The 71,476-nt window shown below is 45.2% G+C and overlaps 4 protein-coding genes and 1 non-coding gene across 5 annotated transcripts; 3 read left to right on the plus strand and 2 right to left on the minus strand.

Moving 5' to 3' along the window:
* Positions 16,594 to 18,023, plus strand: LOC8056172. Its single transcript, XM_002460086.2, has 2 exons — positions 16,594 to 17,307; positions 17,423 to 18,023. The coding sequence occupies exons 1-2, from the start codon at positions 16,892 to 16,894 to the stop codon at positions 17,598 to 17,600; spliced, it is 594 nt and encodes a 197-aa protein (XP_002460131.1). The 5' UTR covers positions 16,594 to 16,891; the 3' UTR covers positions 17,601 to 18,023.
* LOC110432733 lies at positions 31,305 to 32,544 on the plus strand. Its single transcript, XM_021453524.1, has 2 exons — positions 31,305 to 32,451; positions 32,528 to 32,544. Exons 1-2 carry the CDS (start codon positions 31,305 to 31,307, stop codon positions 32,542 to 32,544), a joined length of 1,164 nt encoding a protein of 387 aa, XP_021309199.1.
* Positions 45,714 to 47,545, plus strand: LOC8065364 (protein MAIN-LIKE 1). The gene is made up of 5 exons (XM_021453525.1): positions 45,714 to 45,784; positions 46,330 to 46,399; positions 46,507 to 47,181; positions 47,271 to 47,385; positions 47,541 to 47,545. Exons 1-5 carry the CDS (start codon positions 45,714 to 45,716, stop codon positions 47,543 to 47,545), a joined length of 936 nt encoding a protein of 311 aa, XP_021309200.1.
* TRNAY-GUA lies at positions 52,954 to 53,040 on the minus strand. The gene is given in 2 exon segments: positions 52,954 to 52,989; positions 53,004 to 53,040. It is a non-coding gene; the product is annotated as a tRNA-Tyr (tRNA).
* LOC110432500 lies at positions 65,116 to 67,207 on the minus strand. The gene is made up of 4 exons (XM_021453029.1): positions 65,923 to 67,207; positions 65,732 to 65,847; positions 65,556 to 65,654; positions 65,116 to 65,425 (listed from the first exon to the last, which is right to left on the minus strand). Exons 1-4 carry the CDS (start codon positions 66,367 to 66,369, stop codon positions 65,224 to 65,226), a joined length of 864 nt encoding a protein of 287 aa, XP_021308704.1. The 5' UTR covers positions 66,370 to 67,207; the 3' UTR covers positions 65,116 to 65,223.

A 71,476-nucleotide genomic window follows, 5' to 3' on the forward strand; every position in this document is an offset into this window, starting at 1 on the left:
CGCTTTTTGTAAGAAAGGCCGGAGGTTTTGACTTGCTTGTAAAGACTTTGTTGGAAATGTAATAGATTGGGTTGTTTTCGGATAAACATTTGTTTTACGCTTTTATCCTGCGCAGGTGTCTAGCGGAGGACCTACGCAGGATCATTGCGAGACTCCGCTTTCAATTTTCTACAATGGAATTTATGTTTCTGGCGAGTTGTGGGAATATTGGCGAATTGCTTTCCCTAACATGAGAGTGGTGGATATGTTTGAATTTGTTGGATTTGACATTGATGACGAGCGATCTGAATTCGTCCGGTCGCTTGCGTACCGAGGTTCATGGCCTCCGGCTTAGGTGGTGGTTTTTATTCTATGTTTTCTTTGTCTTAGGCTATCTGTATTTTTCCTTATGAATTGGTTTGATGTGTTTCTGCAGTTGCCGTATCCGATCCTTCGCATCTTTGGCACGGATGATGGTATATGTTGGTTGCCGGAGGATCCTGTTGCTATGGCTATGCGCTATCGTGGGGAGGTTCGAAGGCCAGATTCTACGTCTTAGTCTTATCCTTCGCTTGGGTCAAGCTAAAAATTGTTTCAACTTTTTGCGCAGGTTGCTAGATCTCCTCCAAGGCATGATGTCCTTCCTTCGAATTTCGTCGAAGGAAGTTACGTTACCCCGGTGACATTCAAGCGTGGTGATCTGTATGCAAGGGGCTGGCTAATTGATTGGTGGCGCCATATGTGTCCTACGCGTAACGTCGATGACTTAGTTGATTTTCTTGCTCGTGATTACTGTGATGAATTTAGGTTTGTACCAGATTCGTGCCTTAGGATTGTGCGAGACTCTTAGAACCTTCGACTTTTAGCGGTCGAAGGATGTTTTGTTGGTTCTTTATTTTCCTTTTTTGGTTGTAAACTGTTGTTTTGTAATAATTTTTTCATCATTAATAAAGATCAGAATTTTTATTACAACCTTCGCACTCTTAGAAGCATTTTTATTACAACCTTCGTGCTATTCTAAGCTACGATTGTTTTTGTTTGATGAATACATCGCAACGTCACGGTGATGTTGATCCTAAGGATCTTTGTGTTGCTGTTGCTTGTGCGTACTTGATGTTCGATGTTGCAAAGGCGTTGGTGGCCATTTTGCGTGCGCAGGAATGCTGCTCCTTGATCTTAGGGCCTCCGCTTGCTTCGGTGCGAAGGAGCCTCTACTGGATTGTGCTCATCTTTGCCTTTGCTCGACTCCCGTGGAGTGTTGTCGAAGGTAACCTTCGGGTATTTGAGTCGGAGGTTCTGAAGGGATGTTACGAGACTTCGCGCGATGCCCTTCAGAGACCTCTGATACTAGCTTGCGGTTCTTTTATTGTGGCTGTACATGACTCTGTGGTCGATGTTCATCACAATGCCACAGCTAAAGCATTACGAAGCTTCATGCAATACCAATTTCTTGTGCTGCTATGAGGCTAACCCCTACCTCCATGGTGGCCTAGGTTTTTTCTTTTGTGAGTGGTAGGCTTGCACTGGCTTTTTGGGTCTGTGTTTGTTGATCCTGACTGAGTGTGGTGGCTAGGTGAGCCTGGTTTTATAGGCTTTCATACATTTATTGCATGTACTTTGTTTGGTTGGAATTTAATATCAAGTTATTATTGGTTGTTTGGTTGTTGTAGTAGTTGGTCCTGTTTTACTTGACTGAGGATGATTGTAAGCTTTGCTTTATTTTCACACTTTGTGTGTTAGAGGCCTGCTTGGATTAGCAGGATATCTTCGACCTTATCTTGGCGAAGGTTATGTAATTGTTGTTGAGGTTTACCTTGTGAATGTGAAATCTTTGCTGCCTTGTATTGCCCCTGATGTCTGATTGTCTTCAAGTCTTTGTCAGGTTTGAAGGTTTTGTCCCTTCTGGCCATGTTGTGATGCCTGAGGAGGACATGGCTTTTTCACTTTTGGCCATGCTGTCCTTGCTGCCCGGCTCTTGGCTAGGTCTTTTGCTAAGGATTTGGTGTTTTTCCACCGTTGAGGACGTTCTGAGCTTTCTTAGCCTTTGATTGAAAGCTGCGGAGGGTCCTTGTAATCACGTGATGTTTTGTCGAATGTTACCGCCTCGTTGCTGGCTGTTTTTCGACTTTTGAGTTTTGCCTTTGGGGTGGATTCCTCTTTATATCTCAGAGGTTTTTACATAGGTTCTGCCTCGTTAAAAACCTCACCTCCTAGTAGGAGTACCCCTGTGAGGAAAAGAGTGCAGACCTTGGATTGTAAAAGAAAAGTAGAGAGAAAAAGAAAACAAGTATATCTAAAGACTTGGATGCCGCCGCTTATTTTGCGAGGGTCATCCTTACACTCAAATGTAAAATCTTCATAGATTGTCGACGTTCCACGTGTGGGTGGAGGTTCTACCTTCGAGGTCTTTCAGGTAGAAGGATCCCGACCTTCCCGCTTGTATTGCTGTATAAGGACCTTTCCACTTGGGTTGCAATTTACCAGCGTTTGGATGATCTCCTTTTTTCCTGAGTACCAGGTCCTCATCTTGTATGTCTTTCCGTACTACCTTGCGGTCTCTTCATTTTTTTGGTTTCTTGTCGGTACTTGGTAATGTTCTCCACTGCCTCCAGTCTTATTCATTCCAGGGTTTCCTTGCAGTACTCTTCATCTTCAGCCAATTGCTGCTTCATGGAACGCAGGCTTTGGTGTTTGATTTCTTCGGGCAACATTGCCTCTTCCCCATACAAGAGCTTGAATGGAGTGAATCCAGTTGCTCTTGAGACTGTTGTGTTATGAGACCACACAACTCTGGGTAGCTCATCAACCCATTTCCCCTTTTGTAGGTTGAGCAAGGTCTTGGAGATTACGGAGAATATTATTCTGTTTGCTCTCTCTACTGCCCCGTTTGACTCTGGGTGGTAGACAGACGTGAAAGCTATTTTGGTTCCTATGTGGTGGCAGAATTCCTTGAACCTGTCTGAATCAAACTGCTTCACGTTGTCAACTGTGAGTAGGCTTGGAACTCCGAATCTGCAGACTATGTTCTGCCAGAAAAATTTCCTGATTGTTTCAGAGGTTATGGTTGCCAGTGGCTTAGCTTCAATCCATCTTGTGAAGTATTCGATGGCTACGACTGCGAACTTGTTTCCCCCCTGGGCAGTTGGCATCGGCCCTACTAGGTCCATTCCCCATCTTTGCAACGGCCATGATGCTGGTATGAGCTGATTTGGTGCTGAAGGTTGTGACTGTATTGGTGAGAAGGTTTGGCAGGCTTTGCATGTCTTCACTATCTCTTCAGCATCTTTGATGTGAGTTGGCCAGTAGAAGCCTTGTCTCAACGCTTTGGTGAACAACGCTCGGGGGCCGATGTGTGACCCGCATATCCCAGAATGTATCTCTTGCAGTAGTTCTCTACCCTCGGTTTGCGATATGCATCTCAGCAAAGGTTGGACTACACCTTTCTTGTATAAGTTTCCGTCAATGATGGTGTAATTTCTTGCTCTTGCTTCCATTCTCTTGGTTAATGCTTCATCATCTGAGGTTGTTTTTCCTTTCAGGGAGTCAGTTATTGCCTGCCTCCAATCTTCGCCTTCTTTTAGCAGGACTGAGCGGAAAGCTTTTGGCAACGGTTCAGTTGCGGGTGCTCCAATGATTTGGTAGAAGGTTCCTTCTGGCAAGGGGTTGTTGGTGCCTGCTGCTTTGGCTAGCTCGTCTGCCTCGTAGTTTTCAGCTCTCGGAATGTACTGCAGAGTGAACCCCATGAACCTTCTCTTCAGCCCCCTTACGACGGCCAAATATCTTGCCAGCTCGGGGTTGTGTGCTAAGTATTCCTTCTCTACTTGTCCTGCCACCACCTGGGAGTCTGTTTTGATGAGAAGGGTTTTGGCTCCCGAAGCCTTAGCTTTGTTCAGCCCGAGGATGAGTCCTTCATACTCAGCTATGTTGTTTGTTGCTTTGAATTCGAGTCTCGCAGCATATTTTAGCTTGAGCCCGGATGGTGCGATCAGAACGCCTGCTGCTCCTGCTCCTGATTACCCCTAGGCGCCATCCGTATACAGTGTCCAAGGCTGGTCGACTACCTTCTCCTCTTCTTTGCTCGAAGGTGTCCAATCTGCCATGAAGTCAGCCAGGGCTTGAGATTTGATGGAGGTTCTGGGGAGATAGATGATGTCAAACTGTGATAGCTCGGCCGCCCATTTCCCTATGCGCCCGGAGGCCTCCTTGTTCCTAAGGATGTCACCCAACGGCTGTGAAGTGGGTACCTTGATCTCATGGCTTTGGAAGTAATGCTTGAGCTTTCTTGATGCACACAAAACTGCATATGTGATTTTTTCTATCTCCGCGTAGTTCAGTTTTGCTCCTGACAAAGCTTCAGATACATAGTAGATGGGCCTTTGCACCGTTCCCTTATTATCACTTGTCTCGTGCACTAAAACAGCACTGACGGCGTGCTCGGAGGCGGCCACATACAGCAGTAGGGGAGTGTCTGGCTCGGGCACAGTTACCACCAGATTGGTCGCAATGTAGCTCTTGAGCTGCCTAAAGGCCTCTGATTGTTCCGGACCCCATTCTGTTTTGCCTTCTCCTCTTAACACTTTGAAGAATGGCAGGCTACGCTCCACAGATCTTGAGATGAATCTGTTGAGGGCTGCTATTCCGCCAGTCAGCCTTTGCACTTCTTTCTTGTTCGAAGGTTCTGCCATTGACATGATTGCCTTTGTCTTGTCTGGGTTAGCTCTGATTCCTTCGGAGCTAATGATGTACCCCAGCATTTTTCCCTTGCTTACCCCGAATACACATTTTTCCGGGTTAAGTTTCAGCCCGGCAGATCTGAGGTTGACAAAGGTTTCTTGCAGGTCTTTGATATGATCCTCTTTGTTTCTGCTCATGACGACAACGTCGTCGATGTAGGCTATGATGTTCCTCTAGAGCTGACTTCCCAGAACCTTCCCCATCATTCTAGAGAAGGTTGCTCCAGCGTTCTTGAGACCTTCTGGCATTCTGGTGTAGCAATATGTGCCAAATGGATTTGTGAAGCTTGCCTTTCCTTCGTCTTCCTTCTTGAGCCAAATTTGGTGGTATCTGGAGAAGCAATCGAGCAGTGAAAATCTCTGGCAACCGGCGGCTTTGTCGACAGAGGTATCTATCCTTGGCAAGGGGAAGGAGTCTTTGACACAAGCTTTGTTGAGATCTGTGAAATCTATGCACATTCTCATTTTGCCATTCTTCTTGGGAACCAGGACCACATTTGCCAACCATTCCGGGTACATGATCTCTCTAATGACATTTGCGTCCAGGAGTCTTTGCACCTCTGCCTTCGTAGCTAAAGTTCTTTCTTCAGACATTTTCCTCTGTCTCTGTTTCTTCGGCCTCATTCTTGGGTCGATGTCCAGCGAATGCTCTATGATGTCTCTGCTAACTCCCTGCAGGTCAGTGGCACTCTAGGCAAAGATATCTTGATTCTTTTGTAGCACGTCCAGCAACTCAAGTTCCTCCTCTCTGCTGAGGGTGGCGGATATGGTGACTTTCCTATCTAGAACTGCCTCCTGCAGTGGGACACATTTCGTTTCCTCCTGATCAGCCAGGTCTGTCTTCCCCCTTGGCATGTCTGGTGGCTGGGAAGCTTCTTCTTGCGTGGAGTCTACGGAGTTTATGTTCCGAAAAGACTTGTAGATTGCTTTCTCTATGTTCCTTGCCTCTTTCTGACTTCCGTGAACAGTGATCACCCCGTGCAGAGCCGGGATTTTCATGCACAGGTACCCCATGTGAGCGGCTGCATTGAATTTGTTCAAGAACCCCCGCCCGAATATGGCGTTGTAAGGGTAATGCAGGTCTACCACGTCAAAGGTGACATACTCTGTCCTTGCGTTTTCCGTAGTGCCAAAGGATACAGGCAGGGCGACCTTACCCAGAGCGTGTATCTGCTTTCCTCCGAACCCGATCAAAGGTGATTTCAAAGGTTGGAGCTGGCTTTTGCTGAGCTTCATTTGGTCGAAGGTTCCAGCGAATATTATGTCTGCGGAACTTCCTGAATCTACTAAGATCCTGCTGACTCCCCAACCCGCGACATTCGCTGTTATGACCATGGCATCCGTATGTGGGTAGCATTCTAACCTTAGATCTTCCTCGGTGAAGGTTATTGGGGTTCTGGACCAATCGGTGCAGCGGACCGGCCCCTGAACCGCAACATTGTTGACGAGTCGAAGGTGATCCTTCTTCTGCTTCTTTGTCTGGAACTCCATTGAGGACCCTCCAGCTATTGGCAAGATCATCCCAATTGTGGGCAGCGGTGTGTGGGGGGCGATCTGATTGTCAGGGTGGGGTTCTGGTTTTGGGGGAGGTGGAGCTTGCATTAGCTGCAGTTGGTTTGGTGGAGGAGGTAGCGATTGCTGGTGCGGCTGTGGGGTTTCGATGTATGTAATCTGCGGGGGTCGGGGTGGAGCGTAGCTTGGCTGCAAGGTATGCTCTGCGGGCTGCTGTGGTGGGCGCCAAGCCGGTAGGAAGCTAGGATAATAGGCAGAAGCCAACGCGCTAGGCTGAATTGGAGCTGCATGCTGCTGGCTTGATCCTCCGACATATGAGTGGTAGATGGTTTGTGGGAATGTATGATTCACCTCCCGTGGCTGGACGACTGACGGCGGAGGTTGCGGAGCCGACCTGCTCTTGATCCTCTCCTGAGTTTCTTTGGCATCCAGGCAATCTCTAGTGGAGTGACCCTTCTCCCCATGGAAGAAACAATACTGCTTCCGCGGCCGCTGCTTCTGATTCTTCTGCCATCCTGTGTTTCGACCTCCTCCTCCGGCTTGATTGGGTCCGCATTCTGAGTTTCGAGGTTCTGTCGGCGGACGGTTATGTTTCGACTTGTCATTCCTTGGTTGCTCAATATTCATCATCTGCCCACCAGCCTCTCGCTGTGGGCGGCGCTCGTCTTGGCTAAGGTTCTTCTTCTGTGAGTTCCTATCATTGCCCTGCTTATTCTAAGAGTTCTGCTCCTCCAACCTCTTGCGGAAGTCATTGTCCGACTTGCAGTACTTCTCGAACTCGTGGTATAACTCGTGCATGGACACTTGAAAGCCCTAGTTTGGTTTTGGATAATTGATGAAACCCTAGTACTAACCTCTATGCTAAGTGTGTGTAGACTTAATGAGGTTGGTACATGCCAAGTGATGGAGCAAGAGATGATCATGGTGATGATGGTGATGACCACAAGATGATCAAGTGCTCAACTTGCAAAAGAAGAAAGAGAAAAACAAAACCCTATGGAGTTCAAGGCAAAGGTATTGCTTAGGGTTTTGGTTTTGGTGATCAAGACACCATAGAGGGTGTGATCACATTTAGGATAGATAGCCGTACTATAAAGAGGGGAATTCTTTGGCTAAGCGGTTATCAAGTGCCCCTAGGTGTCGTTGTTCATGTGCATGCATTTAGAACCTAGTGAGCTAACTTAACTCCTTCAAAGAAATTGTTTGTGAAAATGCTAACACACGTGCACTTGTTGGTACACACGTTGTGGTGTTGGCACACTTTGAGAAGGAGGTGGAGTTTGAAGGGTAGAGAGAGGATGGGATTCGGCGCTTTTCGAGAAAATAAAGAGCATATTTTCTATTGCGCCGGTGGGAAATTTGGAGAAGTCGCGGGAGTGTTTCTCGCTGAGAAAGCACTCACCGGACGCTGGCCACTGAGGCACCGGACGCTAAGTCTCAGCGTCCGGTGCAGACAGTGCCTGGCCCAGCTAGGGTAAGGCACCGGACGACAGGCACCGGACGCTAGCCTGTGCGTCCGGTGGTTAGCGTCCGGTGTGCGGACGTTTTGCGACCCTCTCTGCGCATGAGTCCGGTGAGCACCGGACGCTACCGGTGCTTAGCGTCCGGTGACCCTGCAAGTTTGCAACCCTCTCTGCGCACGGGTCCGGTGTGCACCGGACGCGTCCGGTGGAAACTTGCTCAGCGTCCGGTGCTCTGCAGGTTACCATTAGATTCTGACACGCGGCTGACGATTGGAGCACCGGACGCAGGTGTAGAGCGTCCGGTGCCCCTTTAAGAGCGTCCGGTGACCCCGCACTTTGCCCAGTGAAAAGAGCCAACGGCTCTATTTGCTTGAGGGGCTATAAATACGTGTTTGGCTGGCTTGGGACTTATACTCTTGGCATTCTAACATACTTGACATCCTTGTGAGCCTAAGCAAACACCTCCCTCTCATCTCCTTCATAGATTAAACATCTTTGTGAGATTGGGAGTGTTTCCAAGTGCATTTGCTTGAGTGATTGCATCTAGTGGCACTTGGGGATCGTTCTAGCTGCGGTTTTCTTGTTACTCTTGGTGGTTGCCGCCACCTAGACGGCTTGGAGCAGCGGAGGAGCTTTGGCACGAGTTGGTGATTGTTCGTGGCATCTCCCGGTGATTGTGAGAGGTTTGTGCCTACCTCGGCGGAGAGCCAAAGGCAACATTAGTGGATTGCTCGTGTCATTGAGCTACCTCACTTGTGGGTAGGTTCTTGTGGTGTCCTAGTGAGGACGAGGTTCGTGCTACACCTCTTAGCCACCAAACCACCAAGTGTTGGTCGACACAACGGGGACGTAGCGTGCCGGCAAGCACGTGAACCTCGGGAGAAAAATTGTGTGTCTCCATTGTGATTGTTCATTGGATTTCTCCCGGTGATTGGACTTCATATTATTGATTGGTTCATCCCCTCTACGCAGCGGTATAAAGTTCAAACCATCTTTTTACATTTCCGCAAACTAGAGTAGCTTACTTACTTGTATAGAAACTTTAGGTAGCTCTCTAGTGTAAGTAGTGACATAGCTCTTGTGTGCCTAGAGATTATATCAACTAGAATTGTTGGATAGGTGGCTTGCAAACACCCCTTTAGAGCTAGAGCAAAAAGGTTCGCTTTGTTATTTACTAACCTCTTGATCTAGTGAGTTTGTAGAATTTTTTAATAGGCTATTCACCCCCCTCTAGCCATATTAGGACCTTTCAACGCTGGCTTTTCTCTGGCCAAATGAGCTGCAAAGGGTCCTATGCGAAGGCCTTTAATGGCTGCCTCTATGGCAACCCCCTCCGGCACACCGGGTGCTCTCGCCTTAGTCTGCACGAACCTCTGGAAGTAGTCCCACAGTGCTTCTCCCTGACTTTGGCGACACTGGAACAGGTCCGTGGAGGTCAGTGACTCAACAGCAAATCCTTGGAAGTTCGCCAGAATCTTGTCACGAAGGTTTTCCTATGAATAGATCGATCCGGGCCTGAGCATCGAGTACCAGGCCAAGGCATCCCCTTCGGCCATGATCACAAAGGACTTCGCCATCACAGTTTCATTCCCCCCAGCTGAAGCCACAGCTGCCTCGAAACTCATCAGGAATTGGCGAGGGTCAGTTTTTCCGTTGAACTTGGGGAGCGTGATTGGCTTGTAGTTTGCCGGCTAGGGTGCGGTTTGCAATCCTTCGGACAGAGGGGAACGAAGGTCCAATGTGCTCCGCAGTGTGCCACCGTAGCTTGCCGGCTGCACATTTACCGTCGGACCGGCACTGGGCAGAACAGTGGGTTGGATGGTCGGTTGAGGTGGAGGTTGCATGCTAAGGATCTCTGCCTGCAAGATTGAAAGCTGCTGCCTGATCTCAGCTGCTTGCGCTGTGGCCAGTGCTGTCTCCTGGCTGGCGGCGTAGGCGGCAGCGATCCGGTCTCGCTCTTGCTGAAGGTTCTGCAACTGCGTTTGCAGTAGCTGGAGCTCTTGCGTGGCCGTGGGTTGTGCCGGCCCCGCGGCGGGAGGAGGTTCCTGGCCGGCCTTTGGCTGCACGTTTTCCGGCTGCTCGTCCTCAAAGCCTTCCTCCTCTACGGTCGCATACGCACTTCGCACGGCCCTCCTCGGCCTTCCTCTCCTGGAGGACTCCGCCCGAGGTCTTGTGGTGCTTGATCTCTTTCCAGCCATCGTAGGTGATCCTTCTCGCCCCACGGTGGGCGCCAATGTTAGGAAATGCGCGCTGCACTCCCCAGCAACACAGTGAAACGAGAACCTTCTCACTCAGTGCCGTGAGAGGCTGAACAGTAATGAACGGTGGGCTCAACAGTAGGTGGAAACAATGAATGCCCTCTCTCTCTATTAATGACGGTATCACGCCCCTTATATATGTCTCGGAAACCGACCTAATGACATTTACAGAAATGCCCTTGACGGTGGGGGAATATCCCAGCATATTCTCATATTACAGTCTACTAGCCCTAAATCATCCGTGTAATTTCACATTACAAACCCTACGTATGTCCCCTGTCTAGGGCTTCAGCTGGTCGGAGGCTTGGATCCTCTGCCCGATCGCAGATCCTCCGACGCTTTCGTGTCGGAGGTTCCTCAGCCTGGCCGGACCGGAGGTTCCTCGGCCCGGCCACTCTGGAAGTTCCTCAGTCCGCTCGGTCACCGATCCTTCGTCGCTTCCGCGTCGGAGGTTCCTTAGCCTGGCCGGACCGGAGGTTCCTCGACCCGGCCGCGTCTCTAGCCATCCTTGGACTTGGGAGGATCGGAGGTTCCCCCCTTTCTTCGCTTGCGGGCCTTCGCCGGCGTCTCAGTCCCTGCGTACACTTAGTATGACAAGACGAGTCGTCAACGTTAGTTTTTCTCAGAATCCTCCGCGCGTATTCGTGCGGAGGTTTCCTGGACGAAGGATATCCTTCGATGCTACCAGGGGGAAGGATGCGGCCAGCCCCCAACAATGGGCCTCCTTGATTCTGCTCGAATCGCTCTAGTTCCTCCTCAACATGGTGCCAGCCCTTGCCTCATCATAGTCACATACAATACCACCACCACCATCACTGCACTTCCTCCTCTCCCTCGTCGTGTAGGTTATGATCATTCTTGCCATCTCCTCAGACTCAGTTCTCTCTTCTCCTATATATCCTTCCTCACCTCCCTCGGCAATGGCAAGGTCATTGTTGGAGCATAGTAGGGTGAATGTAGCGTGTGACATGGCGGCACCGACAAGCACGACACGATAGCGTGGCAACATGTGTGCGACATCACATTGACAATGCAAGTAGGTAGCCACAAGGTAGTAGTACGAGCACAGCGCAGCTACGTGGCTACGCGGGTAAGGTTGGGCATGTATAGTGTGGCGGATCGGAGGTGAGGACGGTTATGAGGGGGTGGATGGGCCTTTGTGGTATGATTATAAAATTTTAAGGGCCTAAGTGTGTAATTTTTATGTATTGGGACAAGGATGAGAACTCATGACAAGTTTAAGAAGTTGGATGTGCAAATCTAAAAATACCTCGATCTAGACAAGAACTTGGAATAAGTTTTAGGACCAACAATGAAATTTACTCTTTATATATGTTATTGCTTTCGTTCTTAAATAAATCAATTTCTAAAGTTATTTCAAATCAAAGTTTTTTTATGTTTGATCAAATTATATTCTACGGTCTATCTAATGTTACTAATTTGATATCTAAAATTTGGGTGCTCTTTTCTAAAAATTTGTCAAATTAAAAATATTTAATTTAAAACAACTTTGAGAATTGATTTATTCTGAACCGAAGGAGTACATTGACAACTAGACATGGGGAATGTCCTCATTTCGTGAAGAAAAAATGGTAAATCAAACATTGCCATAGTTCAACACAATCCATTGATGGCTGATTCAACTTCAGTCCAAACAGACTAAAAACTAAATAACTAACAGTTAGCCTATATGCATCAAATAGGTTGTACCATATATATTTATATGTATTATAAATAGGTGCTCCCTCGCTTGGTTTCGTTTTTGTGAGTTTTATAGAAACAATCAATGTTTCAAAACTACAATAAGGATTGGTTATGTACTTATGTGCAAAGCCTCTTGCAGAGACTTTAATAAAAAAACAATCCCTTTTTCTAGAAAAAATATAAAAAAATAGAAATGATAGGCTTGCCCACGTCCAAACCTGTTCACCAAGGCCCAGTGTAGTGGTTGAGTGGCCCAAATGCCTCAATTTAGCCCATCGTCTTGCCAACAGGGGGCACCGAGGCTCCGAGCCCGAGGCCGGCAAGGCCGCACGGATGCGGTCTGCAGGTGTGGCGGTGTACCTGTCGTAGTTCGGACGACAGGACTCCGGAGCATGTATCTTCTCAGTTTACCTATTTGATTGACACATGATAGTTAATATTGCTTTATCGGCCTCCTATTTACTATATCATGGATTGAAATTTGTGAATGTTAAAAAAAAAGGCATTAAGCTGTCAAAATAATTATTGTCCTTCAAAAATTTGAATACCTCTACTTCAAATAATGGGCCCGTCCCTAAAGAGAGAGAGAGGGAGAGAGAGAGAGAGAGATTGAGCAAAGTTCAGTTGGTTATATTTCTTATCATGAAAGTGGAACTTATATCTATTTTTTGTGTTTTTTCTGAATTTATTTTACAATTTAACAAAATGTGTATGATGATTTTTACCCCCTGTTTGGTATAACTTGTATGATAAAGCTAGAAAAACTAGAGAAAAACACATCATTTGGTTTTTAGTTTTATCTTATTTTGTCATAAGTAACTTAGTACGCGTTTGGTTTGAGGCCACATTGCCTCATCACGCCGCACATTTTGTGCCACAGTTTCGATGCCTATTTGGTCAGGTGTTGCACTTGCGAGTATCGTGGCGTGACGACATAGCCATGTTCATTTTCGGCGCCACGCCTTGCCAAAAGCTTAGCGAGCAAAATGGCCGCCACAACTTTGGTGTCGCCTTTGCTGGGTTCGGCGCGCTTAGGCGCAGCCCAAACACGCCCTAAGTTGTATCAAACACGTCCTTTATCGTTTTTTGAGATAAATGGCTTAGCCTTTCAAAGATGATGATAATAAAAAAATGATATATATTTATATGTGTACATTTAATATGACTGCCTAAGTGTGTACTTAGAAAACAGAAAAGATAGGCTTTGTTTAGTTCCGAAATTTTTTTGGATTTCGGTATTGTGATATTTTTTGTTTTTATTTGATAATTATTATCTAATTATGGACTAACTAGGCTCAAAAGATTCATCTTATGATTCACAAGCAAACTGTGCAATTAGTGTTCATTTTTGTCTATATTTAATGCTCTATGCATGTGCGTAAGATTTGATGTGAGAAATTTTTTTAAAAATTAGTTTTTGAATGAACTAAACAAGGTTATAATTGTGCATCTATAACAATCACAAGCTTGACCATCGTCTTCCCCCGCACCAGATTCAGCAAAAAGCTCTCGACCACAAGGCGCCCCACAGTCCACAGATGACAGAACCTCCCTACAGCCGCTCGCCACGTGTGGATCCCTCCTGCGTGGCTCCAACTCCAAAACTCTCGTCCAAAATACGTACTACGGCGCTACAGCCACCGAGCTGGCCCGGAACACGACGATACCTTCTATGACATGTGGGCCAGTGAACCACGATCCGTGTACATGACCGGGTGCAGCAGGCGGCTTCGGGACATGGGAGAGGTGTTCCTTTCCCGTGTGCGATGTGCCCCAATATGCCACTAGTCGGAGTCATCCAGCTCAGCCTTGGCCCATGCTACAGATTCCATTCGGAGCACTTTATTAGGTTCAGGTTTATGTTGTGGTCCAATTAGCTTTGAGCTTATGGTATGAGGACAATTAATTTTATGCAAAACTTTGTACTTGACACTTGTTTGGTTAACCGTATGTTTCCTAAAAGGTTTAAGGGATTGCTAAAAAAAGGTTTAAGGGAGATGCTATGCTACTCCACTTACTCCTTCGGTCTGAAAAAAATACATTTCTAACCACTGCGCTAAGTCAAATAATCTTTTAGTTTGATTCATTTTTTTTATAAAATTATAATATTAAATAAGTATTGCTACATTAGTAGAATATATTTAAATGAGATACCTATTTAGAATCATAACGGTTAATACTATTCTTTTATAAACTTGTAGCAGTAAAAAAGTTTAAGCTCTTTTTTGGACGAAGAAAGTATATGTTTCAGATAGTAGAATAAACAAAACAAAAAAAAATGTGATGAAACAACCAGAGCACAATTTTTTTTGCCAAGCCATAACATGCAGCCTTGCCTTTCAGCTACAAACATTATAGTCTAAAAACATGTGGTGCTTTGCATGAATTATATTTTGAGCCAACCTTTGTTACTGATTATAAATACTTTCATTCTTGACCATCACCTTTAGAACTTTTATCAAGACACTGTCATAATTCATAAAAGTGATCTATATAAATAGTAGCCTTTCAGAGTTATTCTCATTATACATTATATATAGATCTAAATAGGCCTTTTAGAATCTAACTTGCTTTATTAAGATCTAGCCATCCTGTTGAGCCCCATTACAATAGGCTCCAAAACCTCACATATGTAAGCGGCTCCAAGCAATATTAGCTATAGGATTGGAGATCGGATGGTTGGCACAAATTAGCTTGATGTGGAACCCTCCACTAGCCAAGAAGTCGTGTTCTTCTCTTGCGTATAGATTTATCCCTCATCTACGCTTATAGATTACAAACTTATAAAGAAAATCAGCACGCTTTATTTAGGCCTAGCCTTATAATTTTTTTGACATAAAATCTTGGCCTGGTAAATAGGCCTAGTGCTAAGCATGAACATGGAAGCATAAAAAGTATATGAGAACATTGTTATTCTATCTACAACAAAACTTCAATATATGTGACTTTACCTAAAAAATTTCGTGATATATACTTTAAAGAATTTGTTCACTGAGTAATTTGCTCTTCCAAAAGAAGCCATGCTATCTAGTTTCTCCATTTCTAATTCTTAGAGTTTGCTTTAGTTTTGTCTTATGTCAAAACTAATAACTTTGACCGAGGTTTTCAAAAAATATATATTAACACTTACAAGTTCAAATAAAATGTCATCTCCTTGGTTCTAATATAGCCCGCTATAGCTTTTTCCTAGGATCCACTGATACGATAGTTCTGCTATTACTGCTAATGACGCTATAGCTCTGCTAAACATCAATATTTGGCTTAACCACAAGATATGTGTAGGCCCTCTATAATATTGACCAAGGCAAATATTCATTCCTTGATCCTGATGACTATAATCTATGCATTGTGATCTTTAATTAATGGATGATGTAATGAACTATTGAATAGCTTTAATTGACCGATTTCGAGCATTGAAGAAATTTAAATGTTGATTACAGTTGTGAGCATGTTGATTGTTTTATTGAATGCTCAGTATTAATGGGCATAGTAATTTGTTTCCAATGTCCTTATACATGTATATTTGAGTATTTGTGTTCATAAATTTTTGTTAACCACATGTTTTCCTAGATAATTATTTAAGAATATTAATGTTTTCTGCAGAACCGCTAAATAAAATAGCTCAACTATATCATGTTATAGCTTTTTATAGATTATGGAGGAGGCTATCGCTACCGCTAAATGTTCATTCACATAGTCCACAATTGAAAACCTTGGTCATCTCTCATCTACTCTTATAGCTTACAAATATATAAAGAAAATTAGCACGCTACTTTTATGCCTAGTACTATGATTGTTAGACCAAAAAAATATTGGCTATGCAAAATGAGCTGACAATAATCATGCACATTGAAGCATAAAAAGGGAGAGAAGTTTGTAACTCTGTATGTAACAAAAAATCAATATATGTGACTTTATCTCAAAGAATTTATGAGATATACTTCAAAGAATTTGTTCATTGAGCATTCTCTTGGAAAAAAGAGCAGTCGGGCTATGTACTCCTCTGTTTCAAATTATAATTTGCTTTAATTTCATCTTAAGTTTAACTTCAATAAATTTGGCTGAGCTATTCTTGAAAAATGACCAGCTTCTTTAAATTATTAACATTTACAAGTCAAATACAATACAATATCAAAACATATTACTAGTAGAAATTTAAAATAAAAGGATATTGTAGACGGTGATGCATTTCATATGAAGGTTTAAATATTGAAAAATATTACTTAAAAATAAATTAAATACTCTCTCTATCTCTGAAAGCTTTAATTTCTAGAGATATCTTAAGTTAAATTTTTTTAAACTTTGACCGAATTTTTTTTAAAAAAACTAAGATTTATAGTACTAAATTAGTACAACTAGATTTATCATAAAATATTTTTTCATAAGATATTTATTTTATATCATAAATATTGATATTTTTTTATAAAGTTAGTCAAACCTAAAAAAGTTTAACTAACACAAATTTTAGAAATTGAAAGGAGAAACTGTACTTTCGAATATTTGGAGCAGTACTACCGAGCGTACAAAGTGAATGAAACACATATGCAGCCCGACACCAGAGGCTCCACAAAGAACCCCACGCCAGACTCAGCTATCAAGCACTATTCTTTTTCTCCAATTTTTTTCTCAAAAAAAAAAAACTAGAACATATTCTTTTCCTCCAGGAAAACCTCGCAATCGGCACAATGAAGCCAAGTTAACCCGATCACTGCACCCAAATCAACGACAACGAGTGAACCTGACAGTTTATAATAAAAACCCGTGAGGTGGACAGGAAATAAATTCAGCAGCGGCGACAGCTCCCCGACCCAGCGCCAGGAAAAGAACAAAACCGCAATGATCGATCGAGCGAGCCCAGGACCCAGGGAGCCTGACGTGGATCCGACGGACCACCGAGCCGCATCCGACGGCCCGGATCGTCCCGCCCCTTCTTTTATCCCCGTCCCCGGCCCTCTCCTTCCCTCCCGGAGGCACCCGAACCCGCACCCCACAACTCCGTCGTCTCCTCTCCTGTCCTCCACACCACACGAGGGCACGCACAGAGAGCTCGTGCCTGCACTTCCATGGCCGGCGCCTCCTCGTGTGCTCCTCGCAGCATCACGACCGCACCTTTGCGTTAGCCAGCTCTGTCTTGTTGTCGCACGTGAGAGGAGCGAGAGACGTTGATTGATTCTTCCTTTTTCTCGGCGCGCGCGGGAGGGGGTAGCACTAGCACACCGCCGGCAAAGGATCGTGACCGAAGATGGTGGGGAAGAGGGAGCGGGACTGCAAGAACCCGATGCGTCGGACGACGAGCATGACGGAGTTCGCGCCGCCCGACGCGCTCGCGGCGGTGATGGAGGACGAGGAGGAGGCCCAGCTGCCCTACAACAGCCACATCAGCAGCCGTGGCGCCGCGGCCGGTGGTGGGCAGCAGCAGCAGCAGCAGCAGCAGGACTGGCTGTCCGCGTTCGTTGGGGGCGGCGGCGGCGCTGGGCCCGGGGGCGCCGCGGCGCAGGAGGACTGGCTCGCGGCGTACCGCGCCCGCGCGGCGCCCGCGCGCGCGGGGCTCCGCCGCAACTCGGCCGACTACTCCGTCGTCGAGACCGCCGCGTTCCTCCGCGCCTGCGGGCTCTGCCGGCGCCGCCTCGGCCCCGGCCGCGACACCTTCATGTACAAGTAAGTGCTTTTGCTCGCCCACTGGCCTGCATGCCCGACCGGCGGCATGATTGATTCTTGAACCTGCGCGTGAGTGACATACCGACCGTCGGCGTCGTCTGGTGGTGCTGTGCAGAGGTGAGGCGGCGTTCTGTAGCCTGGAGTGCAGGGAGCGGCATATCACGCAGGAGGAGTGGAAGGACAAGTGCGCGCTGACGACGTCGATCAAGGACGCTGCCGCCGGCGCCGCCAAGGCCAACGGCCGCCGCTCCTCCGGCACCGGCAAGGCCGGTGGCAGGGTGGCCGCGGCATGACGAGCGAGGCGCTGCACCTACACCTAGCTACCTACCACTACCACCGTACCAGCAGCTTCGTCCTCAGCTAGCCGGCCAGCTGCAAGCTCATCATCGACCGATCACTAGCTTGTCCAGAGCCGCTACCATATCTACACTATAGTCATCATCCCCAGGCCCCAGCTAGTATAGGCTTTATCGATTAGTTATCTGGATCCATCGATCCCTGCATGGCTGCATGCTGCATGCAAGCCGTATTAATACCATCATTATTAGCTTGATTATTCCAAATCATGCATGCTTCGTAAAAGAAATTCTTCAAGCTTGCTATAGCTATATGCTACTAGTACGATAGATGATGTTGCTGTATACTTTTGCTGTCAGTGTAGCGATTGAGCAGCATGAGTACAGGCCTTGTTTAGTTTGCAAAATTTGTGGTTTTTAGCTACTGTAGCACTTTCGTTTTTATTTGACAAATATTGTCAAATCACGAAGTAATTAGGCTCAAAAGATTCATCTCACAAATTACAGGTAAACTGTTCAATTAGTTTTTATTTTCATCTATATTTAATGCTCCATGCATACGACCAAAGATTCGATGTGACGGAGAATCTTGAAAATTTTTGTGAACTAAACAAAGCCACAGTTATGTAGAAGAGTGGGGGGAAAAAAGTGAAGGGAAGAAAGGGGGAAAATTAAAGTGGTGCGGCACTAGCAGGAGCTGCTTGCAGATGCGCACTGCGCCACGGCAGAGAGTTGTTGTTGAGGTCGATATGGTCGATCTTGTCACGACGCCACTATAATCAAACATGTTATTATGAGAACAAGACAGTGCGAGTTTCAGTGTTTAATAATTACTGAGATTATTGTATTATTATAAATTTCTGGGCATCAATATAATCTCCCCCAGTGGAGAAGAAGCATTATTTTACTGGTTTTCTGTTTGGCGACCGAAGAAGAATCTAGTGAGATATATAGCGGTATTATTATTCACCGGTAGAAATCTTCATGTGTATAGTATAATAATACTCGAACAAGCTTATTTGGTAACTTACCTAAAGCACTAGTGCAGCAGCAGCAGTATATTACTTACCACTCTGCAATGCTGCTGCCATGCATCAATCTGTTGCCGTACATGACGAAGGAGGTCCATGAGCACGGGACAGAGCAATGGCGCACGGCCATCCAGAGCAAGATGTCAAGACACCGGCCGGCCGACGCTACAAGTTCAGGTGCTTTTGGGAAGAACAGAAACAACAACGACAGAAGCACGGGCACCTATTATTCTATATATAGGACTTTGACTGCTTTGTGTAGATTAATTTTTTTTTGGTTTTTGGGTGGAACTTAACAAGATCTTAGGAGAGAGATGCATGCCTAGATGAGCTGTTCACCTCGTCATCTACTCGATCCAGACTCCAGCGTAACACGACCAAAGTTCATCACGTGAAACGATTAAAACGTATTCCCTCTATTTTTTTAAAAAGTGTCATTCTCATTCCCGAGAAATCAAACATTTTTTTTTACCTCTAGCCAAATGCATATAAATTTATATTAACATTTATAGTACATAACTGGTATCACTATAGATTGCTGAATATTTTTTCATAGTAAACTTATTTTAGAGATACAAATGTCGCTAATATTTTCTATAAACCTAGTCAAACTTAGGAAAGTTGACCGACACGAACCCTATAGCGACGCTAGCTAGATACCTTTCTAAGAAATATTCTTAGTAACATAATTACACCATGGATCAGAAGAAATAAATGCAAATTGCATCAAAAGCTGCCTCTTAAGATAGGGGCATTACAAATACATTTTTAGAGATGATTCGTTTCTGAAACTATTTTTAGATGCGATTATAGATTGAGCCGACTCTATTTACAATGGAAACATCAAGATAAAATAATAAATGGTTATAAATTATGGGTCCATGAACTAAAACACACCTGGCCAAGGCCTAGGAGAAGCAAAGAAGGAAAAAGGATACAACAAGGAAAGAAGCCAGGCGAGAGGTTTCCACACAAAAAGAAAGATCATACTTTATATGGTCACACTCTACTTCTGTTTAGTGAAAAACGTGCCTAGGCACGATCATGAGAAAAAGCAAAATCAGGCTTTTGTTGGGACCATAGAAATTTGATAAATGAAAAAGAAGACATTTTTCACTTAATTGTAGAGGGCTCTTTTGCAAAGAACTAGGGATAATGTTTAGTGAATAGCGACGACTTGTGACTAGTTTTGTGAACTGCTTGACAAAGAAGACCAAAGGAGGTGGATAACTATTTGCATTGTTGCTTTGTCAATCAGAGAATACCTACTCCAATGGGTAAGGCGATTGTGTCTAATATATATCCTTGTACATAGGATAGTTAAATCTTTCATTGCGCATAAATGTGGCCAAGGGAATTTTCACTACCATCCAAACAACAATATACTCGTTGTATTTCAAACTATAAGTTGTTCAGATGACTTTTCTAGGTATATAGTTCTTGCTATGTATCTACAATTTACACTATGTCTAGATACATAGCTTTCTATAAGGACATTGGGTTGCAATAATTTGGAATGGATGGAGTACATATACATGAAGCCCTTGTATGATCCATAATTCTTAAGATATTAATTTCTTGAGACATGATATAACAAACATGTCATTTACCAGATTTCTTGAGAGATTAATTTCAAAGCTTGTAATCTAGATTATGCATAGGATTATTATAATCAAGATTGTGGATTATTATAATTAGAGTGTTTGGGTCAATGAATTATGGTTGGTTAAACTGAGAAATTTCTATTTTATCTTTCATAATTTGGCAAGTTGGACTTTCAGCACCCGTAATTCCCTATAACCTAGTTTCACCTAGATTATCAGATTATGGATCAAGACATATGATTATAATAATCTTTCATATATAACCAATCATATTTGGATCAAAATCTGATTATTAATATGAGGGGTATCCAAATAAGGCCTCAATACTGCAAATCGGAGGAAAATAGGCAACTAAGAATTTGCTATTCATCAAGTCTCAAGTCACGCATGGAAACAAAAATACTACACCAGTCTAGTTAACCATAATTTGCATAGTTTCTTGCTATGCATAGCTCAATTTGCTGGCTAATAATCAACCAAAACATTTGTACGTCCATCAGGAGCTCGTCGCAACCAATTGGTTTAAACCATTTCTTGTATTTTAACAACTCATCTATCACCTTGTAATAACACATATGTATATATACTAGCATCAGTCAATGCAAACTCCAGAAACCAATCCCAAAACAAAGGCACAAAAGCGCAACCAAGCAAATAAAAAGCAAAAGACGGTGCAGGGTGCAGCCGTGTGGGCGCGTCACATCGGGGAGGTTTTGCACTCTCGCTCGCTAGTTGCCACGGCGCGCGTCCAATTACTTAGCTAGTAGCCACTGGCAGTGGCATGGCACTCACGGGTGGTCCATTGCGTTGGATGCACTCGCGCCCAACCACAGGCTACACACGTCTCCCCTTTTCTCTGGCCATGGACCAAAAAAAGATTGAGAACTAACCCATCATGGATGCGCTGTGGCCGCGTAGGTCGGTCCATCGATCGCTCACGTATGATATGGAGACGAAGGCATGCCGTCGCTTTGTGTGTGTTTTTTTTTTTGGCGCCCTGGAAGCCTGTGACGCATTGTTCCTGTTCTGTGGCTGCGAGGAAACACACAGCGGCGCAAGTGGTGGCCGGCCGGGCCGGATTCGTGTCTGCTTTTGTGATGTGTGAACCGGAGCTACTAGAATCCCTGCATGCATGCTCTCCAAAGGCAAAAGGAGCTGGAGAAGAGTTCGATCCCGTGCTCCTCGATCCACAGACCACAGACCACGCAGGAGATCTGATAGACGATCGAGTCATAGTATAGTAGGGTTTAATAATTCGTCAAAAGTTTTATACCCTTGAGATGTCATATACTAGTATATCGGCTTTGCATGTCTCCACCTACACGTACGACCGAATATGTAAAAGATGTTCCATCAGAAAAAGAAGAAAACATATGTAAAAGATGCAAATGGTGACGTGCCTTTTGCGTGCAACCAATTTATTATTGTTATTTACTAGTAAGAGGGTAAGAAGATCATCTGTCATGGAAGCTTGCCTATGCATATGTTACTTACAACAGTACGTGTTAATTGTAGCTCTACGAGAACACTAAAAAAAAAAAATACTTGCATTGTGTCATGTTTCAAAGCCATGTAGAAGTAGTGGTGGACAAATTATTCTCAATGAAAAATTAAAATCAGCTGCTCAACTGAAGCAAGATTTTCATTAATGATAGTGTGCCGGTCAATACTTTTAAATATCCCATTTTACTTGGACTTAGAGGATTTAGAATGGAAAATAAACCAACCAAGCAAAGAATTGATGAAGACCGTGCACCTGTTTTCAGTATTCCTGAGACGACCAGATGCACTGAACACCCAGGGAAAATATTCCTGTCCATGTACATGACCATTATTTCGTATCTTTTCAAAAGAGAAAGTTATGCAACACTTGAATGTTGAAGCACTCGATTCTTCTCTTTTTCTCCATCTATCTATGGACCCTTCCTCTCTTTTCGATCTCTGGCAGGTTTAGAAAAGAATTTTGGGGAAGCAGGCAGGCTAGGCGGTAGGGCCTGGAGGGACGACGGTTAGGTGAAGGAGGCGGTGACGTCCGCCGCGCTGCCGGCAGACAAGGTCTCTAGGCTAGGTTAAGGTGGGAGTGACCATGCATGACCATGATGGCGGCAGAGGGAGGGAAAGGAGGAGATCACCGTGGACGCAGTAGGGTCTTATTAGGGAAAACCCTACATCGCGGCAGTGGCGGCGGCGGGTCAGGAGGAGGAAGAAGTTGTGAAGAAAAGAAATCGATTGTTCAAACCCTTGAAACACTCGATTGTTACATAGACATATCCTTCTTGCCTCGGTAAAAAAAACTTTCCTTCATGTCTCAAGTATATGAAACTTGTGGATTAAAAATTCACAACTAAAATTTTTAATTTCTCCTAGTGATGTGGGGTTCTCTTACTGTTTTAGCATTTAAAATTTAGTATAAACTTTATCTTTAGCTTGCACAAAAGTTGTTATCGAAACCTCGAACCATGACTTATTCCAGATAAGCCAAGTGCAGCACCAGTTAACTAACCTATCATGTAGGCCTTTGGTGCATCGTGTAAACCAAAGTCTATCCAAAAAAATGATGGGGCATTGCACGGCCAAAAGTTATTTCAGGTCAGCTAGCTGAGGCAAGCAAACTAATCAACGTGTACCGAAATGCATGCAACACCCATTTCTCAGCAGTCAGCACGGTTATTATTGCAAGTTGCTTTCTTTACAGATAGAACTGTGACGTTGGCATCCATAAGTGAATTCGAGACCTGTTTGTCTGGTAATCTCTTTGTTCTGATCGATCGCTCGCTGTCCCTGCGAGGGGAAAAGTGCATCACAAAGGTGGTCAAGTTGGGGATTCTTGCTTGCATGTTAATTAGGACATTAGGTGAAGAAATTTTTGTCACTATACTTATTAACTAGTCATCGATTGCTTTCCAAATTCCTATATCCATCTTCTGGTGCCGAGTTGCTAGCTCCAGTAGACTTTTCGATCAAGTGACACTTGCAAGTGCATATACAATATAGGTACTGCACCTAGAACTATATATGCTCCGTGCAATGGTGGACAAAGGTTTATATATACAGTATATATATGTACGCGATGGATCACAGTCACAAACTGAGCTAGCACACATTTCTGCTGTAGCTATTAGGGTTCAGATATGATCAGCTCCTGGCCTCCTGTCTAATTAACTTTGTTTTTTATTCTGAAGCGAATGCATGCAGGAACTGATGAAACTGCAAGGTATCGCTTGTGTATCCGTCTGGTGACGGTTGAACTACCAATCAACCGTCGCACGATTCTCGAACAGGTGAACACGATTGGGCAGCTGCACGCCATGCAACTTGCATTGCAGCTACTAGCTCGATCGTACAGTACGTAGGAAGCAACCACAGCAACTTGCATTGCTGCCCGGGCGGCCTCTTTGCCCCTTGTGTGCTCCCAGGAGGCGGGCGGCTAAGCCAATCAGAGCAGCAACTGCGACGCAGAAAGCTCCAGCAGTGGGGCTAGTAGCAGCTCGCGATAGATCGAGGTCGTCGCCGTGCAGACCATACAAATTATGCTAGCCAGCCCTGCCGGTGGTGGTGACAATGGAGTAATGGACGACTGCCGTGACGACGTTTTCGCGTTGATTGGCCAGGCTGAGACCGAGAGCGACGCGAGCGATGTGAGGGCCGGCGTGGTAGCGGCGGCTGCGGCAGCGTTCTCTCTCGGTGATGGGTAGTCGTGTTGCCACGCCCCTGCAACCAGGCAGGCTGCAGCCCGGGTCCTCTTCTCTCTCGTTCTCCTGGCTTTGGGCCTTGCCTGATGGAGACAGCGTTTATTATATGAGAAGAAGCTACCTCCTGAATGATGATTGCTTATCTGAGTGATATATGACGTCTGGTCTGAATATATAAATGTGTGACCTTCTGTTTTTAGATCTAGTACAGTTCCCCCTCTTCTGATCAATCGATCGTCGTCAGGTGCACAGTCATGGTCACAATGATGATGTGCCGCTTGGCCAAAAGTTTGCGTCCCAAGTACTAGCACCATTATTACGCCTTATTACCAGATAAATAAAGTAATTAAAATACTGTCAAGTCGACGCAAAAGCCGATCCTACTGCTATAACTATAAGCTAGCTCTGATCTTGGGTCTCTGGACAATAGATACTACCTCTGATGCGACGCGCGTCGGCGAGGTGCTCGGTGGTTGCAGCTTAATTTGTGTCCTTTTTCGTTCGCCGGCAAGCTCGATCACATGCATTCCTGCTAGCCAAGCCACCACCGTATGTAGGAGAAGCAGAGATGCATGCTTTGATCCGCACGGCACGGGAGGAAACCTGCTGCTGCTGGACAGGGATTGGAGAGAGTGAGGCCAAGAGCTAGCTAGCTAGCGCAGTTAAACCGCGACGGATCGGAGAGCATCCAACGTCCATGTCGCCGTCGCGCTTTTCCCTTTAGCAGACTCTAGTGGATGCGATCCCTGTCCGTTTGTCCGTCGTCACTGGTAGCTAGCTCTACCTCGCTCCGCGGCGGCCGTTGAATGTCGCCGTCGGCCAGGGCCAGGCACCACCTCTTGCTTCGAGGGGAACGCACGCACGAACTGATGCGAACGCCTGGCCGGGGGATCGGAGACTTTTCTGCGCGGAAGGTGTGGACAGAGAAGTATCGCCGGAGCGGAGGCCGGACCTTGAGGCCTCCGTGCCGGCCTGAACACGGCGACGGACGGACATCCACTGCCACTGCAATTCGGAGGCCCCTGCGGGCAAAGCGGGCTCCCAGACTCCCCCAGTGCGCAAGCAACATTGCTCTGACGCTTTGTGTGATTTCGGCTCGGTAAGCGTGTGCTGCGGCCCGTGGTGATCCGTATGGGCCTATAAACCAACCTTGAGCCCACTCCCTTAGGGCTCGTTTGTTTAGCCCTTGTTTCGGATGGATTTATTCCCGATGATTAAAAATAGCATAAATTTACACAACATTTTTTGTTGGAATCATTCCAGACTTCTATTCCGTAACAAACAAACAGGGCCTAAGACCTAGTGGAAACAAGCCTACACATACTATATAAGAAGAAGTTCACTTTAGGTCCCTCAAATTTCACGAAAGTCTGCTTTTTATCCTTGAACTTAAAAACCGGGTAAAATACATCCCTCCACTTTTAAAACCATGCATATTACGTCCCTGACATAGTTATGAGCGACTTTAAAGGCAGTTTTGTCTTTTTTATTTTTATTTATTTCGGCTGAATATTTGTAAAATTATAGTAAATCACATAAAATTCATAAAATAGTAAATCTAATTTTGTTGGACTCCAGATAAGTAGATCTACATAGTGAATATATAATATGATATGCTTTAGTACAAAGTTTTTGTTATAGTTTTAGATCTGTGTTTTTCTATAATTAATTAGAATAATTCATAGCTATAGCTTGTATGGTCCAATTATGATGAATTTTTTATGGTGGGCTAATTGTTATATGTTTAAACTATGGTAAAAATTTCATACTCATTAGATCATGTATAACTTAGTTATAGATTTATTAAGATTTAACAAGCATAAACCTAAATAAATCTATAACTAAGTAATACATGATCCAATGAGTATGAAATTTTTACTACAACTCAAGCATAGAATAATTATCCCACCATATAAATTTCATCACAATTGGACCATACAAACTGTAGCTATAATTAGTCTAATTACATAAAAGCATAGATCTAAAGCTGCATCAAAAAATTTATACTAAAACATATTATATTATATATTCAATATGTAGATCTACTCATCTGAAGTCCAACAAAATTGAGTTTTCTATTTTATAATTTTTATGTGATTTACTGTGATTTTTCAAAAAATTCAGCCAAAATAAATAAAAAGAAAAAGACCAAACTGCTTTCAAAACGAGGTCAGGGATGTAATGTGCACAGTTTTAAAAGTTGAGGGATCTATTTTGTCTGGTTTTAGAGTTCAGAGATAAAAATCAGACTTTTGTGAAAGTTGAGGACCTAAAGTGGACTTTTTCTTACTATATATTCCCTCTATTCCAAATTATGTCATTCTAAGAATCTTAGAGAATCAAACCATCTCAAGTTTGACCAAATTTATATGATAACATAAATAACATTTATGATACCAACTAAATATTATTAGGTTCTTCATTAGTTTTATTTTTATAGTAAACTCTATTTGATGTCATAAATCTTTCTAATTTTTCTATAATTTTGGTCAAACTTGAAAAGCTTTGACTCTTTAAGTTTCTTGGAATGACTTATAAATTAGGATGGAAGGAGTATTAGGAACGAAAATTGAAAAGTCCATCTTATCCCTTAACTATTGCATCAAGTCTCGATTACATCCTTCAATTAGGCCAATCTCAATGGAGTTTCATTATAGTTCCATGCACATTAAATATTTTGTGATACCATATTAACGAGGAGAGAGAGAGAGAGATAATAAGAGTTTCATGTGAGTAGAGAGAATTTTATGGGGATAAAACTCTTTTGTACTGTTTCAAAAATATAGATATGTTGAATACTAAGTCATGAAAACCTCAGAAAATCAGACTTTTAGACTCCCCAACTTTTAAGCCTCCTTGAGCAGTTTTAAAAGTAGCTTTGGTTGATGTGGCCCTATGTTACTTGTCCTACGTGGCATCACATTAGCCACAAGAACGATAAACTAGACTTTCATGAAAGTTCAGAGGGGTCAATAAAATTTACTTAAAATCATAGAAATATTTTTTTCAAAAAATTTATACCAAATATTTTCTAGGAAAAACATGTATTTTAAAATATTAAAATCTTATTTAAACTTATGAATTTTTTTCTAACTCAATAAATTATGAAACTAGTTTTGTATTTTTTAAACAAATTATGCTGTACTCTTTTGTTCCATGCTTGTAATTACTTCAATCTTTCATTCTAATATGATCTCCTAAAATCTAAAACTAGGCAAAGTATGAAATAGAGGAAGCCATCCAGGCTTAGAAAAATTCTTGCAAACTGCGGCGTGAATCACCACGCAACCCGCTATGCAAACAGTAAATAATGTGTCATCAGCAACATATCTTTGCTTAATCAATGAGAGATGCACGAGAAATCCCAATAAAACACAATACTACAAATAGTAAGCTATGAACACTGTTCGCAACACGTTTGCCATCGATGTCGTCATAGGTCCGTGCACGCATTAGGAGAACATGATCAACCAAGAGTGTAGTTTGGACGGGCTTGAGAGGCCGGACTTCTTGTGTTTGAGGAAAATTATGAGACCATTGCCATATTTTCTAGGTTAAAACATATTTTATATGAATTTTCTAAGGTTATATGAAATTTAGTATTTTTATTAAAATGTATTTTTCCTAGGAAAATATCTTGATAGTTTTTTTCTATCGCAAGTTCGATTTACCTTTCCCATAGCTGACGTGGCGCCATGTAGAATCGCTAACGTGGACCCAAGTAAGCTAAAACCGATCAGAGAGGCAAATTGACAGTGTCCGAAATTTAAATAAAGAGTCTAAAATTCTGTTTTTTCAATTAAGAGAGACAAATCAAACTTGGGCAATAGCTAAGGGAGGTAAAAAAAACTTTTTTTTCTCGAAAATATAATGCAAAAATCTGATCCCTCGCCCTCTCTGGGCTCGATTGTGGGACAACGCGGCCCGTGACAAGGCTGACTTGGCCCACTCGATTTCATGGCCTGCCTCGTGGGTGGCTGGGAATTGGATCATACAGGAATGGATTTGGGTGGTTCAAAAATAGATCACATAGCAACTTTTTTTTATGGAATCACATAGCAACTTTGTCAGAGATTAATTTGGGCCGAAAAAGGAGTCGAGTGATGCAATCTCTAAATCGACTCAGAGGTTTGCTAAAATTAGTAGTCAAATTCTATTATTTAGCCATTTTATAAAATAAAATTTTCTTTTTAAAAAAATCAGTTCAGCCTTACTATTTTACAAAATTAGATAGCTAGTGCTATTAGTTGGCTATATATGGCCACCGGAGATTAAAAGATACCCAACTTTCTATTTTACAAAACCAGATAGCATATTTATTGCAGCCTATTTTTTTTATAAATTATAAAATAGCTTCCACAACAATAATAATCAAGCTGTTAGAGTTGCTCTAAACATATCATAGTTAGATAGGTAACTTTGTCTCGTTTTAATGGCCAATTTACTGCTTTCTGGCTTGATGCAAACTCTGCATGACTAGAATTGCATTAAAACGTTGAATGAAGATGAAATTTATACGAAAGTTTATATTAAAAAATCATAACTTTTTTAGCACTACTTCTGTCAGGGTGGCCCAACCTGCAATAGAGGATGGAAAGCCCAGGAAACAGAATGAGGCTGTCACACACGGCTTCAACATGGAACTTGCTTAGCATCTAAGGCCTTGTTTAGTTTACCCAAAATCCAAAAACTTTTCAAAATTTTTCGTCACATAAAATTTTGCGACACATGCATAAAGTGTTAAATATAGTAAAAAATTAACTAATTGCACAGTTTGCCTGTATTTTGCGAGATGAATCTTTTGAGCCTAGTTAGTCAAAATCCAAAAACATTTTAGATCTAAACCAGACCTAAGACTTGTAGGGTTTCTTATACCTGTGTTGTTGATTATGATGACTTTCTGAATTGGTGCACTCTAGCATGGATGGGAATTATGTAGATCAGAATTTGATTTGTACCATGCAAATTTGTTGTTAATAACTTGAGGTTAGTCTCTTAGTCTGATGGATTTACTCCTTGTGTGTCTGTACACCCTCTTTCTACCCTCTTTCTTAGTTTCCGTCGAGTCCCACCCTCTGTCCTGGTTTTCGTTGAGTCGAGTCTCGTAGTATGAACAACAGAGCTGTCCTGGCAGCTGAACATTTGACTAGGGCCTTGTTTACCCTAAAAATTAAAAAAATAAATTTTTTTGTCATATCGAATCTTACGGTAAATGCATGAAGCATTAAATATAGTCGAAAACAAAAACTAATTACACAGTTTGACTGTAAATCACGAGATGAATGTTTTGAGTCTAGTTAGTCTATGACTGAACAATAATTACCAAATAAAAACAAAAGTGCTATAATGTCCAAAACTAAAAATTTGGGAACTAAACAAGGCCTAGGATTCATGATGGACAATGGATGGGCAAGCATACTTTGATCTGCAAGCTCTGAATTCGTGACTGGTCATATGAAGAACACTAGGGGGTCCAAGAGCACAAAAAGAAGTGGCATCTGCAGTCACAAGTTGTAGCTTACACTTTGTACCCCAAGCTTACAACTTTAAGCACACTCCACAACCACATGTTTTGTAGCGTAATGGCGAGCTGCTCCTGAGTTGTAGTGCATCATGTTGCTATTGTTGTTTAAACATGAGGCAGACATAGTTTGCCTGATGCTAGAGTAATTGTACATTTAAAATCTAATCGCAGTGATAACATATAGTAGTTGTATGTAGTGATACCATGTAGCTGATTGACTGACAAGACGAATCAAATCAATCTGTGATATCTACTGTTGTTTAATAATGGTTCTGTTCTATATATAATTTGCTTTAAGAATTGAACCTCTGATACAAGTCTCAAATAAGGAGACGAGTGTGAATAAGGCATAAAATCCCTATTAATTTTTCATGCATGGAAAAGAAAACTAAAAAGGAACAGGGAATGCAAAATTGTCCATCCAAAAATGGTCTCAGAATAGGTGATAAGTGCGGTGAATTTTTTGCAATTTGGCCCTTTTTTGAAACTTTTTTTGCAAAAAGACCCCTGACGAAACAATTTTCAAAAATAGACCGTTTTTCGGCGTTATGTGACCGCACGCCGAGGATTCTCGTCTCCGCGTTGTGTCAGTTAACGCCTAGGTTATGCCATGTCATCGACGACCTTGGTCGTCCAAAACACGTGGATGGGACCTCGGCGTCAGCTCAATTGACGCCGAGCCACGGATGTCGGCGTTAGCTCTTGGCACGCCTAGGTCTGGGGCGCGGGGCTGGATGGCCCATTTTGGCCTTGCGGCCCAAACAGCTCGGCGTGCAGCCATTTAGCGCCGAGCCACAGACCTCGGCGTTGAGTCGTCTGACGCCGAGGTCTGGGCTATACAGAGCCGCGCGCGGCCTTCTTCCTCCTCCCTCCATTCAGTCTTTCCTCTTCCCACCTCTCTCTCTCTCTCCTTACCCCGCCGCCCCCTCAAACCCTAGCCATTAGGGAGTGGCTAGGGGCCCAAATCAGCCCCTTCAAGTTGGTCCCGAGGTAATACTCCTTCCCCTCTTCCATTCTATCCGTGTAGATTTTGCTGCATTGCTTGTTTTCGTTGGAAATCCTAGGATGAAGGTGGTGGTTGTTCATTTGGTCATTGTGTTAGGGTTTGTATGAGTTTGATTGAAATCTACATGTTTTGGTGTTGTGGAGAACGTTAATTAGTATGTTTTTATGTTCAAACCTTAATAGGTATTGCTTTTATCATTGTGTTAGGGTTTCTTAGTTTTTGTTATTTGTTTTTAATGAAGTAGATATTTATATGATGATATATATATATATATATATGACAATATTTCGATGTGTGATGGTTGTAGATGGATAAATTAGTGAGGTTGCATCATGGAGGCCGTGTTGTTAGGACAAGAGATGATAGTGTCAAATTTGAGAAAATGAGTGAGCAATTGTTGATTTTTGGTGAATCGCCCACATTGGCCCAATTGTTAGAGGAAGTGAAATTAAAGTTAGGTTGGAATGATGTGGATTTTGTTCAGATTCAAGGCGTGATAGATGTTGGGTCGGCAAATGGTCCACGTATCAAGCGTTTGTTGCCAATATCAAGTGACTTAGAATGGACTCATTACAAGGCGGTTGTTTTGGCCTCTGAAGTCCGTTCTTTGGATTTAGTTGTTAGCAAGGAGTCATCTGTAAGAGTAGAATGCCGACCGTCCCCCGCTCGCGTAGATGTCGGTCCTTCTTTCGAAGAAGAAATAGTTGTCACACAACCATGGTATGGTGATAGCCAAGTGCTAGTATCACAGGAGCATGATGAATATGGTGGTGTTGAAGGGCAAGGTTTTCCCGAGCATGGTGTTGGATGGGCTGAGGACGATAGATATGCTGAAGACAATACAATGGAGCATAGAGATGTCCAGGGCAACACTGACAATGAGGACAATGATGACTCATATGTAATAGGTGACTCAGAAAAGGGTTTAGATGACGCTAGTGGTGATGATTCCATTGATGATGACCTTAGTGATGAGGATGATCTTAGTGGTGAAGAAGAATTTGGCGATGCTCGGGCCACCAATCGATTAGATATCGAAGTAGATGGAGATGATGAGATATTTGAGGATGTGGCGGATGTTGACTCCGATGACGGTCGCCCCGTTTGTCGTCTCACTGAAAGGGAAATAGAGATTTTGAGCAGGGTGTTGCCTGATAGAGAGCCTTCAATTGGTGATTTCGAGGACCTTAGCCATGGTCATAGGGCTTTTGCTGATGGTGGGCTAAACGAGAGCAGCATCCCTGATGTTAGTGTTTGTCCCATCATACGCAAGGGTTTATTGTTTGCCATAATGGATGAGTTGAAATCATGGTTGCAAGAGTACTCAATTCTCCACCACCGTCCATTTCGGGTGATCAATTCATATAAGGAGAAGAGGTACACCGTGGCTTGTGAGGAACAATTGTGTCAATGGAGAGTATGTGCTAGGAAAACAAGGGCAGGCAAATGGAAGATTACCTCAGTTAATCAACCACATACTTGTGCTAGTGCTGACGCAGAAGACACTCATTTGCAGCTCAACTCTAGGTTCATTGCAAGGCAATTGTGCCCTATTGTGAAGCATATGCCAACCATAACGGTGTCCGCGTTGGTTGAGACAATCTTCCAACTATACAACTACTACGTGAAGTATGGAAAAGCATGGAGAGCAAAGCAGCGTGCATTGGAAATAATATTTGGTAATTGGGAAGAAGCGTATGAGCGCCTACCGGTAATGTTGAACGCAATGAAAGCGGCAAATCCCGGGACACACTTTGAGTACGTGCCTAAGGAAGGTGAAACAAGGAACGGCCGGGAGGTGTTTGGTAGGGCTTTCTGGGTTTTCGGTCAGAGCATTGAAGCATTCAAGCATTGCAGGCCCGTTGTATCAATTGATGGCACATTTCTTACAGGGAAGTTCGAGGGCACAATGCTTATATGTATTGGGACAGATGCCGAAGACCAGCTTGTGCCGTTAGCCTTTGCCATTGTTCGGAAGGAGGACACCGATAGTTGGTGCTGGTTCCTTAGACTCGTTAGACAAGTTATAATCGGCCCTGGACGTGATGTTTGTGTGATATCCGACAGACATGCTGGGATTCTGAATGCTGTAGAGGAGGTGATCCCTGGTTATGGGCAAATACATCATCGTTGGTGCACAAGACACCTTGCTCAGAATCTTATACGACGTGACCACACAAAAGACAACTTCAAGTTATTCGAGGAGGTTTGTAGGCAGCAAGAGGTTAAGCTATTCAATGAGAAGCTAGAAGCTCTTAAGTTAGCTACAAATGATGAGGGTAGACAGTTTTTGAGTGACTTGATGCCTTCAAAGGAGAAATGGACCTTAGCATACGACACATGTTGTAACATCCCAGATTTTTACGAAAACCAAAAATACGAACTTTTTAAAATTTTTGGTGTAATTATGTGAATCATATAATTTTTAGGTTTAACTCGATCCTAACCCGCTAATAAATCGTGGCATACATATAGAGTTGTTTGTAGACGAGTGCCTTTGTTCGTGAGTCGTCTTGAGTCGGGTCTTGTTTAGGGTTTTAAGTTCCTTTCGAAGTGCACAAATTCGTAGCAAAATCTTTCTGAATCTCTGTTGAGCCTATCTCAAAGGCGATGCGAATACCTACTCGACGTTTTCGTTGGAGTACGTCTCAAACTCCTTTAATCCTTTTTGAACTCTTTTCCAAATTCCCTTCTCAAACATTTTCTCGTGATAATCTTATCTCCACTGCTAAATCTACCTCAAGTTCTTGGCAACTCATCTCAATCTCTTTTTCCTTTTCCTCTTAACCATTTTAGCAAAATGGAAAAGCCTTCCTTCTTCTTTTGGGCTCCAACTCCTTCTCTTTCTCTCCCTCTGCTGGCCCAGCAGCCAGACCAACCCAACCAGCGCGCGCGGCCCAACCGGCCTGCTCGCACCTTGCCCTGGCCCAACCCGCAGCGCCGGCCCACCTCCCTCCCTCCTTTGCCTCGGCCCAGATCGGCTGCCCACCCCAACCCCGCGCGGCCCAGCTCCCCCCTGGCCCAAGTTGCGGCCTGTTAGGCCCAGCAGGCAGCGCCCCCTGCGCCCCAACCCTAGGAGCAAGTCGCTCCCAGACGCCGCCGCCATGGACGAGCACCCCCGCACCCGCGCCCGCGCCTGCCCCTCCACCTCGGCGTTCGTGCCGATGCGCGCCACGCGTCCTGGAGTACGGACGCCGAGGCATCTCGCCGTTCGTGCCCTAGAACCCTAGCCAGTGCCCCTTTAAAAGCGTTGCAGCCGCCGCTCCCCTCTTCCTTCCCATGGTGCCGCCACCCCCGTCTCCTCTTCCTTTCCTTCCTGCTGCGCCGCCGCACCGGAGCTGAGGCCTCGCCATCGCCATCGCCGTCGCCTGGGGCTTCACCAATCGTCGCGTCCGCGCCCAAGGACCAGCGCCGCCCTAGAGGAGCAGCGACGTCGAGCTCCACTCCGTCCACGCCACGGCCTCGCCCGGGAGCCCCGACGTCGAGCTCCACTCCGTGCTCCAACACGACGCCGCGACCATCCTTGTCGAGCCCCGACGCGTCCTCGACCTGGCCGGCCGCGCGGACGCCCCGCCGCGCCAAGCCCCGTCCCCGCGCACCAGCCGTAGCGGCGCCGCGTCCGCGACACGCCTCGTCCTCGGCACCACCCTGCGCCCTCGCCACGGTCGCCACGTACAGGAGCGACGCCGCGGCGAGTCCGCCGAGCTTCATCCACGACGCCGCCCCGGAGCCGTCCACCTTCGTCGTGCACCGAGCAGGAGCTCCGCCGAGCCCCTTGCCGACCCCGACCCCGCAACGCCGTCGTCCCCGCGCCGTGTCGACCTCGCCCACGCCCCGACGCACCTATGACCCCGACGCCAGGACGTCGCCATGGTCACCGCGTCAGCGCTGGTCATGGTGATCGCGACCCCGAGCCAGAACGTGCAGCAGCGGTACCACCTCACACGGGGCTCCTTGCTGTCGCCAGTGAGTAGCCGAAACCTCAAGCCATCCCTTTCCACTTTGTCGATGTGCTCCTATCTGAGACTGGCCTTCGTGCCGTGTGTTACCACTGTCACAGGGAGCCACGGACCTGCTACGCCTCCCGCAGAGCCGCAACACCGAGCCTACCTCGTTGCCGACCAAGACCGTGCCTTCACCATTGCTGCAGCAAGCCGCGACCAAGCTGTAGAAGCCCGCTGCCATCCTCGCCACCAAGGTCGAACCTTGAACTGAGTTGACGCCCTCCGTGACGTCGGCAAAACCCTTGCCTTTCATTCTTGTACCTTTGTATATACTTGTTAGTTATCGTCTATATCCATCTATCTACACTTGTCGATACATGATTTATCTCTATCTATTTATGCCTGTGCCGTGCTTTCGTGCCGGTCTATTTATTTATCTATCTCTATCTCTTTTGGTCGCTATGGAAATGTGCTACTCCGAGTCGTCGTCTGGTTAGTGTTGCAATTTGTGCTTTTGTTCTTGTCGTTGTGGACCGTGCCGTCGAGCCGGTTGAGAGAGTGACGTGTTTGAATGTTGCGATCGCGAGTTCGTCTCGCCATGGCCGTAATGCCGAGCATGTCCCTTCTCTCGTATTTCCGTTGTTCCTTCTTTTGTTATTTGCATGCCTGAGGACCGAGCCTTCGAACCGGTTAGGGAAAATGGTAGAGCGTTCGATCATTTCGATCGTGGGTTTGTCCCGCCGTGATCGCGATGCCGAGCGTAACTCATTCCCTATGATTAGTTGACTTCGTTGCGCTACGGTCGCTAGCTCCTATTCCCGTCCCTCGGACGTGGTCATCGTGGACTCGATGTCGTTAACGACGCGATTCTTACCGCACACTCGAGACCTAAATGACCTAGTCTAGTGGGATACGAATTAGGGGACAACCTTCGTAGAACTGTCGGAGAAACTCGTTAGGTGAAGCTCCTGGCCGCGAGTCCACCTTGCCATGGCCATTGGGCTTTACCCCATTTCTCCCGTGTTTATCCTAACCACCTCGTACGCTTGTACCACTTCGACTATAGCATTCCCTCGGACCTAGCGGTGACAACCACATTGCTATGGACCTTAGGAATAGCCTTGTGCTGATTTAGATGCACAGTCATGGTGCCCTACGAGTGAGTTGGGATCGTGGGGTCGTATTCCTTTTATCCAACCGTCGTTGTTCCATGATGAGTTGGTCGAAAGAGTATGGACTCCATTCTTCTTCTCTCTTGTTCTCAATCCCGTCGATCCAGTAAGATGGGGATTAAGCCCCTTTTGCTTGTTTGATGTTTTGTTTCCAATCCCGCGATTCCCGCCGTTGCTATGGCGAGCGGATCAAAGAAGGTGAGTCCCGTGTCTTTTCCCGCCTTTTTGGTTCTTCGTGCTTAAACTCTTGTATGCTTGTACCTATATCGATCGTAGCATTTCTTTGGTTCTTGTGGTGACAACCGCACCGCAAAGAGCCTTAGTGATGTCATAGTGCATTTAGTGCACCTAGGTTGTGGTACCCTACAAGTGGTTTGAGTACTCGTGTTCCTTGTGTGTCACTCTTTTCCCCCGTCTCTTACCACGGCGAGTGGATGGGAAGAAGTAGACCACTCCCCTTTTCTTCTCTCCTTGTTCCACCCTCTCTTGGCTCTCGCCAACTACAATGGCGTATGGATTGAGAGAGACCGGAACTTCGCGTGCTCATAGTCTTTTCGATTCCTGTCGAATCTCCGTGACGCTTGGATCGAAGAGCCACTAGCTATGGTGTTTGCTTATGATAAGTTAGGGTCTAAGCCAATTATTAAAGTCGTACAGGTTGACTTAGTCGACCCAGGAAGTACCGGCTAGGCTAAGACTCCAGCTTGTACTTAGTGAACAACCATTCCCATTTCTTTTAGCCCAGAGATCGGACATCTGCCGAGAGGGCTAAGCCGTTTTCCTTTCGTTGCTCTTTTAGTGTAGTTGTTCCTCAGTCTTATGTCGTCTCTTTTCATAGTCTTTTGAGGTCTAGTGGTTTGATTGTTTCGCCTTGTTTGTCGTTTACGAGGAAGATGCTTCGGTTAGCGATGATCGAATCAGAACCAGTCGAAGGAAGGACATGCAGATAGGAGAAAGACCTTGGATGAGTACAACTACAAGTGAACTGAGGATCTTGGAAATGTCACTCGACAGGTGCCACGTCCCACCCAACCTCGTAGAATCCTATTAGACATGCAATATTATAGATGCTAGTGCTTTACTTTTATGCAAATGAAATGAGATAGGTTGCATGATAGAAATGCTTGTGAGCCATTGCCTTGTTGCAACCTATAACCCTTGCACACCCGCTGTTAGGTTAGAAGCTGCATACTACTTGCTACTGCTTCTGCTACGCATTATATCTGTGATGTGATGCAATGTGGGAGATTGGATGTGAGTGGATAAGGCACGAGGTGCCGATAACTGGATAATGAGATGGTAATGGAATTGGGGAGATCTTGGCGTGTGTCTTGGGTGTGTGGTGAGGGTTGAGTCGACCGAGCAGGATCTACGACGAGTCTTGGGACAAGCCTTGCCGGAGGACGCTACCTGGGCGTTCTCTATGAGAGTTACCTGTGGCGGGTACATGTGACATGGAGAGGTCCCGGAGTGGAGTGTCTTCATGGGACGAAGCGCCGGGATGGGAGGTGCTGTTTAGCACGGGGTAATCGGATGTCCCGTCGAGCGGGGAATCGGTTGGCCCCTCGTGAAGATGTCCTGTTTGGTCACCCTAAGGACTGAGATGTTCTGTGGACCGGGTCTTAGGAAGCCTTACACGCCACTCGCCTTATTATGGTGCGGGACGGATGTACGACCAGCTAGTGCGGTGCCACTACTACTAGGTTGATAGCAGATAGTGTAGGGAGGTACGGCCATGAGGACCCACACCCTCCTAAGACAGCGTAGTGACCTTGGGGGCCCGGTACTACGCCTCACAGTCTCAGCATGCCGGTGGTACTCCGGTATGGCCCCAGTTCTGAGTGGTAGGGTGGCATCGTATTTAGTTGGGAGGCAGCTCGGAATCAGCCTAGACGGGGGCCACCGTCGATGATGGTGATCTTGTGGTTAGTGTAAACCTCTGCAGAGTTTGGTTGATCGATCGATACATATGCCGACTCGTCGGCTATGGACCTTTCCTAAGTACAGCTTCACTTGACTAGTGAGAGGAGTCCCTTCTACCTTCCCCTGGGTTTGTGTTGGATCCGGCGTTGGCCGTTGAGGCAAGGCACGAGCGGGAGTCGTACTTGCCGCCTAGAGAGTGAGAGTGTGGTGAGATGTGTGTGATGGGATGGATGGATGGACGTGTGGTTGAGATGGATTAAAACCTGATGAATTATTATTATTAAATATTGATGAACTTGCATAGGAAAGACTACAGCCATATATATAGGCCTCTTGATCTACCCTCTGCATTCCACTTACCACAAAGCTTACGCAAAAGCATAGGGTGGGAGCCAGTGGCCAGTACAAATCGTACTGAAAGTTGTTTAGCAGGTTTCGAACGTGGTCTATGACGATAACTTTGGAGAATAGAAGGATTAGGTGGTCTCGTTCCTGCGCTCAAGTTTGGTTCGGAGATGAAGGCTACGCCCGCTGATAAACTACGCCGACTCTGATGATTGCCCGTGAAGGAGGAGCCTTCACCGCTGACGCGCTACATCAACTCTGATATAGACCCGTGTGTGTTTTTCCCGCTAGAAAAACGATGTAATAGGCTTGTTGACCAAGAGTTGTAAAGCAAATGTGTTGTAATCTTGTTTCTCACGATGTATGACTACGATAACGGCTGATATATGATAATGCGATGGTTCAATTTTTGGATTATCACATTATAATTCGAATCTGTAGATTTTTCCCTTTGTGGAAAAATTTAGGTCGTTTCAGTTGGTATCAGAGCCATACTTGACCCTAGGACGAGACCTTTAGGACCAAACACTAGCCTAGAGGCCAAACATTCTATCCTTTGTAGAGTTATATATGCTAACACTTGTTTTCCCCCTCCGCCTTGAATTCTGCTGCTAACTGACCTCCCTGTTTCATAAAGTTGACCATTGGAAAACTTTTCCCATACCCGCCCACGCTAGATCGATAGTCGTGTGAGACTTTGAAGGCTTGAGAGTCGCCTCAAGTCAACACGATGCATTAGGAGTTGTAATGCTGTTTGAGTGCTTGGATCTTATGTTCTGGCGCTTCTTCTGCTTCTTGTTGCTTGAGTGTAAGTCATAGAACCTGTTTTATGCGAGTAAGACTCTGGATCCCGTCCAACCTAGTCGACTAAACCTAAGACCATCCCGAGACTGGATAAGTAACCATGACTGACACAGCTGAAAAAGGGTGTAAAGCTGATGCATCTTGTTTTACCCAACCATTTCGAAATTGTTTTCAGTTTCCAACTAAACCTATCTTCAAAATTGCCCCTCCTTTTGGTTGAAAAAGTTTCCCACTTTTACAAAAGCATCTTGGTTTCAAAAGGAAAAATGTTTCAAAACTCTCTCAATAACTTTCGTTTTCACAAAGAAAGCCATTTTAACCCCTTTCTCAACTCAATTTTATTCAAAAGCTATTTATGAAACGGTTTAAAACAAGTCATCTTACAAAAAGTATGACAAACTCGCTTCAGAAAAACAAAAGTTTTGATTTTGACTCAACAAAGTGGTTTTTAAATCAAAGATTTTTGGCTCAGTTTTGTTTTAAAGGCCTTTGATTTTATCTCGAAAGCCAAATTCCTTTCAAAAATCCATCTTGTCTTAAAAAAAAAACTTTCAAGTTTCAAAAGTGTTTTGTTTGCGAAAGCTCTAAAAAAAAGAGAGAAATGATTTCTAACCATTTTCAAAACTAGATTGTTTAATTCAAATAAAAGAGAGCAACACCTCATTTAGAAAACTAAAAGAGTTTCAAAGTCTCTTGATTTGAAATCTTTTACATCAAAAATCTTAAAATAATAATAATAATAAAATAAAAGAGTTTTAAAATCTCTTGGTTTGAAATCTTTTATAACAAAACCTTCAGAAGATTTGGTTTTCAAAACTTGCATTGATTTCAACCCTCTTCAAAAGCTCTCTTCAATTTGAAGTCAAAAAAAACCTTTGACTTTGTAAAAGCGATTTCACCCTATTTTTGAAACCTGTTTCCAAAAAAAAAATCCCTCCCTTCAAAAGCCTTTTTCAAAAGGTGATGCATGAAAAACAGCTGGTGAAGGCCAACAACCCTAGCTATGTTTAAGCCTGCCATACTCACGTTGAGGGCCAGTTGTTCATAGACCCCGTGCGATTCTTGGACACCCATCGCCTTGGTGTAAAAATTTGGATACCCAGCAACTGCAAGTGAGCCTTGGATACCCTCGGAACATGACTCACCCTCATTTTGGAAAAGGTTATAGGAGCGACCATACTGAAAGTGAAACAACTCAGAAGTAAGAAAGGCTTTGGGGACGACACCTTCGTTTCTTCACCGACCGAGCAACGCCTAAATCTCGGGGACGAGATTCCTGTAAGGTGGGTGGACTGTAACATCCCGGATTTTTACGAAAACCAAAAATACGAAGTTTTTAAAATTTTTGGTGTAATTATGTGAATCATATAATTTTTAGGTTTAACTCGATCCTAACCCGCTAATAAATCATGGCATACTATAGAGTTGTTTGTAGACGAGTGCCTTTGTTCGTGAGTCGTCTTGAGTCGGGTCTTGTTTAGGGTTTTAAGTTCCTTTCGAAGTGCACAAATTCGTAGCAAAATCTTTCTGAATCTCTATTGAGCCTATCTCAAAGGCGAAGCGAATCCCTACTCGACGTTTTCGTTGGAGTACGTCTCAAACTCCTTTAATCCTTTTTGAACTCTTTTCCAAATTCCCTTCTCAAACATTTTCTCGTGATAATCTTATCTCCACTGCTAAATCTACCTCAAGTTCATGGCAACTCATCTCAATCTCTTTTTCCTTTTCCTCTTAACCATTTTAGCAAAATGGAAAAGCCTTCCTTCTTCTTTTGGGCTCCAACTCCTTCTCTTTCTCTCCCTCTGCTGGCCCAGCAGCCAGACCAGCCCAACCAGCGCGCGCGGCCCAACCGGCCTGCTCGCACCTTGCCCTGGCCCAACCCGCAGCACCGGCCCACCTCCCTCCCTCCTTTGCCTCGGCCCAGATCGGCTGCCCACCCCAACCCCACGCGGCCCAGATCCCCCCTGGCCCAAGTCGCGGCCTGTTAGGCCCAGCAGGCAGCGCCCCCTGCGCCCCAACCCTAGGAGCAAGTCGCTCCCAGACGCCGCCGCCATGGACGAGCACCCCCGCACCCGCGCCCGCGCCTGCCCCTCCACCTCGGCGTTCGTGCCGATGCGCGCCACGCGTCCTGGAGTACGGACGCCGAGGCATCTCGCCGTTCGTGCCCTAGAACCCTAGCCAGTGCCCCTTTAAAAGCGTTGCAGCCGCCGCTCCCCTCTTCCTTCCCATGGCGCCGCCACCCCCGTCTCCTCTTCCTTTCCTTCCTGCTGCGCCGCCGCACCGGAGCTGAGGCCTCGCCATCGCCATCGCCGTCGCCTGGGGCTTCACCAATCGTCGCGTCCGCGCCCAAGGACCAGCGCCGCCCTAGAGGAGCAGCGACGTCGAGCTCCACTCCGTCCACGCCACGGCCTCGCCCGGGAGCCCCGACGTCGAGCTCCACTCCGTGCTCCAACACGACGCCGCGACCATCCTTGTCGAGCCCCGACGCGTCCTCGACCTGGCCGGCCGCGCGGACGCCCCGCCGCGCCAAGCCCCGTCCCCGCGCACCAGCCGTAGCGGCGCCGCGTCCGCGACACGCCTCGTCCTCGGCACCACCCTGCGCCCTCGTCACGGTCGCCACGTCCAGGAGCGACGCCGCGGCGAGTCTCCGCCGAGCTTCATCCACGACGCCGCCCCGGAGCCGTCCACCTTCGTCGTGCACCGAGCAGGAGCTCCGCCGAGCCCCTTGCCGACCCCGACCCCGCGACGCCGTCGTCCCCGCGCCGTGTCGACCTCGCCCACGCCCCGACGCACCTGTGACCCCGACGCCAGGACATCGCCATGGTCACCGCGTCAGCGCTGGTCATGGTGATTGCGACCCCGAGCCAGAACGTGCAGCAGCGGTACCACCTCACACGGGGCTCCTTGCTGTCGCCAGTGAGTAGCCGAAACCTCAAGCCATCCCTTTCCACTTTGTCGATGTGCTCCTATCTGAGACTGGCCTTCGTGCCGTGTGTTACCACTGTCACAGGGAGCCACGGACCTGCTGCGCCTCCCGCAGAGCCGCAACACCGAGCCTACCTCGTTGCCGACCAAGACCGTGCCTTCACCATTGCTGCAGCAAGCCGCGACCAAGCTGTAGAAGCCCGCTGCCATCCTCGCCACCAAGGTCGAACCTTGAACTGAGTTGACGCCCTCCGTGACGTCGGCAAAACCCTTGCCTTTCATTCTTGTACCTTTGTATATACTTGTTAGTTATCGTCTATATCCATCTATCTACACTTGTCGATACATGATTTATCTCTATCTATTTATGCCTGTGCCGTGCTTTCGTGCCGGTCTATTTATTTATCTATCTCTATCTCTTTTGGTCGCTATGGAAATGTGCTACTCCGAGTCGTCGTCTGGTTAGTGTTGCAATTTGTGCTTTTGTTCTTGTCGTTGTGGACCGTGCCGTCGAGCCGGTTGAGAGAGTGACGTGTTTGAATGTTGCGATCGTGAGTTCGTCTCGCCATGGCCGTAATGCCGAGCATGTCCCTTCTCTCGTATTTCCGTTGTTCCTTCTTTTGTTATTTGCATGCCTGAGGACCGAGCCTTCGAGCCGGTTAGGGAAAATGGTAGAGCGTTCGATCATTTCGATCGTGGGTTCGTCCCGCCGTGATCGCGATGCCGAGCGTAACTCATTCCCTGTGATTAGTTGACTTCGTTGCGCTACGGTCGCTAGCTCCTATTCCCGTCCCTCGGACGTGGTCATCGTGGACTCGATGTCGTTAACGACGCGATTCTTACCGCACACTCGAGACCTAAATGACCTAGTCTAGTGGGATACGAATTAGGGAACAACCTTCGTAGAACTGTCAGAGAAACTCGTTAGGTGAAGCTAATGGCCGCGAGTCCACCTTGCCATGGCCATTGGGCTTTACCCCATTTCTCCCGTGTTTATCCTAACCACCTCGTACGCTTGTACCACTTCGACTATAGCATTCCCTCAGACCTAGCGGTGACAACCACATCGCTATGGACCTTAGGAATATTAGCCTTGTGCTGATTTAGATGCACAGTCATGGTGCCCTACGAGTGGGTTGGGATCGTGGGGTCGTATTCCTTTTATCCAACCGTCGTTGTTCCATGATGAGTTGGTCGAAAGAGTATGGACTCCATTCTTCTTCTCTCTTGTTCTCAATCCCGTCGATCCAGTAAGATGGGGATTAAGCCCCTTTTGCTTGTTTGATGTTTTGTTTCCAATCCCGCGATTCCCGCCGTTGCTATGGCGAGCGGATCAAAGAAGGTGAGTCCCGTGTCTTTTCCCGCCTTTTTGGTTCTTCGTGCTTAAAATCTTGTATGCTTGTACCTATATCGATCATAGCATTTCTTTGGTTCTTGTGGTGACAACCGCACCGCAAAGAGCCTTAGTGATGTCATAGTGCATTTAGTGCACCTAGGTTGTGGTACCCTACAAGTGGTTTGAGTACTCGTGTTCCTTGTGTGTCACTCTTTTCCCCCGTCTCTTACCATGGCGAGTGGATGGGAAGAAGTAGACCACTCCCCTTTTCTTCTCTCCTTGTTCCACCCTCTCTTGGCTCTCGCCAACTACAATGGCGTATGGATTGAGAGAGACCGGAACTTCGCGTGCTCATAGTCTTTTCGATTCCTGTCGAATCTCCGTGACACTTGGATCGAAGAGCCACTAGCTATGGTGTTTGCTTATGATAAGTTAGGGTCTAAGCCAATTATTAAAGTCGTACCGGTTGACTTAGTCGACCCAGGAAGTACCGGCTAGGCTAAGACTCCAGCTTGTACTTAGTGAACAACCATTCCCATTTCTTTTAGCCCAGAGATCGGACATCCGCCGAGAGGGCTAAGCCATTTTCCTTTCGTTGCTCTTTTAGTGTAGTTGTTCCTCAGTCTTATGTCGTCTCTTTTCGTAGTCTTTCGAGGTCTAGTGGTTTGATTGTTTCGCCTTGTTTGTCGTTTACGAGGAAGATGCTTCGGTTAGCGATGATCGAATCAGAACCAGTCGAAGGAAGGACATGCAGATAGGAGAAAGACCTTGGATGAGTACAACTACAAGTGAACTGAGGATCTTGGAAATGTCACTCGACAGGTGCCACGTCCCACCCAACCTCGTAGAATCCTATTAGACATACAATATTATAGATGCTAGTGCTTTACTTTTATGCAAATGAAATGAGATAGGTTGCATGATAGAAATGCTTGTGAGCCATTGCCTTGTTGCAACCTATAACCCTTGCACACCCGCTGTTAGGTTAGCAGCTGCATACTACTTGCTACTGCTTCTGCTACGCATTATATCTGTGATGTGATGCAATGTGGGAGATTGGATGTGAGTGGATAAGGCACGAGGTGCCGATAACTGGATAATGAGATGGTAATGGAATTGGGGAGATCTTGGCGTGTGTCTTGGGTGTGTGGTGAGGGTTGAGTCGACCGAGCAGGATCTACGACGAGTCTTGGGACAAGTCTTGCCGGAGGACGCTACTTGGGCGTTCTCTATGAGAGTTACCTGTGGCGGGTACATGTGACAGGGAGAGGTCCCGGAGTGGAGTGTCTTCATGGGACGAAGCGCCGGGATGGGAGGTGTTGTTTAGCACGGGGTAATCGGATGTCCCGTCGAGCGGGGCATCGGTTGGCCCCTCGTGAAGATGTCCTGTTTGGTCACCCTAAGGATTGAGATGTTCTGTGGACCGGGTCTTAGGAAGCCTTACACGCCACTCGCCTTATTATGGTGCGGGACGGATGTACGACTAGCTAGTGCGGTGCCACTACTACTAGGTTGATAGCAGATAGTGTAGGGAGGTACGGGCATGAGGACCCACATCCTCCTAAGACAACGTAGTGACCTTGGAGGCCCGGTACTACGCCTCACAGTCTCAGCATGCCGGTGGTACTCCGGTATGGCCCCAGTTCTGAGTGGTAGGGTGGCATCGTATTTAGTTGGGAGGCAGCTCGGAATCAGCCTAGACGGGGGCCACCGTCGATGATGGTGATCTTGTGGTTAGTGTAAACCTCTGCAGAGTTTGGTTGATCGATCGATACATATGCCGACTCGTCGGCTATGGACCTTTCCTAAGTACAGCTTCACTTGACTAGTGAGAGGAGTCCCTTCTACCTTCCCCTGGGTTTATGTTGGATCCGGCGTTGGCCGTTGAGGCGGGAGTCGTACTTGCCACCTAGAGAGTGAGAGTGTGGTGAGATGTGTGTGATGGGATGGATGGATGGACGTGTGGTTGAGATGGATTAAAACCTGATGAATTATTATTATTAAATATTGATGAACTTGCATAGGAAAGACTACAACCATATATATAGGCCTCTTGATCTACCCTCTGCATTTCACTTACCACAAAGCTTACGCAAAAGCATAGGGTGGGAGCCAGTGGCCAGTACAAATCGTACTGAAAGTTGTTTAGCAGGTTTCGAACGTGGTCTGTGACGATAACTTTGGAGAATAGAAGGATTAGGTGGTCTCGTTCCTGCGCTCAAGTTTGGTTCGGAGATGAAGGCTACGCCCGCTGATAAACTACGCCGACTCTGATGATTGCCCGTGAAGGAGGAGCCTTCACCGCTGACGCGCTACATCAACTCTGATATAGACCCGTGTGTGTTTTTCCCGCTAGAAAAACGATGTAATAGGCTTGTTGACCAAGAGTTGTAAAGCAAATGTGTTGTAATCTTGTTTCTCACGATGTATGACTACGATAACGGCTGATATATGATAATGCGATGGTTTAATTTTTGGATTATCACATTATAATTCGAATCTGTGGATTTTTCCCTTTGTGGAAAAATCTAGGTCATTTCACATGTGGTTGGAGATGGGGTTTCATGACAAGTAACATGGCAGAGATGTTTAATAGTCTTCTTAGAGGTTGTCGTGGGCTGCCTGTTACGCTATTGCCTCATTCACTTTCTACAAGCTCAACTCTTGGTTCGTTGCGCGGAAGAAACATGCTAGATCCCTATGGTTGCAAGGGAAAACTTGGCCACTTCTAGCCACCGAGCAACTAGCTTTCTCTAAGAGAAAATCAAAGCGACAGAAGGGTTCATGTTTTGATCCAATAAGACATGGCTATGAGATTCTTGAGGGAGGAGGAACCAACATTGGTGGAGAGGATCGAGGCGCTCGAAAACATAAGGTCATAATCAATGAAAATAGATGCACCTGTGGGAAACCTAGAATATACCACAGGCCTTGCTCTCATATGATCACAGCTTGTCGTCTTAGGCGTGTCGACACTGAGATTCCTCCCCGTATAGCCGTGGAGTTCTCATTGACAAATCTAAGAAGTACATGGCACCCTCAATTTGAGCCATTTCTAGACGAGAGCCAATGGCCCACTTATGATGGACCCAAGTACGTGGCTGATTTAGGGTTACTATGGAAGAGTAGAGGCCCGAGGAGACGGAAGCGGTTTAAGATGGACATGGACCGAGCTACCAAAGGTCGGTCCACTAGTAGCAAGGTTGGCACTCATTTTGTAGAAGACACCCAAAAAATCTCGTTGCTCTAAGTTCCACAAGCCGGGTCATAATAGAAGGAAATGTCCACAATTGATAAGAGAGGAGGTACTTTTACATGTGTTATACAATTGTTTAGGTTTCCTTTTTTTAATTTACATAATATGTCTTATTTATGTAATGTTACTTTCATACTAACTTTTTGTTCTCACTTATGTTACAGTATGGATCGAACCCTGCTTGACCCGAGGTTCGATGAGAAACATCGAGCTCGGAGGATCGAGGATGGAGAGGTACCCTTCTTTTACCACTTGTATTACTTGTATTACTTATTACTTGTTTTGATCCATTTTTCATTTGAATAACTTTCGTATGTTTCTGTTTGTTGTTTTCATTGTAGGTGCTCCACTGTTTGAGACCCATGACCCACGAGGCTGCTACAAGCATGGTGTACGACGAGAAGTACACGCCCCTTTTGAAGAGGGCCAACCTTGCTGCAGTCGCTCGTGTGTGCCGTCGCGGTACTCCACCTTTCAACCCAGCGGCGTTGACAGCTTTGATCGATAGGTGGCGTCCTGAGACACACACCTTCCACCTTCCTTGTGGAGAGATGACCGTCACTCTAGAGGACACAGCCATGATCCTTGGAGTGAGAATCAGAGGTTTTCCAGTGACCGGAGACACTGAGTCCGAAGGGTGGGAGAACCGAGTGCATAACTTCTTGGGACGTGCACTACCAGAGCTTGAGGCAGGCAAGAAGAGAAGGAGCAGCGGGGTACCACTTAGGTGGCTTCGAGAGCAGTGGCATCAGTGTCCACCAGACGCTGATGAAGCCACAGTGAACTACTACTGCAGAGCATATGTTCTTCACATGTTCGGTACGGTTCTCTTCCCAGATGGCACTGGAGACACGGCTTCCTGGATGTACATCCCGTTCTTGCAAAATTGGGATGACGCTGGGAATAGAAGCTGGGGCTCAGCCATCTTGGCTTTCTTGTACCGCCAGCTGTGTGAGGCTTGTCAGAGGGCTGGAGGTACACATTCTACTATGTCTGGGTGCATGCCACTCCTGCAGGTACATAATTTGAGTCTTTCCTTTCACTTGCAAGGCATTTATTTCATGATAGACCTATGATACTCAGTTCTTCTTTCTTTTGAATGCAGATTTGGATGTGGGAGAGGCTTCCTGTTGGAAGACCACATAGGATGCAACAGCCACCTGCTTGGTTCCCGGAAGGGGACACAATCGTTGCTCCTACGGTGGCTCACCTCTACGAGCGTACGAGCGGGGTGTACCACGTCTCCCGTCACACTTACATTAGCTACACCAATGAGATGGACACCCTTCAACCACAACACGTAAGTCTACCAACAATTTATTTGACTTGTAGCAATCTATATGGACATAGTACTCAACGCAGTCGTTGTTTTCAGGTTGAGTGGAGACCGTACAGGAGGGAAAGGATCCTTGGCTTGGCACTTAGCACAGTGTGTAGGGCGGATGAGGATTTGTGGACTATGAGGTGCCCCCTCATATGTTTCTATGCGGTTGAGTACCACCTCCCGCACCGTGTCGCCCGACAATTTGGTAGGCTCCAACCTTGTCCACCGGAGGACTTCTCCACGAGTTGGCAGCTACATAGGTACCTCGCTTAAATTCTCAAAGTTGACTCTTCCATTTCGTTAATTCTAATGGTCCTTGTACTAACCATTTCCCGATTTGACAGGTTGAATCGTCAGCGACAGAAGAAGATTACGAACTGGCAGGCCGAACACCAGAGATACATTGATGAGTGGCTACATTATGAGCAGAATAACATGAGAATTCATGCCGTGCACCGCAACAATGCGTTCAATGAGTACCTCGCGTGGCTAGGGCTAAGGACAAGGTTGTGCTTGAGGCCTGCATGGACGGAGCAAGACATCGCTGACATCGCTAGTGAAGATGAGGGCGACTACGATGAAGCCACCAGGACAGGCCGACAAGTTGAGATTGCTCCTGTGCTGTCTAGAGCGGTTAGTCCTAATGTATTTGTATTTTGTTGACAGCTGTCTATTGTCAAATGATTTATACATATAGTATTTGTGAGCAGGGTACCGAAATCATGAGGACAGTCGCTGAACAAGGAAGGGCATTGATGATCCCTCCAGGTGCTCCAGATGAAGCTACCGAATTACGAGCAGCCCTACAGGTAATCCAACATCGAGCTCGTATATATTTGTTCGCCTGTATATATTTGTTACCCAATTAAAATAAAATATATATTCCATGCAGCGTGCAATGCATCGCCTGTGCAAGGTAGCCGCCCACCTTGGTTGTCGACAACCCACCGGCGTAGTGGAGCCCCAACAGTTTGGTGGAGCAGGCGGCTCTGAAGGAGCTGGCCCGTCTACCACGCATGGAGCTGGGGCTTCTACACAAGTTGAAGAGGAACAAGGACAAGGAGAAGGCAAGGGTTACGGGGTTGATGAACAAGAAGAGATTGGCATGTCACAGCTAGGTGATGCTCCACAAGGTACGCAGGGTGCCTCTACCTCTGGACGTCCACAAAGGGCGACCCGAGCTGTTGATAGGTACACTCCCGGTTCCCATGCGCTGCCAAGGGAAAGGCGTGGTGGTCGGCGTCCACGTTAGGGTAAAAACTGAAAGCTTTCATTGTACATGTTCCTTTGTTGTCCCATATTTGTGTGTTCCTAAGGTGCTCCCTACATCTTGTTCACAGGTCACAATATGGATATGGATGAGCTTCTTTTGTCTTCAACGACTTTGTGGATGGCTCGACAATGTCAAATGAACTATGTGCAAACTCTATGTGTTAATGCCAATTAACAATGTGTAATGAACTAGTGTATGGACTATGTGTGAACGACTATGTTATGTATGACCTACTCTAATATCCAATCAATTATGGACTATGATTGAACTTGTGCGCTCATGTATGGACTATGTGTGGATTATTTATTTACGTATGTGCGTATATAATTTGTATTACTATATGACTATGGATTTGTATTACTTTGTGACTATAGATTTGAATTACTTTGTGAATTGCTAAAATCTTTGGCAAAAATAAATAAAATACTGAGCCAAGACCTCGGCGTTTTTTCAATTCACGCCGAGGTAAGGGCCAACCTCAAACCTCTCTGAGTTGGCTGTGGTCGCCACGCCGAGGTAGCCAACCTCGGTGTGCAGGCACATCATGCCGAGCTTGAGACCTCGGCGTTTTTTCAATTGACGCCGAGGTAGGGGCCAAACCTGGACCTCTCTGGGTGCGCGATGCTCGGCACGCCGAGGTAGCCAACCTCGGCGAGCTGGGATTTCACGCCGACCATGATGATTTTTTTTACTTCGCTTTCCTTTCATTTTTTAGTTACCTTTTCGAACATATGGAAATCATCACTACTGTTTAGTAAATTTTAATTTTACTTAAGTATTTACAAGTTACAATATATACAGATTGTTTAATTAGGTTTTATTTTTTATTTTGTTTGGAGACCAAACTATAAAATTATTCATTATAAAATAACTTATCAAATAACTTCAAATTGGACTCGTTTCCCCTCAACGAATAAAGGCTTCGGCTATAAAAATCCTACCTAATGGGGAAAGAGTTGGCGAAGTCACAAGGACATGTACCACTAATGGGAGAAGCAATCCATGGCGTCGCACAAAAATCCTCAACATACATAGACATGTACCACTAGTTCGGACTCGCACATAAAGAATCCATTACATCCTCAAATATTATGGACCTCTAACCAGAAACATAGCCAGGTAGCAAATCGTCGTCGTCGGACTCACAAGCCTCCACCACCACTCCTTTTGCCTTTTCCGCCTTTTGCCTGTAGTAAGCAGCCGCAATTTCATCCACGGCTTGTGTTAACCATTCATCGTCCTCCTCCTGCTCTACCACCAAATTCTTTTGGCTATAGTAAGCAGCCTCCGCCTCATCCACGGCTTGTGTATACCATTCCTCCTCCTCATCCTCCTCCACCTGCAACACAAAGTCTGTAGCGCGGCTGGTTTTGCCTGCATTGTGCACATGTACATTATGCTCTTGTTGAGACATCTTAGAAGCATCATGCTCAAGCACAAGTTCGGCGAGAGCGTCCAATCTTGAGTTGTCCTCCTCATCCATGTTGTCGTCCGCCTCTTTGACTTCATCCTCCTTCATCTTGTCCATAGCTATCTTCTCCAAATAACTTGAACGAGCCACATCAGTGACCCAATCTCCGGTGCATCCAATCTCTTTAACAATGAAATAGCAATTGTTAGAAAAACAAAAGACATGAAACAGACATTAAAATTATTATTACTTACTAGCACACAATCTTTTCTCTAAACCCTTTATTTCGTCATACTCTTGAAGTACAGCTCTCCAAGAGTTCTCCTCTTCTTTTTGCTTGATACCTTCAAGCCTCCATTTCTCCCACATTACTTTTGCGGGGCTGTTGTGACGGCCCTCTCTTGCTTCACGACGTGCGTCTTCTTTGTAGTACTTCACATAGTTGTCCAACAGTTGGTTCCCGCATCGAAGATTAATGCCTAGTGCTTTCTTTTGCTCGCAGGTTTGGTAGAAGTCTCTTTTCCCATGCCAATACTCCCAATCACATTTCCTAGTGCTCTAATGTTGAATAAGAGATGATAATTAGTAAGAACACATATTGTTGTTCTAGCACTATCGAAAAAAACAGGAGCTCACCACATCGTAGTCTACCATATGACCACAAAAATATCCGACTCCTAGTTCGGAAGGAACTAAGCCGTAGCTAGCCTCAACACCACACTTGCATTTAACCGGAGGCGCTGCAGTAATAATCGTGTCATTCTTTTTCTTCTTTTCCTCCGGCCAATGAGACTTCGGACCATATAGCCACACTCTAAAACGACACTTTTCCATAGAATAATCCTGCCACAATTGAAAATCAATGGACTTTGAGCAAACTATATAAATTACTTGTAAGAAACCAAAAGTGGTATACTAGGAAAAGTGACTTACTGGATGCTTGTTGGGACACACAAACTCAAGACCTCGCGTCTGCTCTACCATACCTTGGTCACCACAAAAGCACTTAGGAGGGTCATCAAGGTGTCTTGCCGTAGCTACTTCCTTCTCCTCAGAAGTCATTGGTGGGGGGTTTGGTGGTGGCGGCACCCAACGTTTGAAGCGATCACGTGGAAACTTCCCGTGGCAAATACCCGCAAAAAGCAAGAACCGTGGGTCAAACTTGTCGGGGCCGTCGATCCACTGGAAGAAGAAGCACTTCTCATGGTCCTAGAAAAACAAACAAATAAATCATGCAAAGCGTTGGTGCAACCATAACCTACACTTTGAAAATTCAAACACAATTTCATAAACTTACATTGAATTGGCCACATGTGTAGAAACACCGTGCAGCGGTGTCAGGATGCCTAGATTGCATCACTTCTGCCGGCTTTTGACAATCACAATTTGGAACCGGGAGGTCCGGAGGTACCGGGGCATCCACACAAGAGGCGTCCGCATATAGCTCCCTCGGTCGACCGCGTTTTTTCTAATACTCTACTCGATACAGGTTCATCATCTACATCAACAAGTGTTACCATAACTAATGCCACATCTAATAGCACCAAGACATACAACACTAAGAGAGGACATGAACCGTACTTACTAAAAAGTTAACAAAGTGGCCCAATGCACTAAAGAGTAGCAAAACCCTAAAGAGTAGCAAACCCTAAACCATAATCCACAACATACAACACTAAATGAGGACATGAATCGTACATACTATACCATAGTAAACACGCATTTGAGTCAAATACTCATTGGATAAAAGACATTTCACAAATGACATGAAGCAAACCATTAATGACATATTCCATAAAAAACCACCACTAAAAACAAGATCCCAATGGATAAAATGGAAGAGGGGAAGGAGTAGTACCTTAGGAAACCGTTATAAGCCTCGATCCGAGACCTCTATGCTCGGTTTTAGGGTTTAGGGTTCGTGGGAAGAGAGAGGAAGAAAAAAAGGGGATGGGCACAAAGAAAGAATGAAGAGAGGAAGAAGAAGGGGCCTTGGCTCGGGCTGGTTAGGCAGAGCTCGGCGTCGAGTCGTGTGACGCCGAGCTATGTGGCTAGGCGATAAAGGGCAAAACGCCGAGGTTTGTGGGCCGCCGTGCGAATTGGGCCTCGCTGTGTCCAACCGCTGACCTCGGCGCTAGGTAATTTGACGCCGAGGTATGTGGCTCGGCGCTATGTCATTTCACGTCGTGATCCGGCCACGTGTTTTCGACGACCATGGTCGTCGATGACGTGGCACCACCTCGGCGTTGCGTCATACGACGCCGAGCCACATACCACGGCGTACTGTATGAGAACGCCGAAAAACGGTCTATTTTTAGAAATTGTTTCACGAGGGGTCTAATTGTAAAAAATGTTTTGAAAAAGGGCCAAATTGCAAAAAAACTACATAAGTGCGAAGGAACAATTTTCATGCATGGAAAATAAAAACTGAAAAGGAAACGCGGAATACAAAAATTGTCCACCCAACAATGGATTATTTTGAAATTAGATGTTTATTAATGGCAGCAAAATAAAGGTGATGAGTTCTAAGGAACAATTTTCTCCATGGAAAAGAAAAACAGAAAAGCAACAGGGGATGCAAAATTGTTCACCAAAAACAAAAAAAAGTTATAGCAGAAACAAATCCAAGGAACAATTTTCTGCATGGAAAGAAAAACAGAAAAGGAACAGGGGATGCAAAAGGCTCAGCAAAAACCAAAAAAATAGCAAAAACAAAAATCCGACCTGCCAAACAGTAAAGGAACAGGGGATGCAAAAGGCTCACCAAAAAACAAAAAAAATCCGACCTGCCGGATTCGAACCAGCGACCTAAGGATTGATCTGCAACATACTACAGTCTTCCGCTCTACCAACTGAGCTAAGGTCGGTTTGTGTTATTTGGATAACAAAATCTTTAAATCGTTATAAGACATGATAAATACAGTAACAGAAAACAATTATTCTACTATCCCAAAACATTCATTATGATTCTTAATATCACTAAACAGTAAAATTTACGTGTGCAATGGCGGATATTGCCTGTGATCTTTCGTGAGCCGTGTGAACCAAGCAATGAAAAAAAAACCTTTTTTCATATTTCAAAAAACAAGACCCATAGTAGGTGAGGACCGGTTTGAAACGGAAGAAGAGAGAACAGAGAGAAACAAGATAAAATATAGAAAAATGATAGGAATAAAATGTCCAAAGATAGAATTGGGAAAACACAGAAAGAGAGACTACACAGGAAGCAAGTATTCGGAATGCAGGAATGTACTATCACAAAAATCAGAAAAACAAAAAGAGTTGAAAAAAAAATCAGTGACAGTTTAATTAACAGATGTGTGATTGCACGTAATAATAATTAAATAAAGGTATATTTGGGAGTCCTCTGGCATCATGGTTTGGGTTCAAAAACTCGTATGACACTTACACCTACCTTTGCTTTCCTGTAGGTGGTGGCAGTAACTTTTAAGGGTCTATTTGGTTCCTTGTGTTATTTTTTAATATCTATCATATCAAATATTTAAACATATACATAAAATACTAAATATAAACTATTTATCAAACAAAAAACATAATTAGAAAGTAATTTGCGAGAGTCTAATTAGTCCATAATTAGACAATAATTGTTAAATAAAATAAAAATACTACAATATATGTTAAGAGATCTGCTCCAGTACTCCTCTTTCTAAAAATCACACGTATCTTGATGCAGCCTAATTATTGAATAAAATATTTCTTAATTATTTTTCACTTGTGTCACGCATTGGCTTGGGCCCGGAGCACCCTATCCAGCCCATGCGAACCAAAGTCGTACTCATCATTCTGGATCGTCGATATGTTTTGTTCGGATTATGTTCCTATTCACTGCTTGCATAAATTTTGACTGCGCCGGCAGCGGCATCCATGGCCACCGTCGCGGTGGCCGGCCTCACACACGAGTAGTAGCCGGCAGCCGACGTCCATCAAAAAGCGGTGCAGTCTGTGTGGACTTCCTCACGTGAAATAGAACAGTGCCGCCAGACCTCCTTTTTGGAATGGAACGACATCCATTGCCGAGGAAGGGAATGGAGGTGTTGCTGGCTGCGAGCACACAACGAGGAAAAGAATCCTCCAATGGATGAGTCGTCACGGAGCCTTGCCTGCACAGGCTCTTCCATGAAAATAGTACGTAGAAGAGATGAACTGCTGAACAGAATCCGAAGGAAGAGGGATTTTGAGTAGACATGAGTTCGACTTAGGTCTGGGCTTGGTGGGCCGAGAACATGCAAGACTCACGTAAAAAATGATTACGAAAATGTTTAATTAATGAGCTGAGCTGCTTCAAGATGTGTGCGTTTTTTTAAAAGAGGAGTATTGGAGCAGAAGCCATATGTGTTAAACTTAACACTCCCAACTAAACGCCACTAGTCCTCAGTCGTCCAATGATTACTCATAGAAGCTGCCTCGGACTTGTGCGAAGGAAGAGAAAACAATGGCCAGGAGTGGATTTTTTTTCTCTCCTTTTCCATGAAATCCACGTCAATCTACAGTATTCCGAAGGACAAGATTTGATGTTTTCTTTGCTCCAAACGCTGCACTTGTGTCTCATTTCTCCGTTTTGTGTTTCCTTCATTTTTTTTCTATACAAATCCTCCATTCCAAACACAGCCTAAAGTATATATAGGAGCTTGCACGAATGACAATGACGTACAGATAAGTGTACCTGCATTTTTTCCCCGTTGTCTTTTGACCATATGCCTTCTTGATCTTTTTGGTTATTTGATTTAGTCAATACCATACAGCTTTACCTATATGTGATAAAAATTTAGGATCATCTAGCAGTAAAACGGATTGGGATTCGAGTACAACAAATATAGCAAATAATTATAGGCAGTAGAACTGCACTTGTATGCACTAGATCTACTACACATAGAGAGAAGAAACAAAGAGGTTTAGGTGATTTGGATTAGACCATCACGGCGTCCATGGCGTCGATGTTGAGGCAGTGGTGGCGTTGTAGATCACGTCGGCCTTCGAGTCCGCACGTCGTAGGAGGACGACGGCGTGGTGGCACTTCCCGACGATGCTGCACTGGCCGGATCGGATGGCTCTAGGGTTTGAGTCGAGTGGGGCAAGGGTTTGAGTCGAGTGGGGCAACTTCCTCTCACTCAGTGCTTGCGGCCCCCACTCCTATACTTATAGTGCAGCGCGCCAGGGGCCCACCACTCCAATGGGTGGTTGAGCGCCCCCGATCAGGGCTTGGTCAAAAGGGGAACTGGCTCCAGCCGTTGGGCTGGGTCAGAGATAGATATCAACCCAACATTCTCCCCCTTGATCTCATCTATGCTCTTTTGCTTGGTTAACTCACCTCATCACAAATTAGTGTATTGAGCATGTTTCATCTTAACAGTTATTACTGTTAGATTAGACAGCCACAAACACTTTTCTGTTTAGAGATAAATTCTTGCCTTGGGCCCCTTACTATCCAGGAATAACAGGCTTTCCCTTAAACCCATGCCGGCTACATGTTCTCTGAACACATTGGACGGTAAGCCTTTCGTAAGCGGATCCGCTAGCATCTTTTCTGTGCTTATATGTTCAAGACTTATGACGTGATCCCGGATTTTATCCTTGACAACATAATATTTTATGTCAATGTGCTTGGCGGTATTGCTTGACTTATTGTTGTGAGCATACAACACTGCTGGCTCGTTGTCACAATACAACTTTAGTGGTTTATCGATGCTGTCGACCACCTTTAAACTGGGTATAAATTTCTTAAGCCAATTCACCTGTCCTGACGCCTCATAACAAGCAATAAACTCAGCATACATTGTGGACGATGCAGTGACTATTGTTTGTTTTGAGCTCTTCCATGATATGGCTCCTTGCGCGAGAGTGAATATATACCCTGAGGTAGACTTTCTATCATCTCCCGCGTAATCAGAATCTGAATACCCTACTATTTGTAGGTCATCAGATCTTCTGTAGGTTAACATGAGCCCTTTCGTGCCTTGCAAGTATCTTAAGGCTTTCTTTACTAGATTCCAGTGTTCCATACCTGGATTACTTTGATATCTACCAAGTAGCCCGGTCACAAAAGCCAGGTCTGGGCGTGTGCACACTTGAGCATACTGTAAGCTTCCGACAGCTGAAGCGTATGGAACGGCTTGCATGCGATCGCGCTCGAACTTGCTCTTGGGACATTGATGTTCCCCATACTTGTCACCTTTTACAATAGGAGCAGGTGAAGGTCTACACTCATGCATATTGGATTTCTTCAATATTTTCTCTATATATGCCTCTTGGGACAATCCCAATACCCCTCGACTTCTATCTCGGTGAATCTTTATGCCCAAGACAAAAGAAGCTTCACCTAAATCTTTCATATCAAAATTTGAGGACAAAAATCTTTTGGTTTCCTGCAGTAGAGTGACATCACTACTAGCTAGTAGAATGTCATCTACATACAGTACTAGGAAAATGTATTTCTCATTCTTAAACTTTGCATATACACAATTGTCCTCAACGTTCTCGCTGAGTAAAACCCTTGGCTACCAGTCTTGCTTTGTACTTTTCTATGTTCCCTTTGGAGTCACGTTTCACCTTGTAGACCCATTTGCAGCCTACTGTTTTGGCTCCTTCAGGAATTTCCTCTAGGTCCCAAACTTTTTTGGTACTCATAGACTTTAATTCATCTTCCATGGCTTCTTGCCACTTAGATGCTTCGGTGCTCCTCATGGCTTCTTCAAATGAAGTGGGTTCATCCTCCATCTGAACTTCTTCGCATTCATAGACTATATAGTCATCTGGAATAGGAGACTTTCTCGCTCTTTGAGGTCTACCAGAAGTTTCTGCTACTGGCATTTCTTCTTGAGGTTGCTCTTGTTGGGGCTGCTGTTCTTCAACTATGAGTTCATTCGGCTCCTGAAGGACAGGTTCCGAATTAGCCATAGGCGAAAAAGCAGCAGGTGTTGTCACTACTGGTGTAGATCCAACAACAACAGACAGTGTAAAGTAGGGTTCTTGCACCATGGGAATGGGCACGAACACCCGCTTCTCTTCAAGGGTAATTTCTCGCGCTGCCTTGCTCCCCCTGATCATCTGATCTTCTAGAAAACTAGCGTGTCTCGTCTACCAGGGCAGTAGGAACGATAACCTTTTGACTTTTCTGGATAGCCAATAAAATGACAACTTACTATTTTGGGGTCTAGCTTTCCTATGTTTGGGTTAAATACTTTTGCTTCAGCAGGGCTCCCCCAGACACGCAGATGGTTGACTGAGGGTTTCTTGCCGGTCCACAACTCATACGGTGTTTTAAGTACTGACTTGCTTGGAACTCTGTTGAGAATATGAATGACGGTTTTTAAGGCCTCCATCCACAAACTCAGTGGCAGAGTGGAATAGCTCATCATGCTGCGCACCATATCCATTAGAGTACGGTTACGCCTTTCTGCTATTCCATTCTGCTGTGGGTCCTCTGGCACTGAATACTGGGCTACTATGCCATTTTCCTGTAAGAACCTCGCAAAAGGTCCAGGAACTTGTCCATAAGGGGTATGTCGACCGTAGTACTCCCCCCACGGTCAGATCTTACTACTTTGATTTTTCTGTCTAGTTGGTTTTCAACCTCAACCTTGAATATCTTAAATTTGTCTAAAGCTTCTGAGCGTTCTTTGATTGGATAGATGTATCCAAAACGAGAGTAGTCATCTGTGAATGTGATGAAGGAATCAAAACCATCCATAGATGTCACTGGAAAAGGTCCACAGATGTCTGTGTGGATCAATTCTAGTACTCCTGTGCTTCGCTTAGCACCTTTCTTTATATTCTTTACTAACTTGCCTTTAATGCAATCAACGCATTGCTCTAACTCTGAGAGTTCTAGTGGTGGGAGGATTGATTCTTTGACTAAACGTTCTATTCCCCCCCTCGAAATGTGGCCTAAGCGACAGTGCCATAATTTCGATGAGGAATCAATTCTCTTTCTTTTCTTGCTTGCATTTGCGGTCATTGTATTCTCAGCTTTATTGCATTCAATATTCATATTCTCAGACATGGATAATAAATAAGGTTTGTCTTGTCGGAAGGCAAGACCCACACATTTATTATTTAACTGTAGCTTACAATCATCTTTGCTGAGAGGGAACATAAAATACATCATGTAAATCCCTTTTGTCTAGGCATTGAACTGATTCTGCACTTTCTCGAGGTATTCTCTTGACGTGGGATTGCACTAATGAAGTGCATCACTTGCTCTGAAATAATGATGAGAAGATGGTGAGAACACCAACATTTAAAACTTGGTAGAATAATTGAATATCTTAATTTAACGTTGGTCAAAATCAAGATATAAAAAAATTAACTCGCTGCGTAAAATCTAATCACCATTGGGCAAAATAGAATTAAATGCTTAAAATTGGAACATGGTATTTGCAATATTGCTATTTTTAACGTTGGTCAAAAAATAACAATATTACAAAAAATTCTGGGCTTTAAAACTTGCTTCTCGAATTAAATATCTCGTTGGTTCTATTTAATAAGAGAACTAGAATGTCTTGCGCAGCAGAAAAAGTAAATTAACTTGCTAGAATCGTAACTTACTGTAACTTGGAATTTGCAATATTGCTATTATTGACGTTGGTCAAAAATTAACAATATTACAAAGAATTATGTGCTTGAAAACTCGGCTTCTCAAATTAAATATCCCGTTGGTTCAATTTAATATGAGAATTAAAACTATAACTTGCGCAGCGAAAAATATTAATTTACTTGATATTTTAGGAAGCATATCTGGCTGACTGTGCTTTCTAATTAATATACACTTTGGTGCAAATTAAATAGAATTTAAAACTGAGCAAAAACAATTATTCAAAAGCTTCTAAAAATAAAATGAAAAAGGTTACTGGTTTGGGCTGGGGCGAACGAAGTGCCCCACGTCCACTTTCGGCTCAGCCCGGCTAGCGGCTCAGTAGTGCGCAGCGCCTAGCCCAGCCTGTGGCGATTTTTTTTCTTCTTTCTCTCTCGGCCCATCAAGCAAAGCGGCCCGCGCGCTCGCTACCGGCCCAGCCGGGCCAGTTTGGCTCGGCCCAGCCGGCCGCCTATTGCCTCGCCCCGCGCCCAGGCCGCAACCTGGGCCTGGGCCGGGAAACCTCGCCCCCGCCTGGGCCAAAACTAGCCCAAGCGATCCTGGCCATTGATGACGATCCGACGGCCACCCTTCGATTTCGGGGAGTCAAAACCCCAGGCCGGCTCGCCCCTTGAAACCCTAGCCCCACTTCTCTGCTTCTCTCTCTACGCGACGCACAGGCTCAGGGCGGCCGCCGCCGGCGGTGGTCAGGGCACCACTGCGCCAAGCAACATAGCCGCCGCCGGCGAGGACCTTGGTGTCCTCCGCGTCCCATTCTCTCTCTGTGCTCTTCTCTCCCAGCCCACGCCGCGCCTAGCAGCAAGAAGCCACTGCAGCATCGGCGGTTACCCTCGGCGGCCGAAGGAGATGAACGGCGCCGCCACGAGCCCCCTCGCCGGTGCGCGCGCTCGCCCTTTGCGGAGCGCGTTGCCGTCGAGTGGCTTCGTGTGCGGTGCCCTAAGCTCGCGGAGGCCTTGGCTCGTCTGTGCTTCCCGCCCGTCATGTAGACGGCCGGCGACGTGGCCAGGATGGGCGGGCCCCAGGTAGGGTCGCCCTTTCCCCTTTGCTTTAGGGGTAGGGTTTTCTATTCCCCTCCCCGATCTAGATCTTTAGGGTTTGGGCCACTGTTTCTGTGCTAGGGTCACTGATTTGGTAAAATTTCCCCTTTTTCTTTTGCTTTTCTCGTGCTTGTTTCGCCGGTGAATTCCAAATTCGATCTACATGCTAGATCGGCTCTGATACCATTGATAAAAATTTAGGATCATCTAGCAGTAAAACGGATTGGGATTCGAGTACAACAAATATAGCAAATAATTATAGGCAGTAGAACTGCACTTGTATGCACTAGATCTACTACACATAGAGAGAAGAAACAAAGAGGTTTAGGGGATTTGGATTAGACCATCACGGCGTCCATGGCGTCAATGTTGAGGCAGTGGTGGCGTTGTAGATCACGTCGGCCTTCGAGTCCGCACGTCTAGGAGGACGGCGGCGTGGTGGCACTTCCTGACGATGCTGCACTGGCCGGATTGGATGGCTCTAGGGTTTGAGTCGAGTGGGGCAAGGGTTTGAGTCGAGTGGGGCAACTTCCTCTCACTCAGTGCTTGCGGCCCCCACTCCTATACTTATAGTGCAGCGCGCCAGGGGCCCACCACTCCAATGGGTGGTTGAGCGCCCCCGATCAGGGCTTGGTCAAAAGGGGAACTGGCTCCAGCCGTTGGGCTGGGTCAGAGATAGAGATCAACCCAACAATATGGTGTCAAAGTCATTGTTCGCCAAGAACAGATTGGGTCATCGACAGAGATTATAATATTTGAATAACACACGCACACCTACGGATCGTCACAAGAGGGAAGACCATTCGTTGTTCACAAGAAATGCTAAACTAAAGAAACAAAAGAAAATTATGGTTTGGTCTTGTCTGAGTCACACATTTCGTGTACGTTGTCTTATACAGTGGATTCAACCAGGTTAAGCCATTGGGAAGCTGCTGAAGATTTTAGAAGACACTTTACCGTTGAAGCAACAGCAAGTCCGTGACTAACGAATGGTCTAGAATGCAGCAAGTCCGTGACTGACGAATGGTCTTCAACCAGGTTAAGCCAATGGGATACTGCCGGCCTTTCATTACTTCAATGCAGCCATTGAATCTTACATTGACATCAGTACTAGTATATTACTGCTGTTATCTCTAGTCACAAGTAAGGTCAGTCTTAATGGACAGTGTCGCTGCACGGTTTCACATATCAATACGTCATCAAGATTGAAATGAAACCATCTATGAAATAACCCCAACAATGGAGCATTTCACTTTGTTGTTTCCAAGGCTAAGCAAAGCATTAATTGCTGTAAAATGATTGGATCACATGCAAGATGGTGAAACAATTTGACCCTCAGTGGGGATTTCATCTCGTTTCACCGCGTGGGAAACAACGTCCGTAGAGTTTCACCATGGTGAAACTACTTCCTTCTCTCTCCTCTTCGTTTCATGCAAAAAGTGCAGTTTTACTGATATGACGCTCTAATAAATGTGCATGACATCCTGGTGAAACCCTCACTGAGACTGGCCTAATGACATTTTCTACTTACATTTTGCTTTGTGTCTTCACCGCCGATTAAGCTATATCACCGACACGCGGGGGTATGGCAAGAGCTTTTGGGAAACAAATATAATAAAACACGCATTTAGCAACAAATATATATCACCAACACGGGGTATGACAAGTGGATTTTAAAACATGAACTTCAGCAAAAATTTGGGCCATTAAATAATCTCAAACGAAAAAATATTAACTAAGGTTTTAGCTCATTATGCTACACAATTGCGATATAAAATTTAACTTCATCAAACTTTATATGAAAATGTTACTAAATTTATATGCACAACAACTATTTCTAGAGGTGGCCATTTAAGTTGACCCCCTCTAGAAGTGAATTTCTAGAGACGGTCACTTAAGACAATAGTCTTTAGGAATAGTCGACCCCCTTAAGCTAACCAACTCTATAGATCGAATTTTAGAGGTATGTAGTGACCATAGGGCCCATGGCGTGCAACACAAGCAGGAATAGTTATGGGCTTCAAGTATAGCAGGAGTTGAGTATAGCTTGACACTGGTCGTGGGAGGTGTAGTCACTCATCGCAACCAACCATATTTGGTTCTTCTTCAATTTGATTTCCGATGTCTATTTTCTTCGTAATGAGAAACCACTTAGTTTCAACACACATGAACACAGATTAGGTGATGCTAGAGGTTACTGTTCATAGGGATTTCGAAGACCAAGACTCTGCTAATTAATTCCAACCACACAAGGATGGTGCATTTGGAAGGGTCTAGATAGTCTTAGAAACGTTTTGGATCTAGATTCTTTCAAGAAACATTTCTGGTAATAAATCAGAATCACTTTGTGAAACTATTTGGCTGGTAGGCTGGATTCCAATTCAGGAAAAAAATATATTTTTATTAAAACATCACAAAATTAAAAATATTCTTAAAAATTCAAAACATTTTGTGGGTGAGGAACAACTTAAACACAACCTATTTTAACTTACTTCACTTAAAAAATAATTAACTAAAATTGTGGTTGCTAATACAGAAGGAGCACAAGAATACGAAATGCAAGGAAACCAGCTATATCTGGCGTTCTTGCTAGGCATAGAAACGAGAAATATTTTTAGTGATTCAAGACTGAAACGTTTTTCAACTCACCCGTTTGGCAATGATTATACTGATCCTCCCAAGAATCAGAAACGTTCGTGGTTGTCAAATGGGGCCTTAATCTAGTCAGCCTCGCATTTGTAAAAGCCATGCATTCGTCCTAGCTTAGGTGATCTTGAGCATGTGTGTTTTTCTTTTGGATCAGGGAAAAAAAGCCCTTTACACATATATACGTTAGATTACTAGTTAGGTGATCTTGAGCTATATATGATATGCATTATTGGTCTATGTGTGCGATAGGAACCACGGATAAGCTGGATATACGTTAGATTAAGCTGAAAACAATGGGTCCATCGCTGGCTCTGGCTAGTTGTTTTCTCGCCAAGTTGCACAACCACCCCATATACGACAACAATCATCTTTTTTGCGGTGGCAAATCATATTATTTGCAGCACTACAAAGACGACTGTTTCTTCCTTCTGCAGTGGTCCTAGCTAGCTACAGATCCAGTGCGTACGTACGTCTACGTACACGCGACGTCATGTGAATGTGAGCATGGGCATCACGTACATATACATGAACTTGAGAGCCTGGAGTAGCCAACCGAAGAACCTTAATTACTTAGTTCTAACTTTTTTTTCACTTTCATTTGTATTTGAAAAATATTGTCCAATTATAAACTAACTAGGCTCAAAAGATTCGCCTCGCAAAATACAAGCAAACTGTATAATTAGTTATCATTTTTATCTATATAACTATATTTAATGCTTCATGCATGCATGGCTGTAAGATTTAATGTAACGAGAAATCTAAAATTTGTTGTAAATTTTTTTAGAAACTAAACAAGCCCTAACTGCCGGCCGGGCGCCGGCGTGGCCAGTGGCCACTACTCCGTCCATCGCTTCTCGCCGTCGCCGATGTCAATACGCCCTAGCTAGTATCTGCACACGGGAGAGAGAGAGAGAGACCGGCCGAGGCGTCCGGTACCGAGTACCGACCCTTTTATCTTGCAGCTAGTGTGGATCTGGGCTGTTCACGAGGAAGCTGATGATGAACTTTGTCTCGTAGGTCTCTCTTGGTCCCTCGTTGGAGATCTCTTGTTGATAGCCAAATCAGTTGGCAATCAAACTTATTTTTGACCTATATTATGCAAATCTGCATACACATATATACAGACCGTCCAAACACAGGAGGGTACAAGCAGATAGCACGACAATCCGCACGCGCGCTCTCGTTTCCTTCCTTGTCTGACGTTTCAATTTGTAATGCCAATAATTCGAATGGCACGCACAACACATACCTACTCTCATAAAACCGTTTCTTTTTTTTTTTACCTCAACGCGTGTGCATCTTTTGCCGTCCGGCCACAGCTAGGTCGCCGACGATGGCGACGTTCGCAGCCACCCGTGCTCATCTTCTGGCCGCCCTGCCAACCACTACCGGATTGGGGGGTTTGCCGTGTGCCTGGGGCACACGACAAAGGCCAAACCGCACACGGCGAAGGCTTTGCCGTGTGTTGCTCACGGCGAAGAACACACGACAAATCCTCCCACGGTAAACCTTACCTTTACTCACGGCCAAATTGTGGGCACACGACGAAGCTTTGCCGTGAGTGAATCCTCACACACGCAATGTTATCCTAAACGCTAAACGGTAAACAGTCAGTCACCGTTCGTTTAGCGTTTAAACTGTTTAGACGGTGTTTAAACGGATTAAAACAGTCTAAACGGTTTTACACAATATTACAAAAATATACATATTTTTTAATGTAAAATCAATCATTCTATCATTTATACATATTTATGCAACTAAAATCCATTTATTTTATTATGTATATATGTTTATGCATGTTAGAATAATTAAATATACATATTTATGCATATAACAAATCAATTTTATATATTTATAAATATAATAAATTCAAGTATACAAATTGTTAATATAAAATTCAACTAGATTTACCTGGTGTTTGCCTAAACGGCCGTTTAAACAGCCGTTTAACACCGTTTACAACCGTTCCGAGTAGGCCGTTTAGACCGTTTTCCCCATTTTTTGACCGTTTAAACGGTCAACCGTTTAATTTCCCGTTTACCCCCTAAACAAAACAGTTTGCCACCGTTTACCGTTTAATAACCGTTTAATCGGCCGTTTAGGCCGTTTAGGCGAACACTGAACACACGGCAAAAAAGAAGGTGATGGACGGCGTGAAACAGAGGGGGACAGTTTGATGGCAGGGTTTGCCGTGTGTTGCACACGGCAAACCTTTGTCGTGAGCTAGAGTAAGCACATGGCAAAAATTATAAAGAATTTTTTATTTTTCCTGAAAAGAGCGTTTGTCGTGTGTCTTCACAGTGGCACACGACAAACATTGAATCTTTGCCGTGTGCTACCATGCAGGCACACGGCAAACATTGAATCTTTGCCGTGAGCGACCATGTAGGCACACGGCAAAGTCTCAATGTTTGCCGTGTGTCAGGGGGGGCACACGGCAAACCCCCTTTCCAGGTATGACATAGGCAGCCTGGTAGGCGGGTTTGCCGTGTGCTATGGTCATAGCACACGGCAAAGATTGGTCTTTGCCGTGTGTTATGGCCCTAGCACACGGCAAACCCCCTTCCCACTTTTTTTTTGTTTTTTTGCTTTTGCAACCACATATATCATAGCACAGCTCACATTAATCACACATAGCACACAAATATCACAATATATCGCACATTTACCACAATAACCATGATATACCAAATCTCTGACATACATATAACGTACATGTCACATACATAAACACATGTTCATCACCAAGTCCATCACAAGTCTAAGGAAACCACAAGTTCAACAAACGTCCGACAAAACGACAAATTCCATAAAAAAACTACAAGTTCACCAACCGAATCCATCTCGTCTGCCCCATGAATCGCCTGGAGGTTGGTACGGATTGACATGGTCGCTCCACCCACCGTCTTGAGGACTTTGCTCATTGGGCGCTTGAGTAGAACCCTGGGAGTGAAGCTACACAAAGGATGAGACAAACGTGTCATAAGTGAATTTTGAGATTAAATACTTGAAGTTGAAGATATACATAGTGGTTTCAAATAAAAATTTTGGCAGCACCTCCCCTGCACGGGGAGGTTCCCAAGACCTGCAAGAAAAGCATCGACACGAAGGCCGGCAAGCATAGCGGCACGATAGCCGACATCCACAGCGGCTCGATGGCACGCAACCACAATCGCATCTACATCTACAAAGGTAGAGATTGCATGGTTAAGTGAAGTGAAACTCAGTGGGCTAGGTCCACCTAGAGCAGGTGGAACGTACAAGTTTGGTGGCGGAGGTGCTCCCATCTGAGCCCCAAGAGTTCGCATGTAGATGGCCATCTCCCTGTACTGTGTCTCTAACTCGGTGATCCTGACTTCCTTTTGCGAAAGCTGGGTCTACAAGGTTGAAACACTTGTGTTACAAAGCTATGTTATTATTGAATGATTGAGCACGAATGAAACAGCGAGAACCTGGAGGTTGGTGATGATGCACTCGGCTGCGGTCGGCCTCGAGCGTACCCCTGAGCTGCTTTCGCCCTGACGCCTGTCCTTTGCTCTAATTTGGGAGAGAGTAGGAGTCCTCGAGGAGTCAATCAAGGGGTCAGCAACCCAGTATCGCCCATGTTGCTTGCCTCCCCCTACCCTCATGGCTGCTTCTCCACTGATGGCCTCATTGTAGGGATCGAAGTCAAGGCCATGGATCGCATGTGCCGAATCACAATATGAGCTGATCCGGCTATGGACGGTGGAGTTGGTGTACGCCTCAGGAGGGTCGTCCGGGCTGTAGGTGATGTCGGCCGTCGCCTTCCCCTTCTTGGAGAGAGCATAGGCCCCCAACGGGCCTATATCCTGCCCAGAATTCATTTTGAAATTGCCTGCATCGTTGGGGGACAAAGGGGTTGGATGCAAATAGTGCATATACGGCACCAATGAGAAACAAAGTGGTATAGAACTTACTGCATGTATGGATGCACCTCATCAAGATTGGTCAACACATATAGCATTATAGTGTGCCACTCTTGACTCGTTAACCTCTTGGGGGTGCCTTCACTTAGACTTCCGAGTTGACCTCGGAACAAGCTAAGGTTGCATTCATTTTCGTTGGCATTGTAATGAGGGAGTGGATTATGCATGCTAGGAAGGTTATCATTATAGTATGATGTTGTGAAGTTCGACGCCTCCTCAGTGATGTAAGCCTCTGACATCGAAGCCTCAATCTTGGCTTTATTCCTGCATTTTCTCCGAAGGAACTTGAAGCATCTCTCGATTGGGTAGCACCAACGGCCTTGGACAAGGCCCCCCATCCTTGCCTCATACGGGAGATGCATAATCAAATGCTGCATTGGAAGGAAGAAGCCAGGTGGAAAGATCTTCTCCAACTTACATACCAACACAGGTGCCGCTGCTTCTAAGGCTAGCAACACGGACCGAGATACCTCCTTGGCACAAAGCTGGCGGAAGAAGTAGCTTGACTCTGCCAGCACGACCCAAATGTGGTCAGGGACATAGCCTCGAACCATCACCGGAAGAAGCCGCTCAATCCATATGTGGTAGTCATGACTCTTCATCCCTAAGACTCGTAGAGTATTTAAGTTCACTCCCCTCCTCAGATTCGCTGCATATCCATCAGGGAACATTAATGTCTTTATCCATTCAAGTACTTCCCTCCTATGCTTCCTAGCCAAGACAAAATCGGCCTTAGGCCTACTCCAATTCTTGCGGCCAGCAGGAGGCCGCATCTCCTGACTTGGCCTATCACACAACATTGCTAGATCCACTCTAGCCTTAACATTGTCCTTTGACTTATCAGAAATGTCCATCATTGTTGCCCAAAGTGCCTCGACGACATTCTTTTCAGTGTGCATTGCATCAATGTGATGTGGCACAAGGTCATCATAATACGGGAACCTCGTCAAACCCGACCTATGAGTCCACATATGTTGCTCACCATATCCCTCGAATTTGCCATCCTTTTTATTGAAAACAAGAGCATCTATCTGAGCATGAACCTCGGCGCAAGTTGACATGCGCGGTGGAGGGTCTGTGACTTCGACACCTTTCGTAAAGTTCTTGGTGTCTTTTCTGAACGAATGCTCAAGAGGGAGGAATTGACGATGTTTGTCGAACGATGAAAACTTGCCACCATTCTTCAACCAGAAGAACCTCACATGGTCCTTGCATATTGGACATCCCAACTTCTCATGAACACACCAACCACAGAATATCCCATATGCTAGGAAGTCATGCATGGAGTACTGGTACCAAACATGCATTGTGAAGTTTGTCTTCGTAGCTCGGTCGTACGTCAGTACCCCTTCATCCCAAGCTTTGATCAAATCATCAATCAACGGCTCCATCCACACACCCATACGTTTCCTCGGGTGTTCAGGAATTACCAACGACAAGAAGATCATGCGTCGTTGCAAGATGACGCCGGGGGGGAGATTGAGTGGGACAACAAACACGGGCCAACAAGTGTACGGGGCAGCCAATAGTCTGTAGGGATTGAAGCCAAGTTGCAAGCGCAACACGTATATTACGAGCCTCTGCAGCTTTCTCCCGATGAATACCATCGAAATGGGTCCATGCTTCACCATCGGATGGATGTACCATCTTGTCAGGATTATATCGACGGCCATTTTTGTGCCACGTCATCTGCTTTGCGGTCTCCTCGGTCATGTATAGCCGTTGAAGCCTCGGTCAGAAGGGAAGGTACCGTAGGATCTTAGCGGGGATGTCCAGCTGCCGAGTGCTACCATCACCGGACTCTACCTCCAGGAACCTAGAGGAGCCACACTCTGGACAATACTTTGCATTCTCATATTGTTTCCTGAATAGGATGCAGCCTTTCGGACAAGCATGTATCTTCTCATATGGCATCTTTAGTGCACGAAGAAGTTTCTGTGAGTCGTACATGCTCTTCGGCAGAACGTGACCCACCGGAAGCAATGTGCCAATAATTGTCAGCAAGTCGTCGAAGTGTTGTCGACTCATGCTACACCTGGACTTGAAGTCCATCACACGACCAATGGCATCGAGCTGTGAGACTGATGTACGGCCGTGGAGGGGTTTCTGAGCCGAGTCCAGCATGTCATAATATGCCTTGGCGGTAGGCTCGGGATCCTCCTCCGTAACTCCTCCAACAAAGTTTCCGTGACTAACGTCATCTAACATGTCTGCTACCCCACCATCATCATCAAAACCATCGACACGTGGTCTCACAACCTCCTCCCTCGTGCGATCACCTTCACCGTGGTAGGTCCATCGGGTATAGCCCTGCATAAACCCAAACTTGCAAAGATGCTGCCCCATGACCTCCTTCGTACGCTTCCGCGTGTTTGCACACTTCACGCATGGACACCAGGTCATACAGGCGCCTTTAGCCCTGGCGAATGCTTGCTCTAAGAAAGCCTCGGTCTTCTCAATCCATTCCAAGGAGATGTCTCTCTGACTTGGGCGGCCGGTGTACATCCACTGACGGTCATCCATCCTCTAACATATCATGCAGTAATGTAAGACCAGAATGCATCTACACGATAGCCCTATTAACTAATAGGTGAGGATAGGTCCTAATCCCACCCGAGGATGCGTAGATGGGCTTAGTTTCCATGTCAACTCCGATCTGAGACAAAATTTCGGCAGCACCTCCCCGCTGTTCTCCAAATACACGTCCCGACGGGGAGGTTGTGTACCCGGAGAACAACAGGGAGGTGATGCTGAAACTCTATCTCAGATCGGAGTGGACCTGGAAACTAACCCCATCTACGCATCCTCGGGCTGTCCAAATAACGTGGACAATTTGAAATAGATACGGTCGTTTCCAACCGTATCTCTTTCGAACGGGAGACGCCTAACTCGGTTACGCAAACTATGACACAAATAGAATGTGCGGTTATACCTTGGGTGGCGGTAAAGTCAGGCTAGCGATGCAAGCAGACCCACGGCTTCGAGGAACGCCTGTGCTCCCACGACCTAACGTCCTCCTGCAAAAATAATAGTGTCAAATGAAAGCAACATGATTACAATAAAAACGAGCACACTCATTCACGAGAAAATAAAAACAGCCAGTGGAACTGGAACTGAAACTGCACAGAAACTGCAGTCTCACATGTTCACATGCATTCAGGTAGTGGAACTGAAACTGAACATTACAAAAATTTGAACTGAAATAGCACTGACCTAGTGCTTCAGTTCACATTCACATGTATTCAGTTCACATTCACACACACTAGCAAGTGCTGCAGTTCACACTCACTAATGTTGATGCAGAAGGGGAGACATGTAGTTTTCATAATACAAAAATGGCATGACTAGTATTCAGATAACTCTCACAAGCATTTAGGTAACTAGTAGCATAAGTAACTAAGAAAAAAAAATCCTGAACAGCATCCTGAGAAAAAATTCACAAGAAAGCTATTATTCAGTTAGAGCTATTATTCAGTTAGATATTGTTCAGCCAGAGCAAATTCATGCTATTTTCAGAACAGAATGAAATTTTCAGAACTGAAAGTAATTGATAGCATGCAATTTTCAGAAAGGCAGATATGCATACAGGTACTATCTCTAATGTAGGAATCCTTAGTTACCTCCTTCAAGAACTATTCTTGTGAACAATATCTCACTGTCACTTTTCTGAGTAGATAGCAAGTAAAAAGCTACAGGATATTCCCATCCACCGAGCACCTTATCTGTGAACAGGCATATTTGATTCGGCATCACCTTGGGTTGCAGTCTGTTGGAGACGAATGGATCAGCAAGCACAGGGACGACCCTCCAACGACTCCGGCAGTCGCGGCTCCGGCGAGCGCGGCTCCGGCGAGCGTGGCTCCGGCGAGCGCGGCTCCAGCGGTCGCGGCTCCGGCGAGCGCGGCTCTGGCGGTAGCGGATCCGCGAGCGTGGCTCCGGCGGTCGGGGGTGGGCGCAGCTCCGGCAGTCCGATGCGGGCGCGGCTCTAGAGATCCGAGGCGAGCGCGGCTCCAGCAGGGGCGGGTGCGGGCGCGCGGCTTCAGCAGGAGAGGGTGACGCGGCGTTGCGAGTAGGGCAGGGGCGAGCGCGGCTTCGGCAGCGGCGAGGCGGCGTTGCGAGCATGCGGCCAAGGCATGGCCTTGCGAGCAGGGAGCCTTGCGTGAGCGGTGGGGAATGGCCTAATCTGTTACCTATTTTTGAGAGGAGAGGGGCGCATGGCCCTATCTGTTTCCTTCTTTTTTTTTTGGAGAATGACATCTTTACCTTGTGCCATGATCTAGCTCACGGCAAACATTTTTTAGTTACTTTTTTCATTTACTTTTTTTTTAAAAATTGGCTCACGACAAACATTTTTTACTTATTTTTTTCATTTACTTTTTTTTTTATTCTTTGCCGTGTGTCCCACATTTGCACACGGCAAACCATGTGTTTGCCATGTGCTGCTGCAAGTGGCACACGGCAAACAGTTAACAATATTTTATGTATCAATCTTATACTTTTTTCTATACAAGTATACTTACTTAATAAATCAATTTTTTTGTAATTTCTTTGTCAAATGAACTTCATAATGTATATTCCATGTTTATAAACATATTACACTATTATTTCATGTGTTTATTTCTTTAATTCGAATTTTCTCATTTCAAAATCAATAAATGCTGAAAATAATTAAGAAATAGTAAACGATTCCGAAAAATTCCCAAATTTGGATACGACACAACCTATGTGTTGTAGTGCTTATAGAAAAAGTTTCGAAATCAAACTCAAATATGAAAGTCGAATCTACTCCAACTCATACTCCTTCACTTATAACTCTACGAAACTTCTTCAAAGATTATTTGGTTTCTACACATCATATAAGACAACTTATTCGAAATCTTTCCAAACTTTTTTTACGACGTCTATGTATGATAACATGACATATGTACAAGTTTCAGGATTTACGCAATAAAATAGCATTTATTAGAATTTTTAAAAAGCACCAACGCATGTTCTCAGACAGGGTTAGGTAACATGAATATCATTTTTCTGATATTTTTTTCAACAATTTTACTGAGTC

The sequence above is a fragment of the Sorghum bicolor genome, chromosome 2 (genome assembly GCF_000003195.3).
Source record: "Sorghum bicolor cultivar BTx623 chromosome 2, Sorghum_bicolor_NCBIv3, whole genome shotgun sequence".
NCBI lineage: Eukaryota > Viridiplantae > Streptophyta > Magnoliopsida > Poales > Poaceae > Sorghum > Sorghum bicolor.

Bases quoted from the DNA above. Each gene is read 5' to 3' on its own strand.
- LOC8056172 (XM_002460086.2), top strand. From the start codon at position 16,892: ATGGTGGGGAAGAGGGAGCGGGACTGCAAGAACCCGATGCGTCGGACG. The intron at 17,308-17,422 runs GTAAGTGCTTTT...GGTGCTGTGCAG, and splicing joins CGCGACACCTTCATGTACAA to AGGTGAGGCGGCGTTCTGTA.
- LOC110432733 (XM_021453524.1), top strand. From the start codon at position 31,305: ATGGAGCATAGAGATGTCCAGGGCAACACTGACAATGAGGACAATGAT.
- LOC8065364 (XM_021453525.1), top strand. From the start codon at position 45,714: ATGGCTATGAGATTCTTGAGGGAGGAGGAACCAACATTGGTGGAGAGG. The intron at 45,785-46,329 runs GTCATAATCAAT...CTTATGTTACAG, and splicing joins GAGGCGCTCGAAAACATAAG to TATGGATCGAACCCTGCTTG. The intron at 47,182-47,270 runs GTACATAATTTG...TTTTGAATGCAG, and splicing joins GGTGCATGCCACTCCTGCAG to ATTTGGATGTGGGAGAGGCT.
- LOC110432500 (XM_021453029.1), bottom strand. From the start codon at position 66,369: ATGCACTATTTGCATCCAACCCCTTTGTCCCCCAACGATGCAGGCAAT. The intron at 65,848-65,922 runs GTTCTCGCTGTT...TCAACCTTGTAG, and splicing joins GCATCATCACCAACCTCCAG to ACCCAGCTTTCGCAAAAGGA. The intron at 65,655-65,731 runs GTACGTTCCACC...CTACCTTTGTAG, and splicing joins GCACCTCCGCCACCAAACTT to ATGTAGATGCGATTGTGGTT.